The 60,948-nt window shown below is 40.0% G+C and overlaps 1 protein-coding gene across 4 annotated transcripts; it reads right to left on the reverse strand.

Moving 5' to 3' along the window:
* Nucleotides 1-10,758: 10,758 nt before the first annotated feature.
* On the reverse strand, nt 10,759-54,692 carry nlrb5 (NOD-like receptor family B, member 5). 4 transcript variants are annotated; one of them, XM_089131096.1, is made up of 39 exons: nt 53,821-54,690; nt 49,174-49,212; nt 48,628-48,662; nt 48,493-48,547; nt 46,290-46,327; nt 46,100-46,163; nt 41,386-41,423; nt 41,196-41,259; nt 38,042-39,683; nt 37,822-37,902; nt 37,071-37,163; nt 36,842-36,970; nt 36,003-36,161; nt 35,791-35,877; nt 33,658-33,749; nt 32,336-32,361; nt 32,188-32,264; nt 31,528-31,742; nt 31,110-31,366; nt 30,498-30,614; nt 30,211-30,358; nt 29,408-29,446; nt 23,845-23,943; nt 23,605-23,703; nt 21,060-22,668; nt 20,542-20,622; nt 20,328-20,402; nt 20,106-20,222; nt 19,832-19,987; nt 19,517-19,597; nt 19,333-19,418; nt 15,485-15,540; nt 15,108-15,184; nt 14,796-15,013; nt 14,302-14,552; nt 12,975-13,091; nt 12,426-12,579; nt 11,688-11,732; nt 10,759-11,592 (listed from the first exon to the last, which is right to left on the reverse strand). In XM_089131096.1, exons 1-39 carry the CDS (start codon nt 54,134-54,136, stop codon nt 11,294-11,296), a joined length of 7,431 nt encoding a protein of 2,476 aa, XP_088987222.1. In that variant the 5' UTR covers nt 54,137-54,690; the 3' UTR covers nt 10,759-11,293. The 4 variants fall into 4 exon arrangements, 3 of the variants coding, with proteins under 3 accessions (XP_088987222.1, XP_088987221.1, XP_088987223.1); XM_089131095.1 differs by having other exon boundaries at nt 19,333-19,421; XM_089131097.1 differs by lacking the exon at nt 49,174-49,212 and having other exon boundaries at nt 19,333-19,421.
* Nucleotides 54,693-60,948: the final 6,256 nt, after the last annotated feature.

A 60,948-nucleotide genomic window follows, 5' to 3' on the forward strand; every position in this document is an offset into this window, starting at 1 on the left:
TTAAATTTTCGCCCAAAAAAAAAAAACATAAGGGGTACCACTGTCGTTTTTTTTTTTCGGGCCGAATTTTTGAGTTTCGATATCTCAGCTCTGGAAGGGGCTAGAGCCTCAATTTTTGCACTCAGGTCTAAGTCTCATGGCCCTCTATAAGAATCCAGAGTTTTGAGAAGATTGGAGAAACTTAATTTTTCGCCCAAAAAAAAAAACATAAGGGGTACCACTGTCGTTTTTTTTTTGGGCCGAATTTTTGAGTTTCGATATCTCAGCTCTGGAAGGGGCTAGAGCCTCCATTTTTGCACTCAGGTCTAAGTCTCATGGCCCTCTATCAGAATCCAGAGTTTTGGGAAGATTGGAGAAACTTAAATTTTCGCCCAAAAAAAAAAACATAAGGGGTACCACTGTCGTTTTTTTTTCGGGCCGAATTTTTGAGTTTCGATATCTCATCTCTGGAAGGGGCTACAGCCTCCATTTTTGCACTCAGGTCTAAGTCTCATGGCCCTCTATCAGAATCCAGAGTTTTGGGAAGATTGGAGAAACTTAATTTTTCGCCCAAAAAAAAAAACATAAGGGGTACCACTGTCGTTTTTTTTTCGGGCCGAATTTTTGAGTTTCGATATCTCAGCTCTGGAAGGGGCTAGAGCCTCCATTTTTGCACTCAGGTCTAAGTCTCATGGCCCTCTATCAGAATCCAGAGTTTTGGGAAGATTGGAGAAACGTAATTTTTCGCCCAAAAAAAAAAAACATAAGGGGTACCACTGTCGTTTTTTTTTCGGGCCGAATTTTTGAGTTTCGATATCTCAGCTCTGGAAGGAGCTAGAGCCTCCATTTTTGCACTCAGGTCTAAGTCTCATGGCCCTTTATAAGAATCCAGAGTTTTGAGAAGATTGGAAAAACTTAAATTTTCGCCCAAAAAAAAAAAAACATAAGGGGTACCACTGTCGTTTTTTTTTTTGGGCCGAATTTTTGAGTTTCGATATCTCAGCTCTGGAAGGGGCTAGAGCCTCCATTTTTGCACTCAGGTCTAAGTCTCATGGCCCTCTATCAGAATCCAGAGTTTTGGGAAGATTGGAGAAACTTAAATTTTCGCCCAAAAAAAAAAACATAAGGGGTACCACTGTCGTTTTTTTTTTCGGGCCGAATTTTTGAGTTTCGATATCTCATCTCTGGAAGGGGCTACAGCCTCCATTTTTGCACTCAGGTCTAAGTCTCATGGCCCTCTATCAGAATCCAGAGTTTTGGGAAGATTGGAGAAACTTAATTTTTCGCCCAAAAAAAAAAACATAAGGGGTACCACTGTCGTTTTTTTTTCGGGCCGAATTTTTGAGTTTCGATATCTCAGCTCTGGAAGGGGCTAGAGCCTCCATTTTTGCACTCAGGTCTAAGTCTCATGGCCCTCTATCAGAATCCAGAGTTTTGGGAAGATTGGAGAAACTTAATTTTTCGCCCAAAAAAAAAAAACATAAGGGGTACCACTGTCGTTTTTTTTTCGGGCCGAATTTTTGAGTTTCGATATCTCAGCTCTGGAAGGGGCTAGAGCCTCCATTTTTGCACTCAGGTCTAAGTCTCATGGCCCTCTATCAGAATCCAGAGTTTTGGGAAGATTGGAGAAACTTAAATTTTCGCCCCAAAAAAAAAAACCTAAGGGGTACCACTGTGGTTTTTTTTTCGGGCCGAATTTTTGAGTTTCGATATCTCATCTCTGGAAGGGGCTACAGCCTCCATTTTTGCACTCAGGTCTAAGTCTCATGGCCCTCTATCAGAATACAGAGTTTTGGGAAGATTGGAGAAACTTAAATTTTCGCCCAAAAAAAAAAACCGTAAGGGGTACCACTGTCGTTTTTTTTTTTCGGGCCGAATTTTTGAGTTTCGATATCTCAGCTCTGGAAGGGGCTAGAGCCTCCATTTTTGCACTCAGGTCTAAGTCTCATGGCCCTCTATAAGAATCCAGAGTTTTGAGAAGATTGTAGAAACTTAATTTTTCGCCCAAAAAAAAAAAACATAAGGGGTACCACTGTCGTTTTTTTTTTCGGGCCGATATTTTGAGTTTCGATATCTCAGCCCTGGAAGGGTCTAGAGCCTCCATTTTTGCACTCAGGTCTAAGTCTCATGGCCCTCTATCAGAATACAGAGTTTTGGGAAGATTGGAGAAACTTAAATTTTCGCCCAAAAAAAAAAAACGTAAGGGGTACCACTGTCGTTTTTTTTTTCGGGACGAATTTTTGAGTTTCGATAGCTCATCTCTGGAAGGGGCTAGAGCCTCCATTTTTGCACTCAGGTCTAAGTCTCATGGCCCTCTATCAGAATCCAGAGTTTTGAGAAGATTGGAGAAACTTAATTTTTCGCTCAAAAAAAAAAAACGAAAGGGGTACCACTGTCGTTTTTTTTTTCGGGTCGAAATTTTGAGTTTCGATATCTCAGCTCTGGAGCGGTCTAGAGCCTCCATTTTTGCACTCAGGTTTAAGTCTCATGGCCCTCTATCAGAATCCAGAGTTTTGAGAAGATTGGAGAAAAATAATTTTCCCCCGAAAAAAAAAAAACGAAAGGGGTACCACTGTCGTTTTTTTTTTGGGTCGAATTAGTTGAGTTTCGATATCTCAGCTCTGGAACGGTCTAGAGCCTACATTTTTGCACTCAGGTTTAAATCTCATGGCCCTCTATCAGAATCCAGAGTTTTGAGAAGATTGGAGAAACTTCATTTTTCGCCCGAAAAAAAAAAACGAAAGGGGTACCACTGTCGGTTTTTTTTCGGGTCGAAATTTTGAGTTTCGATATCTCAGCTCCGGAAGGGTCTAGAGCCTCCATTTTTGCACTCAGGTCTAAGTCTCATGGCACTCTATCAGAATCCAGAGTTTTGAGAAGATTGGAGAAACTTAATTTTTCGCCCGAAAAAAATAAAAACGAAAGGGGTACCACTGTCGTTTTTTTTTTTCGGGTCGAAATTTTTAGATTCGATATCTCAGCTCTGGAAGGGTCTAGACTTAAATACTCGGCCTAGTTCCATTGCTTAGCAACGGGAAGAAACTCCTGTAACTTCAGTGCCCAACCCGTATCACGACAAGACGTGAAATAATCACGTTGGTCCACTTTGGAAAACGTGTAGATGTCACGGTTTAGTTTAAACTCAACCGGGGGGACGCGGCAAACGCAACGGTGGGCCGCACTCACATTAAACTTTAATGTCAAGTGGGGGGCCACAAAATATCACCCCGCGGGCCGCAAATGGCCCGCGGGCCGCGAGTTTGAGACCTCTGATCTATAGCATAAACTAGACTAGATCAGGCTGTCTGATTTAACATCGTTTAGACTAGATTATATTAGTCTAGAGTATACTATTAGTCTATTATTCGATATCAAAGTCTCATACTATTGTGTGACTACTGACTATAAAATATAATCAAATAAAGATTTGTGTGATAAAAATGTTTCTTAAAAAAATAAAAGAAATTGAGGGCGATATGGTAGGTTAGTTCACACCGATGTTGCAAACGTGGCGTCGTTATGTTTTATCCAAACAATTGAGAAGACTGACGAGACATTTTGTCAGGCACTTGGTTTCTGCCAGTTTTGCTGGTTAGCCCCGCCCACAGTTCAATCTCATTGGCCTAAAATCCAGCTTCAGTACACAATTAATTGCGATTAATCGTATCCAAAATAAAAGTTTGTGTTTACATAATATATGTGTGTGTGTTCTGTATAATTATTTTGTATTTCTAAATACACTCACATGCATGTATATATTTAAGAAAATGTTTTATTCCTATATAAAATATTTATATTTATATATAGATTACGTATATATATATATATATATATATATATATATATATATATATATATATATATATAGTATTTACATATAAATAATTCTTAAATATATACATGCATGCATGTATTTATATATGCAAAATAATTATACAGAACACACACATATATACAGTAAAATGTAAACACAAACTTTTATTTTGGATGGGATTAATCGATTAATCGCACAGCCCTAGTTATTTTACAATTTAAATTAACCATATTCTATTTGAATATATTTTAGGACGTAATATATTCCTGTGATGGCAAAGCTACATTTCCAGCATCATTAATCCAGTCTTCAGTGTCACATGATCCTTCAGAAATCATTCTAATATGCTGACTCAAAATGTATTATTATTAATGTTGAAAATGGTTGAGCGGCTTAATATTTTTCTGGAAACTGATACATTTAGTCAGGAATTCTTTGATTAATAGAACGTTTATCAAAAGAACAGCATTTATTTTAAATATAAATCTTAAGTGTTTTATAATAAATGTATCAGTTTAATGCATTTTTGCTGAATGAAATTATTCATTTTTATTCAATAAAAAAATCATACTGACCTCAAACTTTTGAATGGTAGCAGCACATGAAATATGTTGCTATTTTTGTGATTATATTCCTTCATGCAGCATTTTTTCAGTGTGGACTTACCTGTGTAAAAATTACAGTTACTGGAAGCTTCCAGTGTTTATTAGAATATGGTGTAACTGTCACTACAAAATCTCTACAATCAAATGTTGTAGCCAGGCTGTGGCAAAAACTGGTCTGGTACAATTTTTGGTGGAGGAGTATGAACCCAAGGTAAGAAACAGAGCAGGTGCATATGGACATAAATGCTACACTTGAAGTGTGCAATATATTTTTTTTAATTCCAGCTTATTGTTTAATATGCAAAGAAAATGTGAAAATGGTAAATACTGTGGCGCTATCAAAGCTCTCAAAGCAGCCCAACACAGCAATTTTGGCTCAACCAATACTGTGAGATTAAGGCAGGGCTATCTTTTTGCCTGTCCAATAGCAAATGAGGTGAGTTTTCTTGAAAGGTGTCGTTATTTTCCCAATTGACCTATGGCTAAGCCACGCCCTCAAACACGATGAGCCAATCACAGTGCGCAGCTAATCCAATACACTGGGATATTCTCTGCTTCCACGTCCATTGAAATGCATTGCAGTTAGTCAGTTTTCATTTGTTTTTCTTGTCATTTTAAGTATTATATTCCAAAGGGATACACTACTGCTCAAAGGTTTGGTGTTAATAAGATATAAACCAGACACATAGTGCATCACAGTGAAATATTATATGTTTGTCATTTCAGGATCCCACTAATGGCTATTACAATGTTCGAGCCACAACACATGATGAGGTCCGTTCCTCTACCCGTTCCCTGCTGTACCAGGAATTCCGGCCACCGAATCCCGCTTCAGTTTCGGCAGCAGCCGCCGGCCCAGTGGCCATCATTCACCCCGCGCCCCCTGGCCGTTACGAGCCCCGCCCTGCTTCCCGAATGGCTCATAACACAAAGTTGAAATACTAAAATTAAAAGAAATTTTGTCATTCAAATCCTGAGTTTCTGTAAAATCTCTTTTATGCAAAATAAAGGGCTTTTATTGTGTGAGCTCAAAAACCTTGGCAACCTTTGCTCTGCAGAAAGGCTGATTGTCCAGAATGTGTTTCTGCTGTTGAGTTTAAATCTGGCTTGATTTAGGCTTACTCTAATGAAATATACAGGACTTGACCCTTGGTCTGTATGAAAAAAATAAATAAATAAATAACTTTAACGTTCAAAATATGCAATGATCAATATAGTTTTGTTCAACAAATTAGAAACTAATCAGTTTTGACAGAAATAAAGTATAAATTCTACAGTGAACACAGTTATGAAATGGGTTTACATTAACCATGTTAGGTCTCTTGGTTATTTTGAGACTTTTTTGGCACCTTTATGTATGAGGAGATGATGAATTTGAGGTTCAAATTGACAATGGAAAGGGAATGAATGTGCAATACTGTTTAAAGTGTGTGAATGTGAGAGCATGTTTTAGTGTGACTCTTGAGATCCATTTCCTCCAGTAAAAAAAACTGTACTTCATATTGTTTATTAACTATTTTTCATTTTTGTTTTATTCATCTTTTTAAAATGTAAAATAAAAAATATGACCCATACGTTTCCCACAGCAACTTTTACACAATGTTTTTTTATGATTGAATGTGGTTATTTTTCCACAGTAATATTAAATAAAAAACACATTTCGTAGTAACATGTTGTCATACAGTAACGGCATCAAACATAGCTCAAAATGATTAAAGTAAAACAAGTGTATTACATCAACACAATCAACATGCATAAATGCAGTGGAGGAAAAAAGGGCATTACAATCTAATTTCAATCTGGATAGAGTTTAAAATTTGAGCAACAGAAAATGTTAACATGTACAGTATAAACAGTGGTGGAGGAAGTACTGAATCTCAGTATTTAAGAAAAAGTACAAATAACCAGATAAATATTTACTTTAGTAAAAGTAGAAGTAACACAATGACAACCATACTTAAGTAAAAAGTAAAGAGTACCTGATTTTAAATGTACTTTAAGTATTAAAAGTAAAAGTACTTGCATAATTTATTTTCTTAATGTCTATTTTCTAATGATTAATAAAACATTTAATTCTAACTCATTCAACCTAATACTCCTATAATGATGTTCAATAATGATGGAAAAAAATGTCACCATTTCTGAAACAAGCTTGCAATTAGGCAATATACACATCACGCTAATCCTTATATGTTAATAACTATGGCAGTAAACGCGATTAATTTATGGTGTAATTCTGAACCTCTTGACTTGCCATAATCCTAACGTATATTACACACGGTGCATTTCCTATGCATGTACAAACTAATTTTCGCATATAAATTGCACTATAAACGCACTGCATGCGAGACGTATTTAGTGTGACCGCGTTGATATATCTAGAGCCTCCATTTTTGCACTCAGGTTTAAGTCTCATGGCCCTCTATCAGAATCCAGAGTTTCAAGAAGATCAGAGAAACTCAAAATTTCGACCTGAGACCTGCCTCGTCCCGTCCAGGAGCCACACGTGTAGCCTCCACAGTTCGGGACGAGGGTGCCATAGAGTGCCCCGTCTCTGAGTGAGTAGATCCTGTCTCAGAGGAATAGGCCAAGGAGGTGCTGTTGCGAGGAGCATGAGTTCGGAGAACCACGTCTTGGTGGGCCAATAAGGGGCTACCAGCAAGACCTGCTCCTCGTCCTCCTTGATCTTGCACAACACCCGTGCAAGGAGGCTCACTGGGGGAAACGCATACTTGCGTGGGCCCCGAGGCCAGCTGTGCGCCAGTGCGTCTGTGCCGAGCGTGCCCTCGGACAGGGAGTAAAACTGGGCGCAGTGGGATGAGTCCCGAGAGGCAAACAGATCTATCTGAGCCTCCCCGAACTGGTCCCAAATCAGCTGGACCGTCTGGGGATGGAGTCGCCATTCGCCGGAGATAGGGCGGATCCGTGACAGCTCGTCGGCTGCCAGGTTCCGGTCTCCTGGAATGTACACTGCACGAAGGGACCTCAGGTGCTTCTGACTCCATAACAGGAGGTGGCGGGCGAGCTGCGACAACTGGCGCGAGCGTAGACCCCCCTGGTGGTTGATGTACGCTACAGCAGTGGTGTTGTCTGAACGGACCAGTACATGTTGGCCCCTGAGCAGTGCTCGAAAGCGGTGCAGGGCCAGGCGTACTGCCAACAGCTTGAGGCAATTGATGTGCATGAGGCGCTGGGGTCCTGTCCAGGAACCCGCGGCTGCATGCCCATTGCACATGGCACCCCAACCCGTGGTAGATGCATCCGTGGAGACAACGAGATGCCTGGAAGCTCGCAGGAGCGGCCCGCAAAAAGCTGAGGTTTGACCACGGGGAGAAGGTACAGCGGCACGCTGGAGTCACTGGGACTCGCAGCGAGCCGCGATGCCATGCCCACCTCGGGACTCGATCGCGAAGCCAGAGCTGAAGTGGTCTCATATGAAGCAATCCGAGCGGCGTTGCCGCGGCTGCGGATGCCATATGCCCCAGGAGCCTCTGAAACAGTTTCAGTGGAACCACATTCTTGCCTTCGAACTGACGAAGACAAGTCAGCAGTGAGTGCGCGCGCTCGTTCGTGAGCTGCGCGGACATGGCGACCGAGTCTATCTCCATGCCGAGAAAAGAGATCCTCTGCACGGGGCAAAGTTTGCTCTTCTCTCGGTTGACCCGAAGGCCAACTGTGTGTGGGAGTGTGCTAGAATCAGCCAATCGTCGAGATAGTTCAGGATGCGAACCCCTTGTTCGCGAAGGGGAACAAGGGCTGCCTCGACGATCTTCGTGAAGACGCAAGGAGACAGAGCTAACCCGAATGGGAGAACCGTGTACTGATATGCCTGGCCTTCGAAGGCAAACCGAAGAAACGGTCTGTGTCGAGGCAATATGGAGACATGAAAGTACGCGTCCTTCAGGTCGATCGCTGCAAACCAATCCTGAGGCCGTATGCATTCGAAAATGCGTTTGGCTGTGAGCATTTTGAACGGTAGCCGATGAAGAGTACGGTTCAAAATGCGCAGATCCAGGATCGGTCGTAACCCGCCGGTCTTCTTGGGGACAATGACGTAGGGGCTGTAAAACCCGGACTTCACCTCGGCTGGAGCGCTGCACCCTTCGCCAGCAGGGCCGCAATCTCCACTCTCATGACTGGGGCATTGCCACCGACCAAAGTGGAGCGAACTCCCCTGAAACGGGGAGGAGACCGTGCGAACTGAATCGCGTAGCCGAATCTGATCGTTCTGATGACCCAGCGGGACAGCCCGGGGAGCTCTAGCCAAGCTCCCAGGAAGTGAACCAGCGGGGTAATGCGAACCACAGACGTCCCCCCGGAGGGGCAGCGGGGCGGGGAGACTGGCATGCGTTCGGGTGTTACCCCGTGCGGATGTACAGTCGAGCCCCGCTCCCCGACAGAAGAGACCAGGGAAGGACCAGCGTTCCACTGGGGTCTGTTCTGTTGGGGGTCTGGCGAGAGAGGGGGAGGGGAGGTGCGTAGTCGAGGGACGACACACGCTTCCCTCCGCACACTCAGGGACAGAGAGGAATGAGAGGGTCGCCGCACTGGGGCGACGAGCGTACTCATTCCAGTCTGTGTGCTCAGTGATGATGTTAAGTCTTTCTTTAACAAACTCAGGGTGCTGCCCACCCGTGGGTGAGCAGCGGGGAGCCATATTGAACAAAAGGTTCTCCCCCGGCCCTCCACCGGGGGAAGGAGGGGGCCTGCTACCTCCTCCTGAGAAACACTCAACTTCATCACTGAGCAGCCCGTCTCAGGAACGCCGCTTCGCCTGGCGCTTAGCGGGGCGCGCGGCCTGAGGGGGCTGCGACGCATGCCTGCGGCCTCCTCCACGCCGCGTCCCGGGTGAAGGCTGCTGCTGGGGACGCGTGGGAGGGAGGGGAGCCGCAGGGGGGCGTCCACGGCGGCGAGCAGAGGGAGGCGCCTGGGCCGACGGCTGGGTGGAGGCAGCAGCTGACCGTCGGGGCAGAATATGTTTAATGGCCTCCGTCTGCTTCTGGGCGGTCGAAAACTGCTGGGCGAAGTCTTCAACCGCACCGCCAAACAGGCCAACCTGGGAGAGAGGGGCGTCGAGCAGCCGTGACCGCTCAGCGTCCTTTGTGTCAGCCAGGCTGAGCCATAGGTGGCGCTCCTGGACCACGCTAGTGGCCATCACCTGCCCAACGGAGCGAGCAGCCACTTTCGTCGCCCGGAGAGCGAGATCAGTGGCCGCTCGCAGCTCATTAAAAGCCGCTGGGTCAGTCCCGCCCTCGTGCATGTCCCTGAGCAGTTTGGCTTGAAACACCTGTAGAGTGCTCATGGCATGCAAAGCATCGAGGGGAGGAAAGGCGGGGGAGGCTGGAGCGCGCTCTCGGGAGGTCAAAGGAGCCTTCCAAGTGCGCGTCAGCTCCACATGCAGCTCGGGAAAAAAGGGAATTGGGTTCGGCTGTGGCCTTGCGGCGGCAGCTTTCCCCAAAAACCAATTGTCCATCCGTGAGAGATCGGGGCAGGGCGGAGGGTTCCACTCCAACCCGATAGTCACGGCGGCCCGAGATAGCATGGCCGTCATCTCGGGATCAGACACGGGCAACGCCGGCACTCCCGAGGATTCAAGCCCGCCCTGTGATGCCGCGATCGACATCGCGTCATCCTCTGGAGCGCCGAACGAAACAGACGGTACCTGCGAAGAGGCAGACGCCTGAATCGAAGCAGCGCTCGCTGGCTCTGACACTGAGGCGGGGGGTGTGGCCCGAGGTTCTCTCGTCGGGTTCTTTTTATTCCACACCGTCACCGTCAGATCACCCTGTCCGCGAGTCGAAGCGCTTCTCGAAGAAGAAGCGGATCGAGTAACGGACGCGGGGACTCTCACTTTAGTTAGATCATTGAGTCTCGATCGCAGTGTAGAGATGGTCATGTTCCCACAAAAGGAACATGAGTCATCCACGAACGCTGCTGCTGCATGCTGAATGCCCAGGCATACAGAGCAGCGATTGTGACCATCAGAGGATGACATGAATCGACCGCACCCAGAAGAACACGGGCGAGACATCTTTAAAAAGACGTGCCACGTGTAGCTCTTTCACAAAGAGAGGAGGAAATTCACTCTTTCAGCGCCGAGGCGTCCAGAGAGAAACGCACAGTCTGGCAGACCACTGCTCAGATCGCAGGCAATGCAGAATCTCGCTGGGTATCGCCGTCACACCAACACTGAAGAGGAGCTCGTCTCGAAGAGTCTTGTCAGTGAGAATGGCTTAGGAGTGAAGAGGTCTCTTGGCTCCGAAGCGAAAACATACTGCGGTTGCGTTCACTTCCTCCTTTTATACTCACGGAGTAGGGCGGAGTACGCTATGCAAATTTCCGCAGCCCCAAGGCATTGCATGCCATTGGCTCGTGATTAAATACTCGAAGAGGATTGGCTTTCTATGCGAAATCCCCCAATCTCCGTCACTTCTGACGTAACTCGAAGTGACTACGAAAGGGAACTAAAAATTTCGACCCAAAAAAACCCCGTTTTTTTTTTTTTTTGTGCGAAAAAATAAGTTTCTCCAATCTTCTTGAAACTCTGGATTCTGATAGAGGGCCATGGGACTTAGACCTGAGTGCAAAAATGGAGGCTCTATGGCAAGCAAACGTCACTGGTGAGACAAACGTGCAACGGACGGACATTCAGATTACGTTTTAGCAGGGGAAAAACTGATCAGAAAATGTAATGAAAATGTAACAGAAGTTGTAGAAACGTAGTGGAGTAGAAAGTATAATAATTGCTGCAAAATGTAACGAAGTAAAAGTAAAAAGTATGCGCTATTCATTCTACTTAAGTAAAGTAAATATGCGTGAAAAATGTACTTAAGTAACAAAGTATTTGTACTTCGTTACATTTCACCACTGAGTATAAAAACAACAGAGCTGTTTTTTACGCCTCAAGCTTACTCTCAGCATGTGGTGATGATCCACTGTGTCCAGACTCCAGATCATCTACTAGAAAAGGTTCATTCTCCTTCAGCAGTTTGTAGAATTCTGCTTTTACAGAAGCTCCTCCTGAGTCCAGAGCCTCCAACAAGAGTCTCATTTTCTGCTGTGGTTCTGCAGCATTAATCTTTCTCCACATTTCATTAGTAATCATGTGTTTGCTTTTCAAACTGTCAGCAATCGCCATCACTGATGAAACTCTCTGAATGAGTTCATCTCCGTGTGTGTTCACAAATTCAGTTTCTGAATGAAACAAAAAATGATTCAAGTCAGTCTTCAGAAGAGTGTACATTATGTGTGAGACTATTACAGGAATAAATGTGATTGAAAAATCAGACCTGAGATCCTTCTGTGTTCAGAAGGTTCTTCAGCTTTACTTGGTGCTATTGATAATAATAACAAAACAAAAAATAAATAAATTTAAGATTACTGATAAATCTGTCGTCACAATCTTTTGAGGTCTCATTCTTTGCAGGGAATGAACCACTATTGTTCTGAGCACAAGCATTAAAGGGATAGTTCACTCAAAAAAGAAAATTTATTTACTCACCCTCGTGTTGTTTCAAACCCGTAAGACTTTCATTCATATTTTGAACTCAAATCAATATATTTTAAATGAAATTTGAGAGATTTCTGTCACTTCATTGACAGCTACCAACTGACACTTTGAAGCTATCGTAAAACTAATGCATATAAATTGAGCGGTTTAGTCTAACTATTCTGTAGACGATCACTTTTTATGATGAACAGATTTAATTTAGGTTAAAATATCTTTATTTGTGTTCTGAAGATGAACATTAGTCTTATTGGTATTGAACAACATGAGGGTGAGTGATAACATTTTGCACTAGCCCTTTTGTCTTTATTTACTACTAGACCACACAACACAATGATGAACAAAGTCTATTGTTCAGAATGTTCATGCAAAATAACCTGTCTAAAAAAACAATTCACCAACAGTTCTTCAATATAGAAATTGATACACATAAAATGTTCCCAAACATTTTGCTCCCAAACAAATGCTCCCAAATCACTTATTCCTACACAAGCTTTTAACAACAGAATTTCATGACTACCTGTAAGAAAGATTCGCCGTCTGTTCCACACTTCCTTTCCACCTTTGGTTTTGTCCAAAATACCCAGTCTGACCTCCTTAATGTTGACATCCAGAAACACTTCAAATGTTGGATGATAGTTTTGGCCAAAATTATCAAACTCAAACATCTCAGTCTGAAAACAACAACAGCAATATGAAGACATTAAAAGGCCTTAAAATGAAATTGTTAACAGGCGTGTGTGTTTGTCACTTTACACACATTCAATATAAATATAGACTTTAATAATACAATGTTAGGATATTTAACTACACGGATGAAATTTTTATTCTGATAATTATAATTAAAATATTTATTTAACATTTTAATGAATACTGATGCAAGGCTGTGGTAACCAGTTGCAGCACTATATACATACTTTCCATTATTCATATAATGAAATTTATATAATTTTACTTAAAATATTGATTAAAAAGAGTAACTGGACATGTTATACATCAACAACCTAAATACTTAATAACGTTCTGAAATTCAGTTGGAATTAAAATGTTATTCAGTAAATATTGTTACCAATGGTTGCACTTCACATTCCTCTGGCTGACAACACAGACTGTATTTTTGGTAAGCAATCAGGTGACATTTTGAACTTGTCTCAACGTATTTTTTATCCCGGTGCCTGCTCTGGACCTTCAGGAAAAGGGGGTGGGGAGAGAATTCTCAAAAATTCAAAAAATTCTCAAAAACAAAAATTCAACATTTTTGCTACTTACACACAGTATTTTAGCAGCATTCAACAAGGTGCTTATATATACAATAAATTAATATCACAACTGAAAATAATAATAAATATAGCTGCAAGCAGTAATTATCGGGGTTCAAGAGATTTAAGGCCTTTAAGCACACATACAAAAAAGCGATGACTAGTTTGCGAAAGTATTTTTTTTACACAATCACAAATATTTGATGAACGATTTGACATCAGTGGTTCCTGAGGCAAAGTTGTTCAGTGTGAAGAGATCTATCAAATGGTATGCATATTGTGTGAATGTGTGAAACACCACATGTTTACAGATACGTAAAACTTGTTAGTGCCACCTAGTTTTTCATTTCATTCATTTTCATGTACTTTTCCTGTTATAGCGCCACCAAAGTGTCCAATCACCGCAATTTGTTTGAGGTAACCAAAGATTGAGCCCATGCACATGTGTTCTGAGCTTGGTGATAATATCTTATTTCGTTCTCGTGTTATAGCCATTAGTAAAAGTGGCTCCGGCCACTTCGAACGTTTTGGCGCCTCTTAGCATCTGTAAATCGAAATTTCAACTTTTTACAAAAAATAAATATTGATATTCAGACTCCAGATAATCTTTCTGCACTGGTGTGGTTTTGATTGGGCAAAAAACCAAGGGCTAGTTTGCAAAAGCAGGTTTTGGACAAAAAAAGTGGCAGAAGAATTTGCATACCGGAAATGAAATCGGATATATACATTTTGTTTGGTTTGAGCCAAGGAGGATTCCAATGATATAATATTCCACTGATATAAGATTCTTGAGGACTATGATGAACGGTCAAGGAGTTATGAGTGATAACAAACTTCTGATTGCTGTGACGGATTTGGACGAGTCCTTGTATCTGAGTAGCGAGCAAGACTGCTACCATCTGACAAGTTTCAAGTCTCTTGGCCTTAAGGTTTGGTCTGTCAAACAGGTTTATAGTAGAATAATAATAAAAATCCTTACAATTACAAGCTTGAAACCCTAGTAATAATGTCAATATACAAAAGCAGTAACAATGTATATGTACAAATATGCTCAATGTGTGTTTTATTTTATAATACTTCGTTAAACAGAAAGCACATAGAAAAAAACAAAAGAACAATACGTTCAGATATTGCTACCTCTGATACTGGAACATTCCCGGGAAGCAGGTGAACATTTAGTTGTTTCCTTTCAAGAGTTAGATTTCGAAGGAAGAGCAAAACCTGGCCTCTAATAGGGATGCCAAGTATACTTTTTATCCAGACAAGGCCATAACTGCTGAGTTCTCTGATCTCAATCACCACATGAGTTTCTGTTACTTTGAGTGGCTGTATTATTTCTACATTTCCACCAACAAAATGTGCCACAGCCAAACCATCCTTATTTTCTTCTGCAAAATAGATTTTTGAAGAATTTTGTTATTTGGTAAAAATAAAGGTATTGTTTCTCTTATTATTTTATGGTGACAAAAAAGTGCTTTTATGTAATTATTAAGATCTCTCATCTCACTCCTTGCTAAATATTAACATATATATATATATATATATATATATATGTTCCATAATTTTTTTCCAGTTTTTCAAGTCAACCACTCTGAAACACATTAATATTTAGGATATAGAAATAAACATACCAGAGAATATTTCACAGTGTGGACAGTGCAGTTGTGAGACCGAACCATGAAAACAGTCAATGTCGTACAAGGGTCCGGCTGGCTGAATCTGACCCAAACCATCTAACACACGAGGATCCCATGAGACTGTTTTATACAGCACCTCTCCTTCACCCTCCATCACAAACACAAGGCTGGTCAGACTGCAACGAAACTGACCAGCATGTGGACACACAAACCTGGTGGACATAATATAAATTTACACTCTTTTAAATCATAACAGTATGATTAGATTCTAACAATGTCCAAAAAATAAAGCAAAGTGTTCAATACCTGTATGTATTCTTGCGTTTTTCCTCATCATCTTCCTGAAGTAGTTCAGGTGTGAACACATCTGCATTGTCTGAGGACTGAAGTAAAGAAAATAATAAAGAGAATATTTTATCCTCCAAAATGTCATTTAAAAGATTAAATGTAAATTTCTGTAAACATTCTAAATAATGTAATTGTAATACTGTATACACTGCATCCTTGAAATGGGTTATAATGAAAATGAATAAATAAATATCTGCATCACTGTTTTTAGTTAAATGTTTTATTGCTTTAAAACCATATCTAGATCCACAGTTCTTCATCATACAGAAATATTACAGACAAAATAAATACAATTGATACAACAAGAAATCCTCTTCATGAAAGTTGCTACTCACTGATTGTTCTGATAATTCAGCTTTTAATGAGCAAGAGCCAGCTGAACTCTCTCCTTCTGTCAGACAAAACACAATTCAAACACTTTAACACCATTAAGAAAAAGTGAAACCATCTAGCATTTGTCCTAGGGTTATTCAAAAACTTTTTGCACACACTAATTTTTTTTTTTTTTTTCAGATGCAGGCATTTATAAGTAGACTCATATGCTATACAAAATCACATCAGATCTTGTGACTACTGTTTGGAACATTACTGCATTACAGAGAGGGAAATAAAGATGTGAATTAAATCTTAAACAGTCATCCATCCATCCATCTTCTTCCGCTTATCCGGGGCCGGGTCGCGGCGGCAGCAGTCTAAGCAGAGATGCCCAGACCTCCCTCTCCCTAGACACTTCCTCCAGCTTTCCCTGGGGGACACAGAGGATTCCCAGGCCAGCCGGGAGATATAGTCTCTCCAGCGTGTCCTAGGTCTTCCCCGGTGGGACATGCCCCGGACACCTCCCCGGGAAAGCGTCCAGGAGGCATCCGGAACAGATGCCCGAGCCACCTCAGCTGACCCCTCTCGATGTGGAGGAGCAGCGCTCTACTCTGAGCTCCTCTCGAGTGACCGAGCTTCTCACTCTATCTCTAAGGGATAGCCCAGCCACCCTCCAGCACCATATAGAGAGTTTAGAGCTGGTCCAGTGTTCCATGGCCTGGACGAAAACTGCACCGTTCCTCCTGAATCCGAGGTTCCACTATCGGCCGTATTCTCCTCTCCAGTACCCTGGCATAGACTTTCCCAGGGAGGCTGAGAAGTGTGATCCCCCTGTAGTTGGAACACACCCTTCGGTCCCCCTTCTTAAAAAGAGGAACCACTGCCATCCCAGAGGCACTGTCCCCGACTGCCACGAGATGCTGCAGTGGCATGTCAGCCAAGACAGCCCCACAACATCCAGAGACTTAAGGTACTCAGGGCGGATCTCATCCACCCCCGGTGCCTTGCCACCTAGGAGTTTCTTGACTACCTCGGTGACCACAGCTAGGGTGATGGACGAGTCCATCTCTGAGCCCTCAGCCTCTGCTTCCTCAATAGAAGACGTGACGGCGGGATTGAGGAGATCATCAAAGTATTACTTCCACTGTCCGACGACATCTCCAGTTGAGGTCAACAGCTTCCCACCTCCACTGTAAACTGAGCTGGTGGGGCATTGTTTCCCTCTCCTGAGGCGCCGGACATCTCTTCGAGGCCAGCCGATAGTCCTTCTCCAAGGCCTCACCAAACTCCTCCCAGGCCTGAGTTTTTGCCTCTACAACCACCCAGGCAGCCACAGGAGTCCCACAAGCCAACCAGGCCTGATAGGACTCCTTCTACAGCTTGACGGCATCCTTTACTTCCGGTGTCCACCACCGGGTTCGGGGATTGCCACCTCGGCCACAGCTCCGAGCAGCCGCTTCGACAACGGAGGTGGAAAAGATGGTCCACTCATACTCAATATCTCTATCCTCCCTTGGGATCCGGTCGTGGCACCGCCGGAGGTGGGAGTTGAAGACCTCTCTGGCAGGAGACTCGGCCAAACGTTCCCAGCAAACCTTTACAGTACGCTTGGGTCTGCTGAGTCTGTCCAGCCTCCTCCCGTACCATCGGATCCAGCACACCACCAGGTGGTAATCAGTTGACAGCTCTGCCCCTCCCTTCACCCGAGTGTCAAACACATACGGCCGCAGGTCAGATGAAACGACCACAAAGTCGATCATCGACCTACGACCTAGGGTGTCCTGGTGCCACGTGCACTGGTGGACACCCTTATGCTTGAATATGGTGTTAGTGACCTAATACAGTGAGTGACCTATCCCCGACCCATAGGCACAGGGAAACGACCCTCTCGTTCACCGGGGTAAACTCCAACACATGGCAGCTGAGCTGGGGGACTATAAGCAAACCCACACCAGCCCATCGCCTCTCACCATGGGCAACTCCATGGTGAAGAATCCATCCTCTCTCAAGGAGTGTGGTTCCAGAGCCCAAGCCATGCATAGAGGTGATCCCAACTATCTCAGGCTCCTTCCGAGGTGATGTTTCACGTCACCTAAGTCTAGTTTCTGTGTCCAGGATCGGGTCGTCGAGGCCCCCACCTTCGACTGCCGCCCGATCCTCTCTACACCGGCCCCTTACGGCTCTTCCTGCAGGTGGTAAGCCCACAGGAAGGCGGTCCCATCTCGCTCCTTCGGGCTGAGCCCAGCCGGACCCCGGTGGGGGTGAGACCTGGCCACCAGGCGCACGCATACGAGCCCCAACCCCGGGCCTGGCTCCAGGGTTGGGCCCCGGGAGCGCCATACTGGGCGATGTCACGGTCCTTGAATTTTTGTCCATCATAAGGGATTTTGAACCGCTCTTAATCTGACCCGTCGCCTAGGACCCGTTTGCCTTGGGAGAACCTACCAGGGGCATATAGCTGCAGACAACATAGTTCCTAGAGTCATTCGTGTACTCAAACCCCTCCACCACATTAAGGTGGCAGTTCAAGGAGTTCACCAAGATGATATATACAGTGTGTCCAAAAATGATTGTCTGAAATCACTGAAAATAAAGCCATTGAATATTAAAATGAAAAGTCTTCATCAATTCTACGCCTACGCTTAAAATGTTTTCTGGATCCTAAAATTAAAAATTATCCCAGAGCACCAAGTAAGAGTGAAAGTGGGATTTAAAATAAACAAATAAGTCAAGGTAAATAAAAGGTAAATTGAGTTGCTCGCCACTTGGCCAACAATAACTTTATTAGGAACTAAAATATGAATTGCTTAAAACAGACTCATCAACTAAATCAACTAAAGAAAGCATCTGTCATCACTTGTGAGTCTTCTAATCATGTATACAATAGCAGTGGTGGAATGTAACGAAGTACAAATACTTTGTTACTTTACTTAAGTACATTTTTCACGTATCTTTACTTTACTTAAGTAAAATAAATAGTGCATACTTTTTACTTTTACTTCGTTACATTTTGCAGCAATTATTATACTTTCTACTCCACTACATTTCTACAACTTCTGTTACTTTTCATTACATTTTCTGATCAGTTTTTCCCCTGCCAAAACATGAATCTGACCGTCTGTCCGTTGCACGTTTGTCTCACCAGTGACGTTTGGTTGCCATAGATACATCAACTAAATGCGTCTCGCACGCAGTGCGTTTATCGTGCAATTTATATGCAGAAATTTGTTTTTACGTGCATAGGAAACGCACTTTGTGTAATATACGTTTGGTAAGGATTATGGCAAGCCAAGAGGTTCAGAATAACACCATAAATTAATCGCGTTTTCTGCCAAACATGGTTATTAACATATAGTAAGGATAAGCATGATGTGTAATGGAAGAAATGGTGACAACAATTTTTTTCCATCATTATTGAACATCATTATAGGAGTATTAGGTGGAATGAGTTAGAATTAAATGTTTTATTAATTATTAGAAAATAGACATTAAGAGAATAAATTGTTATGCAAGTACTTTTACTTTTAATAGGTAAAGTACATTTAAAATCAGGTACTTTTTACTTTAGTATGGTTGTCATTGTGTTACTTCTACTTTTACGAAAGTAAATATTTATCTGGATATTTGTACTTTTACTTAAGTACTGAGATTCAGTACTTCCTCCACCACTGTACAATAGTGAATGCTTCAGTAGCCGATGTTTTTCCACGGTTGTCAGTTCTCTAGATTATTTTGTTTATTCTGAGGATAATGAGTTATAATGAGGTACATAATGAAGGCACAGATCCAGCTCTATGTCAAGAAGTCTTGATTATATATATATATACTATATATATATATATATATATATATATATATATTTGCTTACTTCTTCTCTCACTCTTTTCTCTCTTCATCTTTAGATTCTCCACTGTGAAACTCTTCCCATCTGGGTTGATCAACACGGAATTTCCCCTGCTAATGAGAATAACGTTCAATACTGTTTACAGAACATAATCTTCAAGATGAACTGAAAGAAAAGGCTAAAGAAATATCTAATATAGAACTCTTACACAGTCAGAGTCCAACCCATCTGCTTCAATGATTCCTTCAGGGGCTTCAAGAATGTCTGGGATTTTTCTGAAATTTTAATCCTGAAAAAAATCTTTTAAAAATGAACTACAATAATTCTAAAACTGTAAGCGCTTCTGGTTTAGTGTGTTGAATCGCTCAGTTATTATAATAGTTAGTATGGGAAATCAGGTGGTTACAAACTATTAAGATATTTTATAATATATTTTGGTAGTGTTCACTATAACACTAAGTACAATAAGTAACAGTAAGAAAATGACATAAAACCTATGTAAATGCTCAGATATTGCTGTTACCTGACTTCAGTCAGACTGGGACAGGCCTGAATGAGAGACTGGATTTCAGAGGCAAATCCAGGCATTGGACATTCATAAAACTGCATAAAGACTTTCTTCAAATCAAACATTGATTTCAGGAAATTAAACAGACCCAATTCCATTTTCCTTAAATCCCTAAAACAACACAAAACATTAAAATTTATAAATGTGACATGTTTCTCAGGCACAAAGCGTAAGACATGCTTTTATTTTTTAATTGAAAATTGAAAAAAAGAATGAAGCTTTCACTCACCCAAATTGATAAATGTACAATTCTACAAACCATTTGATGGTAGAAAATACTGAGCTTGGACAGGTTAGAGTCAATTTTGTGTTTGATGATGCAAACACTGATCTGCCAAAAGACAACCTAAAGCATTTCACAGATAAAAACATCAGTATAAGCTTATAATAAGCATCAGGGGTTAGGATGAGACTGCAATTTTGTATGTGACAAGTAATAAAAGTTTCATACATGATGTCTTCATCTCTGACTGACACAGTGATCTCTGGGAAAAATACTTTTTCACGGATTTCAGGCTTTTTTATACTGCCAATTAAAAGAAAGTTATAGTATTTAATGAGTGCATTTTATTGTTAGATATTAAATAAAATGTATTAAATATCTGAAAAAAATGAATATGGCAATGAGTTTTAACAATTTTATTCTAAAATGAAATATACTTTACTTGAGTTTATTCAGAATCTTCCCTTTACCAGCAGCTGAGATCAAACCAACAACATCGTCTGAAATACAATCAACCATCAACCTTCGAACGTAAAAAAACACAGTATATCAGATTTGATCATCAGTATACAAACAATTAATTCTGGGCTTGTGTGTGCTTGCAGTGTTTCAGAGTGAAGTATGGAAGAAGTATGAAAGTATTTTTAATCAGAGATGTGCAATTTCGCCTGGAATTTCTTTTATTTTTTGGACTCTCACTCCAGTATGGTTCAGAAAAATTACTCTGGAGAGTGATTGTGGAGTAAGTAGTGTGTGGACAAAAATCAAAACAATATCACATGATAACTGCTGTAGTACCGAATATCAGATTACCCATGAGGCTGAATCACAGCTGTGCTCATATTCAGTACTACAGCAGTCTTGCTTTCGTGAAATTGCATAATTAAGTGTTGCAACCAATAAAATCGAAGAGAATGTGTTGATGTGTCAGAAAAGGCACAAAATCTAAATTTCGCTCACCACAGCTCTTTACAGAGGAACAGTTCAGGCTGAAGCATCTTCAGATCTTCAGATGTTACATGGAGTTTCAGGTTTCTGATGTGTTCACAGCACTGTAAACAGTACTTCAACACCCAACAGTCTGTCCTTTTCAGTGGAATATTTGACAGATCTATCAAATTCAAACCTTGCAAAACATTCCCAACGAAGCTCTTCTCATGGAGCTCATAGAGACAATGGAGAATGAACAGCATGTGTTCATTTTGATATCTCTTTGAGCACAGATTGAGCCATTTCTTAAGCTGGGTTTCTATGTTAATAGAGACAGTCATGTTGTGCTTTTTAAAGAATGGGATCCACTCTTTGTTACAGAGACCACAGAGGAACAGAATCACAGGCTGCAGAAGCTTTGCACGTCTAACTTCTACATCTGCCTTTGAAAAGTCTCTATCAGAACAGGACAGAGCCCATCCTCTCTCTACAGTGTGAAGCAGCTCTCTCACTTTCCTCTGGGACTCTTCTTCATCCAGAAGGACATAGTACAGAGCAGTGAAGAACTCTTGAAAGCTGAGATGCATGAAACTGAACATCGTCTCCTGGTGGATCATTCTCTTAATGAGGAACTTAGACAAGAATGGATAAGGGACTGAAACTGTTTCATTGACAGTTTTCTCATCCAACAGGACCTGCTGTTCCAGCATCCCTCTCTCCGCCAGCTGACCCAGACTCCTCAGCAGGGTCGGGACGGACTGACTCAAACCCTGGCAGTGATGCTCCAGTAGAGTGGACACGAAGTCAACATAGATGGAGGTGGTGGTTTCCAGTCCACTTGTTACATCTGCACCAACTCTGAACATCTCACTGATGATCCGGCAGATAACAGGTATGGAACAGGCAGTGAAGAGGGATTTATTTGCTTTCACACAGTCATACTCTGTCCTGAAAAACTTCTGGAAGTACCCGTCCACTTGACTTGCAGAAAAGCCCATGATCTCAGAGAAACGCTTTTGTCCGTTCAGCAGCTTGTTCACAGTGTTCTTAGTTCTGGTAGTGACCAGCAGTGTGGACTCAGAGATGAGGTACCTCCTAATGAGGCCACAAAGAATGACCTCAGGTGGGGCTTTCTGAAGCAGATCAGTGTTTGCCGACATGCCATAAATGTGTTCTGTGAGTCTCAGTTCATCAAATCCATCAATGATGAAAAGCACCTTCTCTGGTGACTGCTGTAACATCTTTGAGATCTGATCAGATGTTAAACTGCAGCTGTAGCTCAAGAGATCAATTAAGTTCATCTCCTCAGATATACACATCAGCTCTTCACACCTCAGATAGAAAACTAGATCAAAACACCAGTGTAACCTTTCAGATGCCCAGTCCAACATAATCTTTTGTGCTATGAAGGATTTGCCACTGCCAGTGTTGCCTTGGAGAATTACACTCACTGGATCACAGAACTGGAAAATCTCACTCACACTGATGTTCTTAAAGACGTCATTTTCGTTTTTCTGAATGATCACTGGTTCAATAAAGAGGTCAGCAAATGACTCTTGTTTACCAGACACAAAGCTCCACTCACTCTCATACTTCTGTTTGACAGCCAACTTGTATTGCTGTACAATCTCACTAAAACCTAAAAGAGAAATAGATGATTAACAGACAAAATAAAAGAGTTTACTGCACTGAATTAAGTTTTTGCTTTTAAATTATTAATCTAAAATACACACAAAATGTTGGGCACACAATCTGATTTTTTGTATCTCAAGATGATTCTAAATGATCAGATTAGATTTTCAATGTATTTCTATCATCATTCAGGACACAAAATAAAGTGCACAATATTGTCAGAAAATGTGTTCACATTTACACAAATTAATACACATTACTATGTGACATTCAATAGAAAACAGTGAATGATTCATTCATGAACAATTCAGGAGTTTCAGACATGGTACGCTTCAGACACTGATAGTTGTTCTTTATGTACTGTCTGATAAAGTGTCAAGTGATGTTAATCCAATATTATCACTTACATAATCACAATGTAAGCAATCAGTCCTGATCAGATGTTAAACTACATTTCCCGCTCAAGAGCTCAATTAAGTTAATCTCTTCAGAACTCTGTTACGTTGAAAACTAGATTAAAACGTCTAGCAGAAAGTACTTTTGATTCCCAGTCCAACGTAATCTTCTGTGCTATGCTAGATGAACCAATGCCAGAGTTGCCTTGGCCTCAGAGAATGACAGTTATCACACCATACAACGGAAACCACTCAGACAAACGGATGTTCTTAAACTTGTCTTTCACTTTTGTTTTGTTTTTTGCATCAGTGATTCAGAATATAGGGCAGAAAGGGACTCTAGTTCACCACACAGGAAGCTCAACACATACTTAATTTCATACTTCTTTTTGATTGACAGCTTATACTGATGAACAATATCCTGAATTCCTAAAGGATATTGTTTGATTAACCAACAATAGAATTAATCTGATTATTCATCATTTAATATTGCTATTTGTTTTTAGAAAAAGACAATTATGTTAAGCAGATCAAGTAAGTGTCCATACCAAGCATTTGTTCCCCATAGATTTCTCTTTGTCTCTTCCTCTTATATTCAGAATTGTCCCTGGGCTTAACATCTGCACCTAATGGTTGTGTGATAGACTCTAAAAATGAAAAAAAAAAAAAAAAGAAGAAGAGAAAAGAATTGAGAACAGCAGTGAAAAAATGTCAGGCTAGAGCATAATATTGCAATTTATTTTTAGAAAAAGAAAATTATGTTAAGCAGATCAAGTAAGTGTCCATACCAAGCTTTTGTTCCCCATAGATTTCTCTTTGTGTCTTCATCTTAATTTCAGAATAGTCCATGGGCTTAACATCTGCACCTAATGGTTGTGTGATAGGCTCTAAAAATGACAAAAAGAAGAGAAAATAATTGAGAACAGCAGTGGAAAAAATGTCAGGCTAGAGCATAACGACTTTGTAATTCTGTTTGGTTCCACTAGTGGCTCAGAAATGACACACATCACCTCTAAATAAAATATGAACTTTACTGTGACTTAAAAAACTACAGCTTCTTTAAATGTCTTTACATTTAATATAGCCCAACCAAAAAAAATTTGTTAAGAATCTATAATAATTATAATATCAAAATTTAGTATAGAGTGCAACAATTGTGATTTAGAAGAAAAATTACTTTCTCCGTAGAGAAAACTTTTTTTTTTTTAATGTGGCTGGCCAGAGGTACAAATGATGTGACAAAGGGCAGAACCAGGGCAGAACTGACCTATGGCTAAGCCACGCCCCCTCCAGTCACTCAGACAGACAAACATTCGGGGACAGTCGTGACAGCTGTCACAGTAGGAGACATTTCACAGGAGGTAATTGGTGATTTTTGGAGACATAAAGATTATATATCATCTCCAAGTAAACCTAAATAGCCTTAACTATGCATTGGAGGGTTATATTCATAATTTTATTGTTGATAAGGTCGATGAAAAGCTTCAGCTCCCGCCAGGTAAAAATGTACAGGTCACCGTGTAAACGTGATGAACCGCATATCGTTGCATCATCGTTTGGTGCTACAGTTACATGAATCATTCAGCACAACATTGTTAACATTTGTTATTTCAGTTATTTACAGATAACGTTCCGTTAATGAAGCTAAGTAACATGATGGACAACGCAGCTAGAAGCTAACGTGAACATTTTCACAGGCAATGTTTTTTCGGGCAACAGGTTGCAGAAACAATGATTGCTTCTTCTGTTTTTGTTGCAAAGATAGCCATCTAATTATGAAAATAATAGTCACTTAACTTAAAAAATATCTTATGCTATACACACATTGAGTAAATATTTATAAAAGTACTTTTACTCAAGTACAGTTTTTGGATACTCTACCCACCTGTATTTGCCATCATAACGTTAAGTTACCGTCCCATAAAGGCAAAGTAGAACCCTTGATTGCGGCAAATCAGTTCCTTCTCCGAGCTTTCTCAATCAGCTCGTAATACATCGGGAATCTCAAAGTCGTATGGTTGTACTCAAACTCCAACTTTCTGATCTGATCTTGTCCCTGGGTGTCTCTCTCGAAACCAACACGGAAGTGAATTAAACTGCAATTCTACTACTCACCGCTTGAGGCGAGAAGCACCTGGCTGGGCTGCATCCTATTTGTCCCTAACCTTTATATTTGGTTAAGATTAAACTTTGAAATACCTTTAATTTTAACTTTAATTTTAAAACTATAAAATATATGTCTTTTTCTTTGAGTTACGATCTTGAATTTTTGGTGAACAATATTGTGCTGTTGGACTTGGCCAATTACCTCATACAAGTGCAGATTCTTTAAGAACGCTCCCACTTTCTTACTCTTCCATGAAGATTTAATGATCTTCTTCAAAGCTTTAAGACTGGTGCATAACAAAAAAGCTCTTAAATTATTTAATCTTCTGAAGGTTTTGTTTGATGAATACCCCCTCGTGTAAAATTTTATTTATTTATTGTTCTTTTTATGTTTTTATTTATTTATTGTGACACACTCACTATCAATTCAAGGGATCTTTGTTAGATAGAAAATGCACTAACCACTTTATTAGAAATTGTTTTTCTGAATACCTTTATCCTGAAAGGCAAAATAAAAATAACATCATACAAACATTTGATAATAAGACAATTACCAAACTAAGAACAATGTATGAATAAATGAACAATTGTATAACATTTACCCCTCTAATGAATCTTCGCTTTGGTTTAGATGATAACACATGTACATTCTGTGAAAATGATGTTGAAACTACGGACCATGTGTTTTGCTCATGTAATGTGATACAGATATTTTGGTGTGATGTACATAAATGGGTTAAGCAGCAGATATCGTCATTCTCAACCTTTATCTCCGGAGACGACATTACATTTGGATTGATATTGCAAAGCAAGGGTGACGAGCTGTGTACAAATACAATTGTATGTCTAGCTAAATTCTTAATTCACAAGTGTAGAATTGTGAAATCATCTCACATTTGTTTGGTTTTTTAATGAAACTGTATAAAAAATCCTTAAAAACCTTGAAAGGTCTTAAAGCACAAAACATATACAATACCCTAACACTTCCCAACTGAGATAAATGGATGAGAAGACTGAATTCTGAATTCCCCATATGTCATATATTATATTATATATTATTATTAATATTATTATATTATATATAATTCATTGCGGTTTATTTATTTAAATGTTTATTTTCAAACTATCCCTATTTTTGTACTAAGACTACATTTATATTCCTGTTGTATTAAGAGCTGCTCCCTCTGGCTATATTTTCTTTGTATCCTATTCTGAAGAAAAGGAAGTTATGCAGCCATGTTTGTCTGTAAATCTTGATATTTCAATAAAAAAAGAAAGAAAAAATACATACACTGAATAAAATACATAAAAAAGTTCTCGCTGTGTTCGCTGTTTGAGCTTCAGATCACATGATTTAGTAGTGGAATATGAAAATCATTATTTGAGATTATGATTATGAGATTATAGATCATTATGAAAAGCATCGGAAGCGGGTAGAACAAAAATGGCGGTGAGATTAGAAAGGTTGATTTCTCATGAACGTCTCCAGTATAGGAGAGCAACAGCAAGATCATTGACCAGCCGACGATTTGCCATCATTGAATTTTCTGGCTGTACAGTATGTGAATGCGCAGGGTGAGAAAAAATGGCCACAATATATAATTATTGAATTATAGCCTACATTTTAATTGTATTGCCCTACTAACATTAGAAAATCATGAAAATAAAAAAATAACATGACATCGTTATAAAAACTGTCGTTATAAAACCATTATTTATTTTATTAAAATTGTAAGAATTCAGGTTTGTTTATCAGCACCATAGCAACGCTCAACTTCCGCTGGAATTGTCGGCTAAGAACCGTCCGTAGCTTTTCGCAAGAGTTGACCAACGGACACGATTTTCTTCGCACCACACTTGGTCGGACACGTTTTGGACAGTTTGGACGCATGCAGTCTGCGGGTCTCCATAGAAAATGAATGACTTCCGCCGTTTCGGAGCCGTATCAGAGCTGATTTCAACTGCCAGTGTGAAGGCGGTGTAACCATAGATATCATATAGACTAGAGACTAGATGCCCTATTGGCCGCTGGGCACTGACAAATCCGGCCTGTTCAATTTCTCAGTAACGCAACCAATCACATGGCAGTTGCTTCAATGCATTTAGGGGTGTGGTCCTGGTCAAGACAATCTCCTGAACTCCAAACTGAATGTCAGAATGGGAAAGAAAAGTGATTTAAGTAATTTTGAGCGTGGCATGGTTGTTGGTGCCAGACGGGCTGGTCTGAGTATTTCACAATCTGCTCAGTTACTGGGATTTTCACACACAACCATTTCTAGGGTTTACAAAGAATGGTGTGAAAAGGGAAAAACATCCAGTATGCGGCAGTCCTGTGGGCGAAAATGCCTTGTTGATGCCAGAGGTCAGAGGAGAATGGGCCGACTGATTCAAGCTGGTAGAAGAGCAACTTTGACTGAAATAACCACTCGTTACAACCGAGGTATGCAGCAAAGCATATGTGAAGCTACAACACGCACAGCCTTGAGGCAGATGGGCTACAACAGCAGAAGACCCCACCGGGTACCACTCATCTCCACTACAAATAGGAAAAAGAGGCTACAATTTGCAAGAGTTCACCAAAATTGGACAGTTGAAGATTGGAAAAATGTTGCCAGGTCTGATGAGTCTCGATTTCTGTTGAGACATTCAGATGGTAGTGTCAGAATTTGGCGTAAACAGAATGAGAACATTGATCCATCATGCCTTGTTACCACTGTGCAGGTTGCTGGTGATGGTGTAATGGTGTGAAGGAAATTTTCTTGGCACACTTAGTGCCAATTGGGCATCGTTTAAATGCCCCGGCCTACCTGAGCATTGTTTCTGACCATGTCCAATGTACCCATCCTCTGATGGCTACTTCCAGCAGGATAATGCACCATGTCACAAAGCTCGAATCATTTCAAATTGGTTTCTTGAACATGACAATGAGTTCACTGTAATAAAATGGCCCCCACAGTCACCAGATCTCAACCCAATAGAGCATCTTTGGGATGTGGTGGAACGGGAGCTTCGTGCCCTGGATGTGCATCCCACAAATCTCCATCAACTGGAAGATGCTATCCTATCAATATGGGCCAACATTTCTAAAGAATGCTTTCAGCCCCTTGTTGAATCAATGCCACGTAGAATTAAGGCAGTTCTGAAGGTGAAAGGGGGTCAAACACAGTATTAGTATCTTGGTGATCCTAATAATCCTTTAGGTGAGTGTATATAGACCATTTCACAAGATGTAAACAACACTGGTCCAGAAACACTTCCTGTTTCAGTTTGTAACTGTTTTCTTTATTTCACATGTAAAGAAAACATCTTAAAGATGTTTGTTTAACTTTTTGATTCAGTTTTATATGTTCTGTTGGTTGTAATTTATCTCAGCTTTTATGTAGTGTTAAAAAACTGAAACAGGAAGTGCTTCTGGACCAGTGTTGTTTACATCTTTTGAAATGGTCTATACATATTTATTAATGCTGGAGCTGGCATTTATGTCTCAAAATGACCAAAGTTCCTGGTTTATCAGCATTACTCCACTCCACTGTGTCCAGTCTCCAGTTCATCTACTAGATAAGGTTCCTTCTCCTTCAGCAGTCTGTAAAATTCTGCTTTCACAGAAGCTCCTCCTGAGTCGAGAGCATCCAACAAGAGTCTTGTTTTCTCCTGTCGTGTTTTTGCAGCATTAACGTCACTGTACATTTCACCTGGAATCATGTCTTTGGCACTCAGACCATCAGCAATCGCCTTCGCTGATAAAACTCTCTCAATGAGTTTATCCCTGTGTTTTTTCACAAATACAGATTCTGATTGAAACAAAAAACAAAAAAGTTACTTTCCAGAAGGGATTTTGTGCGATAGATATTTAGACCAATAGACCAACCAATTGAAATCCCTTCTGTCAAATCGATTAATCGCATCTAACATATTTATATGCACACACAAATATATATATATATATATATATATATATATATATATATTTTTTTTTTTTTTTTTGTCATTAAGTGTTTGGGATGTTAATGTTCACATATTATATAAACACAAACTTTATGTAGTAGCATGCACACTTTAATCATGAAAGTGAAATTTCGGTTGTATCACATGCAGGGCGCTTGAACGAGATTTCTACCGAGGGGGACCCACCCCATGGAACGCGACTTCACCTCAGCCCCCGCAGAGGTCTGCACACCCCTGCTTTTATTAATATGCAATTAATGTATTGACAGCACTAATTGAACAACTTCTTTAAGTTCATACCTGTTAGCGTTTTGTGAGCAGGAGGGTCTGCATCTTTACCTGGTTGTTATTAGGAAATAAAGAAATTTTAACATTGAAAAATCTGCATAAATACAACTTTAATATATATATATATATATATATATATATATGAAGAGTTCAGATGCAAAAGCCTCTAAATGCCATTTGAAATTTTCTTCTTTAATGATGATTTTTATGAAACTTGTATATTTAAGTTCAGTAATTTCACTTAAATAACAATTAATAGGTAATTATCATTGCCATTTAAGTGAAATTACTGAACTTAAATATACAAGTTTGATAAAAATCATCATTAAAGAAGAAAATTTTAAATGGCATTTAGAGGCTTTTGTATCTGAACTCTTCATATATAAACAATAGCATACGTATTAATACAGACTTCACAGATCATAATGAATGTAGTACAGTGGGTTAGATAACACTTAACATAGGTAAATCTATTGATTACCTAGTAAGTGTACAACTTAATATTTTTTATTTTTACAATTTGGAGTAGGATTTACTTGGAAAAAGCTAGGAAACAATCTTAAGTCAATAATTGCAAGTACATTTCCACAAATAATAAAAAAAATAAAAAAAACAGCAAGTAAGATTGATTTCAAGATGAAAATCTTCCAAGTAAAAAGACCATAGCCCATAATGCGTTTTATTTACAACATCAAAAAATCTTTTTACAGTGTAGATTGAAAGATTCAAACTTTCATATAATTTTAATTTTGTAACTAGTGTTACAATGCGGAAAGTAGAGATACAATAAAACATCTGTCACTGTCATTAGTTACCTGTGAGGAGGATTCGTCGTGGAACCCACACTTCCTTTCCTTCAGTTTTATCCAAAATACTCAGCTTGACCTCCTCAATGTTGACATTCACAAATGCTTCAAATGTGGGATGATAGTTTGGACCAAAATTACACTCAAACATCTCAGTCTAAAACAAACAAAAACAAAAACAGAAATATTAAGGCGAGGGACTATATTACTAAAATCACAGACCTAAACCAATTCCACAAATTACCCATTATGAAAAAAATGCTCAAAACTTAGCATGCAACCTAACATGAAGTTACCTCTGGCTGCACTGTAGATCCCTCTGGTTGACAACACAGACTATATTCTGTTCCCGGAGTAAGCGAACACTTTGAACTGGTTTTAATGTGGGTATTCTCCACATGCTGTTCCTTGACCTTAGTGGAGAAAAAAGCTATGAATTTTTAGATATAAAAGGAGGTAACAGAAAAATGGTTCCTTCCAAAATCTTTAGAAAAGCATCCTCACATAATGAAAAATTATTTTAAATTGTGTCCCCCAATAGATTTACACCACAGTCACACCAACAGAAATGGAAACTTTAAAGGCGATTTTCCCAATATTTAGATTTTTTTTTTTTTTGCACCCTCAGATTCCCGATATCAAATTGTCAAATTGTTGTATCTCGGCCAAATATTGAAATATTGTCCTATCCTGACAAACCAAACATCAATGGAAATCTTATTTATTCAGCTTCTAGGTGATGCATAACTCTTTAAAAAAAAATTTAAAAAAAAAAAATTAAAAAAAAAATGGACACATAAGACTGCTTTTGTGGTCCAGGGTCACATTTGTTCAAAGTAATGAGTACACTTTTTATTAGTATTTAATCATTTGTTTTCATTTGAACAACAAAAAAAAAATAATGATACCTCTGACAGCGGAACATTAAATGGGAGCAAATGGACATCCAGTATGTTTTCTCTCTGTTTCACAGTTATTGGTCGCAGAAAGACAAGCACTTGGGCGCCGATAGGGGAAGGAGGAAAAAGAAACCTTTTTAAGACCCCGAAGATGGAGAGATCTCTGATGTTAATCATCACATGAGTTTCAGTTACTTGGAGAGGCTGCATTATTTCTGTATTGCCGCCAGTTAAATGTGCTACAGCCAAACCGTCTTTGTTTTCCTCTGTAAAACACATAAGAATGATAGATTAGTATATTTTATTTTATTATATTATCATATTATTATACAAATGGTTTTCCAACATAGCTGATTATTTAAATCCTCAAACTGTGAGAATTGTCATTGTATGCATCCATTATATTTTGATGTAGAAATAAACATGCCCGAGATTTCACAGTGTGGAAGGTGCAGTCTTGAGATTGAACTATGAGAACAGTCAATGTTGTACAAGGGTCCGGCTGGCTGCATCTGACCCAAACCATCTAACACACGAGGATCCCATGAGACAGTTTTATACAGCACCTCTCCTTCACCCTCCGTCACAAACACAAGGCTGGTCAGACTGCAACGAAACTGACCAGCATGTGGACACACAAACCTGGAGGACAGAGCATTTTCATTTTAATAAATTATCATGGCCAACATCTTTTATTATGTGGTGATAATAATAATTCAAGTAAACAGATTAGGGATGTGTGAATCAGGATTTTAGAAACATTCTTACATACAAATCCAAATTACAGTAGAAATTTGACAGGAAAAAAGTCTAGAGTATTGAAGCAAAATATTTTAATAAACAATACACAGTCAAAACAATCAAATAGAATAATCACACAGGAATATGAAGGTGAACAAATACTGGATGAGAAATGTTAATTGACAGATAATGAAAATAAAGCACTTGTAGCCTACAGTGTGTGATGATGTGATAGAACAAATGCTGTTATGAAGTGTTGCAATAATAAACATTAAGTCACTTGAACCAGAAATTGAACACCCTATCTTCTTATAGTTTCCAAAAAAAATAACAATTGTTGAAATACCTGTATGTGTTCTTGTGTTTGTCCTCATCATCTTCCTGAACATGTTCAGGTGTGAACACTTCTGCATCACCTGAGGACTGAAGTGAAGAAAAGAATTATTCTTTTATTCTGATTGTAAGAAAGAAAAATTACATGAATTGCTACTCACTGACTGTCCTGAAGGTGATTCAGCTCCTAATGAAGAGTTAGACACAAATGCATTTATTAACACACTTGCATATGAGTTACTTATTTTTATTTTTTTTTAAAGTCGACACTGTCTGTAAAATTTCTGCACTAGAGAGAGGCGAATAAAGGTTAGACAACACAATCATAGTTTATATTTATATAACCATCAAGTTTGTATGTTATTAAAACCAAGCCATGTAATATAAACCGAAAATAAGTATTTAATAATAATAATAATACCGAAAGCAAAATTAAAAAGTAAAATGAATACTTGCCAAGCAGCAAATCAGATTAATAAAAATGGCTTTGGCAAGTAAAATAAGTAAAGGATAATGTATACTTAGCCAGACATTATCGCAAAATAAAGCACACATTGAAAACGCAGAGTACAGAACACAATCTGCCACCCCAGAGAAAAGACTGGATATTTAGGTTTAAATATTTTGTAAACCTTTTTTTTTTTTTTTTGAGTTTAGTTCTCATCTAATTGCACACGATAAAAGTATATTCAAAAGAAACATTGTTTTTCAGATGTATGCAAGCGATGAGTTTGTTCCCAGGCATTTTTCCCCCCAAATTGCACTTAATAACGACTACAGTTCTTCACATTTCATTAACATCAGCAAAAAGAATAGTTCACCCAAAAAGGATTTGCTTGTGTGAGTAAAAGAGAACTTTGTAAATATAAAGTTAAATGTGCAATGAGTGATCAGCTGTTTTAGGGATTTTAGAGACATTTAAAAAGTTAATTAAAAATGTAAACCTTTTCTTAAATATTTTTAACTTTCATGTTACATATTTTTGTCATTATCATACGCCAACAGCAGTAGGGAGTGCAAACGCACCTCCAGCATTCATTGTAATATCGCCTATGCAAACAGACATGCTTGGAGACCCACTGTAATCAGAGGTAGAGCTTAACAATAGCAGCGCATAATCTCAATTTCTCACTAAAATATCAAGTACACCTAAACAGTGCACTCAGCTACACACATTTTTTACTTTATATAGGTATAGTTGTCAATAACAATAGTAGCAAAACAGCATTCTCTTGTAACACACCAACAAATGATGCTCTCTGCAAAATGACTTATATTGGCAAAAAGTCTTCTGATTGGCTAACAAAGAATCTTAACTTTTTTCAGTCTAAAGAGTCTAGAACTGTCACAGAGAAAAGAGTGATATTTCAGGACACCTATTTCAGTGGCATCTGTTTTCTGGATGAAATTCAAAAGAACATACAGCATACGGGTACTTACAACACCTTTATAAAAGTCAAGGGGATGTGCAAGATTTGCTTACTTTTGCTCTCAATATTTTCTGTCTTTATTGTCTTCAACTGTGAAACTGTCAAACTCCTTTGGTCACGCTCAATCAGCACTGACTTCCTCCAGCTAAAAGAGAAAACATTGAACACAGATTAAAAAATAAATAAATAAAACATTTTCAAAGACAAATTTTGTAGTTCAGTAATAACAGCTGCTACATTGAACTGCAAAGAAATGGGGAAGGAAAACTACACAGTTGTAATGGAAATCATTTAATCCCCATTTCAATTCAAACAAAAGTCATTGAAAATAGTTCAACACAACAAATGTCTTAAGTGGTTTCAATTTAACTGAAAATCCACATTTTAATGGTTTATGCAATCTCAAAATTACTCAACACTCTGAATAGAACCCCTCACAACTGCACAAACCTGCAAAACAGGTGTTTTGTCATAGCTGATGCAACAAATCAAGGAATTGATTAGTTTCACCAGGTGTGCTTGAGATAGAACACATGACATATCTGAACTAGCTAGGTTTGTCGAGTGTCCTGTTTATCTGCATGTTAGAAATATGGGTTAGTCAAAAAAAATAAAATATAAAGATATAAAAAGTAGTGAAGGTACTAAATGTTCCAAGAGAAACAATTGGAAACATAGTTCGCAAGTGCAAAGTTAAAAGGAACAGTGGTTACACCTGGACGGGGCAGAAAATGGAAAGTTATCAACAGCTGCAACCATATTTCTGAGAAGTAGGTTTAGAAAAACCCTTGAGTGACTGCAAAAGACCTGCAGCAAGACTTGGTGGCAACAGACAATGAGGTTTCAGCTTGCACCTTAAAGCACATACTAAACACATGCCAGAGCTCCAAGACATACACCACTACTAACTCAAAAGAGCATGAAAAGTTGGCTCCAATTTGCCCAACGTCATAAATAATCCAAAGAAATTTGGGGAATCTGTTCTGTGGAGCGATGAAACAAACTTTTTGGCCCTATTTCAGCAGTATGTCAGTTAAGCATGGTGATGGCTCGGTGATGCTCTGGGGCTGCTTTGCATCCTCTGGCACTGGAAACCTGCTGCGGATGGAAGGCAGGATTTATTGAAGTATCAGGAAATCCTAGGAGAAAATGTCATGCCATCAGTGAGGAAGCTGAAGCTTGGGCATCATTGGACTTTCCAACAGGAAAATGATCCCAAGCACACCTCAAATTCCACCCAGGCTTTGTTGCAGAGGAAGCCCTGGAAGATTCTACAGTGGCCATCACAGTCACCTGACTTGAACCCCATAGGAAATCTCTGGTGGGATTTGAAGGCGGCAAACCCAAGAATAATACTGAACTGGAGGCCATTGATCGCTTCGAAACAGTGAGTGTGCCACATAGAGGGGTTGATACTGAATTGCTCTCACAGAGAAGCGAGATGTTTTGGATTTTTACCCTTCAGACTTTAGGTGGCTATGGGCATTGCAAGAATGATAAAGCATTATTTCATGTGATATAATGTACAATTTTTTATTTAATTTTTGATGTAACTTATTATTTAATGAAGTATTCAGTTATTAAGTGCGATTGGTAATTGATGGATCTTCACAGTGATTGGTCATGATATCAGTTTAAACGTGATTGAGCTTGAACAGTATGTTATATATTCCTGATGAAAGTCGTGAGACCAAAACGTTGCTAATAAATATTTTTTTTATGCTTTGTGCAAGTATTGATAGTGTGTAGGATGTCCTCCTTCTTTTTTAAATATGTTTAAAAGTTGTCCGAAATGAAATTCAGTCCCTGAAAGGTTTAAATAAAGGAGTTAAAGTATTATTGCTCTTTTTTTCTTTTCTTTTTCTTTCTCATACCGTGGTATCGACTTTGGTATCGAGTATTGTGTACTTTTGGTGGAATCGGTGCCAACTACTAGATTGGTATCATGACATCCCTAAAAAGGATGTTCTACTTAGTACTAAAGATGCTTGCAATGAAGGGGTTAAATAATTTTGAGACTGCAAAAGATTAAAATTTGCATTTTCAGTTTAATTTGGGGAAATCACTTGAAATATTTGTTGTGTTGAGACATTTCCATTACTTTTGTTTGATTTGTTCATTGCAATCAGCTGAAAACAAGGGGGGTTGAATAATTTAAACAACTGTATATACGCTTTAATACTTACACATTCAGGGTCCAACCTGTTTGTGTCAGTGATTCCCTCAGGGATTCTATATTCTTTAACGGATGAAATGAAACTGCGGCATTTATCCTGGAATGAAAAAAAAACAACAACAACATTTAACTACATGAGTAAAGTTGTGAAAACAACTTAAAAATAAGTTTAATATTCACAAGCATAACCAAATACATTAAAAGAGTAGATCTTTCCATTACCTGAGTTCGTTCAGACTGGGAAAGTCCTGGACAAGGGAGAGGATTGTGGGATTCCATCTGTCAACCCATCTGTCTGTCTGGATATGGACTTTCTTTAAACCAGGAACAGAGCGCAGGACATTGAGAGGGAAGAATTCATCCACTGATGAATCTTGAGACCTATAAAAAGAAAAATAGCAGAAGTTATTTGCACCCCAGTGTAAATATTATTGCACATAGTGTACATACTGTATAATAACATAGTATACTGACATGTACAGTAGTAGACATGTATAATAATGTATACCATGATCTGTCTGTTCATTATGATTGGTTGGATGGTTTGCATTCAAACAATTGACCATGCACACACAGAGACATTCAGCAAAGAAAACATTGTCCCATGACATTTATTGAAGGGATAGTTCACCAAAACATGACACTTCTGTCACATTACTCAGCCTCAAGTTGTTCCAAACCTGTACGCGTTTCTTACTTCTGCTGAACACAAAGGAAGATTTTGAAAACAAATAACTAAACATTTCCTGATACCCATTGAATCAAAAAACAACCTTAAAACTAATAGAAGTCAATGGGGACCAGAAACTGTTTGGTTCCCCAGATTCTTCAAAATATCCTCTTTTGTGTTCAGCAGAAGAAATAAATTCATACATGTTTGGAACAACTTGACGGTGAGTAATGTGACAGAATTTTCATGTTTTGTGTGAACTATCCCTTTAACTAAAAAATTATCTCTTAATAAAACAAATATTTCTCGGCAAACAGGTGTTTTGTGGGTAATTTAATTATATTAGACTGCAAACAAGGTAATCGAATAAAAATCTTTACTAAATACAGACCTTGGTGATCTGAGAAGTTTCTGTAGGAAGATTCTCCATTTGACAGAGGAAATCTCAGGGCGTGAACAGGTGAGAGTTAATTCTGAGATTAATGTTGATCTTTTCGTTTTTGAGCGGCAAACAGAGAGCCTACAGTAGCCACAGAGGTATAAATTTGGAGTTGAGAGTTTAATTTTGCACAAGTAACATAAGTTAAGCTGTCATTCCAATGAGTAGAGGGTTTTTTTACGTGACATCTTCATTTTCAACTGATGCAATAATCTCACGGCAGAAGTGTTCAATCCTTTTCTTAAAAGATTTCGATCCCTTTTGACCCTGTATTCTGCAAATTACAATAAAGACATGATCTTTTTATTATTATAATATTATTAGTACCTTACTAAAAAAGTAATGAACTCTATGCAAGGTAACTCAAGCCTCACTAACTCGAAAGCAAAAGTTCACAAATATCTGTGAATATTATCTATTGTTGTGTAAGACAGGAAGTTGTCTTTTAATTTACTGTAGCTACACAGCGGAGTAGAGAAGCTAACAAGACTCTGATAGCTTCTCATACACTACTCATACTTTGTCAATTTGTCATGTGTAATAAAATGACTATCCAAAAAAGATTACTGTTACTGCATTGCCAAATATGGGGTGAATTGTCAAAGAATTACTGAAAATTAAGGTTCCTTGACACAGCAATCCTTTGAAATGGTGTGAGCCAAAAAATTTGAATATTTAGAGTAATTTCCTGTTTTCTGATAAATATCAGGCAACGAGAGTTCAATGTAAGGGAGAAAGATGACAATCCACTTAATTGACAATGGCATTGGAATATTAAATAAACGTTACGCACTTTGCGTGATCTAAAGAGGACCCTGGAAGCACAGGCACTGGCTGAGATTTTATAGGAAACGTCCAGGATTTGTTCCGTGCATAGAGCCCATACAGCAGTAATAGATATTGCTTAAAGTTTAAAATTAAATATTTATTACATCAGTTCTTTCACAATCTTTCCTTCACCAAGCGCTGAGATCAAATCCATAGCTTCATCTGTAATGTAATCCACCTTCAACCTTTAAAAGTGAACAGAACACAAAATCAAGAAATCAATTAGAAATCACATAGCAGTGAATCTATTTTAGTGCAGTAAATAGATAATCAAGAGCAGTGATAATGTGTTAGTGTCAAAACAAGAGTCTGATCGTTGCTCACCATAACTCTTCACAGTGCAGTGCAGACTGAAGAATCTTCAAATTGTCAGATGTTAAATTGAGTCTCAGATTGTTAATGTTAACACAGTTCTGTAAACAAAACTGCAACATCCAGCAATCTGCAGTTTCCAGTGGAATATTTGACAGATCTATTGAGACCAAATGTTCCAAAACTTTTCCAACGAAGCTCTTCTCGTGGAGCTCACAGAGACAATGGAGAATGAACAGCATGTGTTCATTTTGATATCTCTGTGAGCACTGATTGAGCCATTCCTTTAGCTGGGTTTCTATGTTAATAGAGACAGTCATGTTGTGCTTTTTAAAAAATGAGTGGATCCACTCTTTGTTACAGAGACCACAGAGGAACAGAATCACAGGCTGCAGAAGCTTTGCACGTCTAACTTCTACATCTGCCTTTGAAAAGTCTCTATCAGACCAACAGGACAGAGCCCATCCTCTCTCTACAGTGTGAAGCAGCTCTCTCACTTTCCTCTGGGACTCTTCTTCATCCAGAAGGACATAGTACAGAGCAGTGAAGAACTCCTGAAAGCAGAGATGCATGAAACTGAACATCGTATCCTGGTGGATCATTCTCTTAATGAGGAACTTAGACAAGAATGGATAAGGGTCTGAAACTGTTTCATTGACAGTTTTCTCATCCAACAGGACCTGCTGTTCCAGCATCCCTCTCTCTGCCAGCTGACCCAGACTCCTCAGCAGGGTCGGGACGGACTGACTCAAACCCTGGCAGTGATGCTCCAGTTGAGTGGACACAAAGTCAACATAGATGGAGGTGGTTTCCAGTCCACTTGCCGCTTCCGCACCGTCACTGAACCTCTCCCGCATAACTGTGCAGATGATCCAGCAGTTAACAGGGATGAAGCAGGCGGTGAAGAGGGATTTATTTGCCTTCACATACGTAAAAGCTTTTCTGAAGAGTTCATCATCCTGAAAGAACTTCTGGAAGTACTCCTCCACCCCCTTTTCACAGAAACCAACAATCTTAAAGAAACGTTGTTGTCCCATGAGAAACACGCCCCGTGGGATCTCAGTTCTAGTAGTGATGAGCAGGGAAGAACTGAACAGGATTTGTTCACGAAGCAAGGAACAAATAATGACCTCAGGTGGGGCTCTCTGGAATGGAGACGATATGTAAAATTCATGATGCATGAATCTAAGTTCATCAAGATCATCAAAACCATCAATGATGATGAGCACTCTCTGTGTGTGGTTTGAAATCATCTTTAAGATCTGTTCTGACGATAAACTACAATTCAAGCTCAGGAGCTCAATCAAGTTCCTCTCCCCAGAAATGCACTTCACCTCTTCGTACCTCAGGTAGAAAGTTAGATCAAACTCTTGGTAATTTTTTTCAGATGCCCAGTCCAACATAATCTTTTGTGCTATTAAAGATTTTCCACTACCAGAATTTCCTTGGAGAATAATAGTTGGATTAGACAGACCGACGTGTACCAACAACTTATCCACACTAATATTCTGAAAACTGCCCTTTTTGCTTTTCTGAATGATCACAGGTTCAGTGTACCGGGCAGCCAGCGAGACTTGTTCACCAGAGAGGAAATTCCTCTTATTCTCAGGCCAGATGACTGACTTCTTATACTGACATACCATATTATGCCAGGCTAGAGGAAAATATAAAACATTTTTTAGTCCCACAATACAAAATGATAAATTAAATGGAGAATAATCACATAATACAGTCACCCAGAGACAGGGGCAGAGTGGAAATATCGGGAGAGTCGGGAGTTTGCCCTGTGGGCCGGTAGTGTTTCGAGGCCACAAAGGCCGGTCTGATAAAATTTGTTTATAGCAAGTTAGTCAAGCGAGGGGGAGAATAAATATATTTTTTTTACATTTTCGATAACGGAGTGTATATTTGCACTAAGTGCCTGTCTTTTTAGCAAAAAGACGCCCCTCAAGAAATAGCTACAGTGGCGTAGGTCATTGGGTGTGAAGTGCTTAAAAGCAGCTTTTGATGCGCTCGACCCAAGTTCAAATCTGCGTTTTGCGAAGAATAGTCATCCTGTTTGTGCTGGGTGATTTAAAGAAAAGTGTGCACTTTGCTCAAGCGATCAGTATGGTTTTCTGGTGTTTCTCCTAAATAAAAACTCAAGGGTTTATTTCTTGCAAGTGAAGAACAATTATTATTATAAAGAATTAGGACAAAAGTATTTAAATTTTCCTATATTATAGTGTAATGTAGGCTAAAATATACTTTTGAAATATTCATTTTCATTCATATAGGAATAATTATATAAATCATTATTATAATAATTGTTTGGCATCCAAAAACTCAGTTGATAATGTAACATAGACTGGGACTCTCATAACTAAAAAGATATTTGAGACCTCTTTATTGTCCTGGAATAAATCAATGCTTTTTCTTTGTTCAACGAGCAGTTCATGGATTGCAGCTCTTAATTTTGATCTCTCAAAGAGCACGAGATTGATGCATTTAACCTTAAAATGTACAAAAAAATTGCGGGGGAGCATGCCCCCGAACCCCCAAAGAGGCAGAGAGGTCCACCCAACATAGTTTTACAAATTCCTATGGGAAAAAACAACCATTTATGAACTTTAGTCTCCAGCATAGTACAACAAAGTTCCTTTTAAGTCAGTAAAACTGTAAATGCCATATTAAAATGTCCTTGGACAAAATATACATTTTAGCCTGCCTAAGAGACAAGATATTGTGCCCAGAGGCCTCTGAACTCTTAATCAGGCTCTGCCGGCGACAAGTGCCGGTGGTCTACGAAATTTCCCGGTAGATTTTTTGGTCCCACTCTGCCCCTGCCCTGAGATGAAAAGTCTGGTTTAACAGCACTATATACACAAAAGAACAGAAAATACTTTTAAACCAAGAACTTACAGTATTTGGTTGCACTGAATAACTAAACCCAAATTATAACTTGTTGTTCAGTTAATCTAAATAAATATGACCATCAATGTGAGAACTGCTCGATCAAGATTCAAATCACACTTGTTTAAAAAATTTTTTTTTTACTATATTACTACATCAACTTTTAAATTCTGGATCTGAACTCTTATAGTGTTTTGTGTTATTCAGTTGGTGATTTATTTCAAGATCAATCAAAGTAGAGCTCTCATATTAAACAGTCAGAATATTAGCCTACCTTGTTGGCTTATCGGGTTTCTTTGAGTCCAATCTTTCTCCCCAAACAGTGAGAAAGGGGGCCACTTAATAATGAGAGAATGGTGAGTGTTAAGGAGTTCACTGACATAGAGTAATTTGAAAAATAGTTTAAAATCAAAAGCAGTCTCATTATAACAAACACACATAATAGGAAATTTCTCATCACTTACAAGAAAAGATGACTGAGCTGCCACCCTACTGTCCGGCCCTGTTTAAAAAAAAAAAATAGTTAGAGCTTCTGACAGCTGGAATAATGTCATGTACAATCCCAGTTACAGTATACTGTATATATTCCCATAAGAACAGATTTAGTAAATTAGATGTGTATATTTTAACAATCTAAATGATTTTGTAGAGTTTTACTATTTTGGAGAACGATTTTTGTGGAGGTGAGTGCTAATATGTAATAAAAATGCAATAATATATAATAATACATTTAATTCAGGTATCAATTCAAGGGGTGGTGATGGCGCAGTGGATAAGACACATGCCTTTGGTGCGAGAGACCCGGGTTTGAATCCAAGGCGAAACACCAATGTGTCCCTGAGCATTGGGCAAGACACTTAACACCTAGTTGCTCCAGTGGAAAGTGGAAGTTTCCAGTGGAATATTTGACAGATCTATTGAAACCAAATGTTCCAAAACTTTTCCAACGAAGCTCTTCTCGTGGAGCTCACAGAGACAATGGAGAATGAACAGCATGTGTTCATTTTGATATCTCTGTGAGCACTGATTGAGCCATTCCTTAAGCTGGGTTTCTATGTTAATAGAGACAGTCATGTTGTGCTTTTTAAAAAATGAGTGGATCCACTCTTTGTTACAGAGACCACAGAGGAACAGAATCACAGGCTGCATCTTCTAACTTCTACATCTGCCTTTGAAAAGTCTCTATCAGACCAACCGGACAGAGCCCATCCTCTCTCTACCGTGTGAAGCAGCTCTCTCACTTTCCTCTGGGACTCTTCTTCATCCAGAAGGACACAGTACAGAGCAGTGAAGAACTCTTGAAAGCTGAGATGCATGAAACTGAACATCGTCTCCTGGTGGATCATTCTCTTAATGAGGAACTTAGACAAGAATGGATTGCCAACAGGGTCTGAAACTGTTTCATTGACAGTTTTCTCATCAAACAGGACCTGCTGTTCCAGCATCCCTCTCTCTGCCAGCTGACCCAGACTCCTCAGCAGGGTCGGGACGGACTGACTCAAACCCTGGCAGTGATGCTCCAGTAGAGTGGACACAAAGTCAACATAGATGGAGGTGGTTTCCAGTCCACTTGCTGCTTCCGCACCGTCACTGAACCTCTCCCGCATAACTGTGCAGATGATCCAGCAGTTAACAGGGATGAAGCAGGCGGTGAAGAGGGATTTATTTGCCTTCACATACGTAAAAGCTTTTCTGAAGAGTTCATCATCCTGAAAGAACTTCTGGAAGTACTCCTCCACCCCTTTTTCACAGAAACCAACAATCTTAAAGAAACGTTGTTGTCCCATGAGAAACACGCCCCGTGGGATCTCAGTTCTAGTAGTGATGAGCAGGGAAGAACTGAACAGGATTTGTTGACGAAGCAAGGAACAAATAATGACCTCAGGTGGGGCTCTCTGGAATGGAGACGCTATGTAAAATTCATGATGCGTGAATCTAAGTTCATCAAGATCATCAAAACCATCAATGATGATGAGCACTGGTTTGAAATCATCTTTAAGATCTGATCTGACGATAAACTACAATTCAAGCTCAGGAGCTCAATCAAGTTCCTCTCCCCAGAAATGCACTTCACCTCTTCGTACCTCAGGTAGAAAGTTAGATCAAACTCTTGGTAATTTTTTTCAGATGCCCAGTCCAACATAATCTTTTGTGCTATTGAAGATTTTCCACTACCAGAATTTCCTTGGAGAATAATAGTTGGATTAGACAGACCGACATGTACCAACAACTTATCCACACTAATATTCTGAAAACTGCCCTTTTTGCTTTTCTGAATGATCACAGGTTCAGTGTACCGGGCAGCCAGCGAGACTTGTTCACCAGAGAGGAAACTCCTCTCATTCTCATGCCAGATGACTGACTTCTTATACTGACATACCATATTATGCCAGGCTAGAGGAAAACATAAAACATTTTTTAGTCCCACAATACAAAATGATAAATTAAATGGAGAATAATCACATAATACGGTCACCCTGAGACAGGGGCTGAGTGGCAATATCGGGAGAGTCGGGAGTTTGCCCTGTGGGCCGGTAGTGTTTCGAGGCCACGAGGGCTGGTCTGATAAAATTTATTCATAGCCAGTTAGCCATGCGCACTTGGGGCCCAAGCGAGGGGAAGAAAAAAATGTTTTTACATTTTTGATAACGGAGCGTATATATGCACTAAGTGCCTGTCTTTTTAGCAAAAAGATGCCCGTCACAAAATAGCTACAGTGGCGTAGGACGTGAAGTGCTTGAAAGCAGCTTTTGATGCACTCAACCCGAGTTCAAATCCGTCTTTTGCTGAACTCTATCTTCTTCATTTTCCCTATAATATGAGATGTAAAATGTATAACCTAACATAAAGGTCTCTAGCGTTATATTTTGATATGGATTTTTATATTTTGAAACCATGATATGGCTTTGTGCCTTTATAAAACAGCACAAGACTTTAAGAATAGGCATCCTGTTTGTGCTGGATGATTTAAAGAAAAGTGTGCACTTTGCTCATGCGATCAGTATGGTTATCTGGTATATTCTCTTAAATAACAGCTCAAGGGTTTAATTCTTGCAAGTAAAGAAATTAGGACAAAAGTATTTTCATTTTCCTATATTATAGTGTACTGTAGGCTAAAATATACTTTTGAATTATTCATTTTCATTTACATTTATAGGCTATATGGATTTTATGTCATGGAATAATTGTCGGTATATAAATCCTTGTTGCATTATTATAATAATTGTTCCGCATCCTAAAACACCATTGATAATGTAATGTAGACTGAGACACTCATAACTAAAAAGATATTTGAGCCCTCTTTATTGTTCTGGTACAAATCAATGCTTTTTCTTTGTTCAACGAGCAGTTCATGGATTGAAGCTCTTAATTTTGATCTCTCAAAGAGCACGAGATTGATGCATTTAACCTTATAATGTACAACATTTTCTTGCGGGGGAGCATGCCCCCAAACCCCCCTAGAGAGACAGAGGTCCACCCAACATAGTTTTACAAATTCCTATGGGAAAGAAAAAAACATTCATGACCTTTACTCCAGCATAGTATTTATATATACATTTTCCCTGCCTAAGAGGGGGCCTACAAGACATTAGCCGCTTTCTGACCAAGTAGTTACAGGAACTTAGTTATAGGAGCTGTCCACTTCTAAACAGTTCGAAGAACTACTCTCCCCCAAACTCAGTTTTGCTGCTTGCGTTCGCACTGGCCAAATGGCCATAGGAACTGGTAGGAGGGGTAACGCAAGCACGGCGATGGTCTTTATAGCGTCATCACTAGACGTAGCGCGGCCACAAACAACAACAACAAACCAGCATGGCTATTGCAATGTTCCTTTTCTGCCTTGCCGGGACCTTAATAACGGAGAATGAACGGCGGCGTTTAAAGATTATGCTTGAGTTCTGTACAGAGAAACACAGAAGACGAAGGCTCCAGCGTAATATGATGTTAAGTAATATGATGGAAGAAGATAAAAGAGCAGAGCGCAGGAGGCAAACAAAACGACGGGTAAGTTTAGCTAGCATTAGCAATTAGCTGGTTGAATGCGTTAAGTTTGTCTTAATCCTCGTTGTAATGTTTTGCAAAAACACACAGCGTATGGCAGACAGCGCGCTACAAGTTCCGTGTTGACAGTGGGCATGACTTATAAGTTGAACCAATCAACGTAGACCTAGGGAAAGGGAACTAAAAAAGTCCTCGCTCTAGACTAGGGACTGAAAGAGTTATAGTAACTAGGTCTGAGGAACTAAAAATCCCCAATGGGCTATATGCACGCATAAGTTCCTCATTTGACGCAAGGATGCTCGTCCATTTCCGGTTGTGTAGATTAAAGCGGAGGAAAACCGGAGAAAACGGGATTATGGCAGAGTCTTCAATATTTACTGTCCTCCCGTCTTTGAAACGAAACGTACATACGTTTAGATGTAATTTTATATATAGTTATGTTTATTTGATATAATTTTAAAAAGAAGCATAAACACAACGAGGGGTGTCTGTTTTATCTGTTTTTGTGACTAACGTTTCTTTAGTATAACCATGGAGTATAAAATTCAATATAAATTCTCGCTATTGCATTGGACTCTATGATCGGCGGAAGTTATCGAGCATCCTTACACCTTCACCGGAAATAACGCCGTGCATAGAGCCCATTTAGTCCGGTCGGAACACAAGAAAAAAGGGTTGTAGGAACGTTAGCTTCTAGGAACTGCAAAAGTCCCTCAGGTCGGAGAGCGGCTATTGTGCCCAGGGGCCTCTGAACACTTAATTCAGCTCTGCCAGCAACGAGGGCCGGTGGTCTAAGAAATTTCCCGGTAGATTTTTGGTCCCACTCTGCCCCTGCCCTGAGATGAAAAGTCTGGTTTAACAGCACTATATACACAAAAGAACAGACAATACTTTTAAACCAAGAACTTACAGTATTTGGTTGCACTGAATAACTAAACCCAAATTATAACTTGTTGTTCAGTAACTCTGAATAAATATGACCATCAATGTGAGAACTGCTCGATCAAGATTCAAATCACACTTGTTTAAAAAAAAAAAACTTTTACTCTATTACTGCATCAACTTTTAAATTCTGGATCTGAACTCTTATAGTGTTTTGTGTTATTCAGTTGGTGATTTATTTCAAGATCAATCAAAGTAGAGCTCTCATTTTAAACAGCCAGGATATTAGCCTACCTTGTAGCCTTATCGGGTTTCTTTGAGTCCAATCATCCTCCTCAAACAGTGAGAAAGGGGGCCGCTTAATGAGGAGAGAATGGTCAGTGTTAAGGAGTTCATTGACATAGAGTAAGTTGAAAATTAGTTTAAAATCAAAAGCAGTCTCGTTATAACAAACACACATAATAGGAAATTCCTCATCACTTACAAGACGAGATGACCGAGCTGCCACCCTAATGTCAGGCCCTGTTAAAAAAAAAAATAGTTAAGAGTTTGTGACAGCTGGAATAATGTCACGTACAATCCCATATACAGTATATATAGTCCCATAAGAACAGATTTTGTAAATTAGATGTGTATATTTCAACAATCTAAATGATTTTGTTAAGTTGTTCTCTTTTGGAGAACGATCACTGAGACACCAATGTGTCCCTGAGCAAGACACTTAACCCCTAGTTGCTCCAGAGGCGTGGTGCGACCACTGACATACAGGTATATAGCAATTGTCAGTCGCTTTGGATAAAAGCATCAGCTAAATGAATAAATTTTAAATGTAAATGATTACCTACCAATATTTATTTATTTAAAAAAATACAAAATCTGTCTAATTACTTAGTTTACCACAACCTCAAAAGCCTGTAAGCCGCGGATCAGCTGTGTGCGACAAACGAGTGTCAGTGTGAAAACAAAACGGCCGTGTGCTGCTCCCGCTCACCATACTTACTGCTGACGCACTGCCTCCGCTCTGCTATGAGCTATGTGCAGTGTGAAACTGTCATCAGTGTGAAAAGATGGGTTTCAAAAATCTTTTAAAAAAATCTTAGAAATCTTAGAAAAAGTGTTTAAATAGGCAGAAGGTGCTGGAAAACCAAAAAATATGCTGGGCCTAGATGATATTTCTGAAAAACTGTTGGCAGAACAGAACTGCTCACGACAAACATGGGACTTATCATAAAAACAAATCATAATACAGTCATGAATCATCTAGGTCATTACATCTACTGAGAATCAATTAAATGTATGCATTTGAACTGCTTCATTTGTGTAAGTGCAGAAATAAAAAATTCTTGTGGACTGTATGTAAACATCTGTTATATAAAACATATTCGCAGTGCTAAATAAAAAACAAAATGTGATGTAACTGAGCAAAACTATTCCATATTTTACTAGAATATTTAAACATTTTTAAAGGTTTTAAATTATTAATTTGCGAGATTTTTCATAGCCTGGAAATCACAATTGACCCTTCGCTAAGCCCCGCCCTCCCTAGTTACTGTTGCTACACCTGTCAAGCTTTCGTGGCTGGCCCATCTATTATAGTGTGGATGCACCCGGTATCAGACATTTCAATGAGATAATTAGTAATTTTCGGCGAACAAGTGAAATATCTGAGAGAGAAAGACAAAAGGGACTACAGTATGCATTCGAGGGGTATACTCACGACATTATATGCGACCGACTAGAGAATAATTTCTTAAAAATTGAAGTTAAAGCCTAACGTTATAGTCCCAGCGCAAGCAGCAGCGCATCATATGCTGACCGTTCAAATGGGAAACACAAATTGAGTAACAGCTGTGCATACACAGTAGGGTATGTGAAAATAATCTCAATAATTATAAATCAAACAGCTTATCAATAAATCTTGTGGAATAACACTAATACCGGGAGAGCCGCGATCGGATTGGGTTAAGTTACTTAGTAAGAGGTAGGTTAACGTTAGTAGGATGTCGATTAACAAAATGCTGAAATATATTTTAAAGTAGCCTATGTCAGTGAGCCTTTGTCTTGTCTCTTTAATCGTCTTATTTTACGTTATCATTATGACCAAAGAACCATCAATATTTCCAAGCAATAATAGGTGTTTTTGTTAAGCATGTCGACATTTACCAGAATGGGTCTCGCACATAGATGCTAGATCACACCAATCATTTCTCCCCTTGGCTTTTAGATTTTCTGGAAGGAAAACAATTCCTCTCTCCCATCCAAACTTTTAGTATACCGGTATCAGATTTGGACAATCCATCCGCACAATGCTTCAGCATGTTCCCTCGTTCGAAAGCTTGCCAGACCTCCTGCGCATAGTTACGGTTGCTACGACATGATTGGCCAGTGGTGGTTTTAGGGTGTGGCTTAGCGAAGGGTCAATTTTTATTTCCAATTTCCTTTTTACAAATTGAAGTTTTGTAATTCTGGCAAGGCATGAACGCATTGTGCCGAGTGTGTCTGTGAGGAAGAACTGTAAAAGCGAGGCACGCCAGAAAAATACAACGGCACAATGTCTCTTATTCTGGCAGAGACCTCATTATGTGACATCCTTTAAGGACACTGAGTTCCTTAGTACAGACACAAACACAGCAGCAATTACAATGTTGATCAGCAATCAAAGAAGAGCTCTCAGAATATGAGCTTACCTTGCAATGTAAAGACATTCAAATCCTGATCACGATTTGACAAACTGTAATACATCTTAATAAAGAGAGAAATAATGAGTGTTTCACAGTCTCATTGTAACAAACACACATAATAGGAAATTCCTCATTACTTACAGGTTTGTGGCTCTGTTTCACCGTTTTGTCTGACCCTGCATGAAAAGAATTAGTCAGAGATCATGTCATCTAATGTCTCTAAATAAAGGCCACTGAATGTGAAAAAAGATGATCTTTTTTTCTACAATTTCTTAGAGCAGGAAACTTTTAAAGATGACTGCTAGAGAAAAAAATCATCTGAGAAACCATACCTTCTGGGCACTTAATCTGAAAAGGTAAAAGGTGTTCTGAAGGGCTGCTACATGACAAACTAAAACTCTGCTATGTTCTCCTTTATTAACACTCTTCCTTTCACTTAAATGACAGGGACAACTGATTTATACAACTGTGTATTTAACTACATATTCCTGTCAATTCCTAGGGGAATTTTAGAAATCTCAATATTTTCTAAAAATTTCGAAAATTTCAATATTTGTGGTAACATTAGCAGGCACCACAACATTAGCAGTAAACTCTTTCCGTGGATCACTCTTTGAATATGACTTTATTCCAGTATCAAAGGCAATACATAAAGGCTAAAAATTAAAACTGCGATTATTTACTCACCTCGAACTAATAATATTTTCATTGGATTTTCATTCATCTCTGGAACACAATTGATGTAAGAAAATAAATTAAGACGGTTATATACCTTTATGAGAACATATAAGTATAAGCAGATTTAGCTCTCATGGATGTCTATTACAATGGGCCTACAACAAGTCAAATACTTTAACAAAACATTCAGGAATTTCCAGAACGAATGCATGTTCACAGGTTCACACAGTTAAAAAAATGGTTTTACTTATTACATATCCATAAAATTATTTTTTTGAAATATTTAAGCCATAAATGAGAACCAGTTAACCACATATTAAATTATAGGCATATCGATCTATATTTATTTAGATCAATATCAGATTTTGATTAATTGTTTTTTTTTAATGTTAACTTATCTTTAACTCACAAGTAAATAAATACAACACCCATGGATCTTCCTCATCTGTCGTAAGTTTTGGTTTTTCTTGCAATGGCCTATATTACACTTATACTGACACCTACCGGCACGCACTCAGCATCATGCAAAAATAAAGGTTTACAGTAACCAATGCTACTGTTAATGCATTATTCACAGTGACAGATATATTCTGTGAATTTAGAATGGGCAGTTTGCCTGGTCAACAACATACAATAGCACTGGTATTGCACAACTTTCAAAGGCACAGGCCACTCAAATACAGATGTGTGTGTCACCAACTGACTACTGACTAGAGTCACTACTAGTTCCACAACATACATTATGGAGACATGTTCTGCGATAATGTCAGTGGTCGTGGCAATTTCAGCTAGGACCCAAAAGCTACAATTCCGGAAAAGTTGGGAGGTTTTGTAAAATTTGACTAACATTAAAACTATAAGACTTTCAAATCACATGAGCCAATATTTTATTCACAATAGAACACAGAGAACATAACAAATGTTTTAACTGAGAAATTTTACACTTTTATCCAATAAATGAGCTCATTTCAAATTTGATGCCAGCTAGGTCTCTAAATAGTTAGGACGGGCCAGGGCACGTTTACCAAGGTGGAACATCTCTTCTTTTCAAAACAGTTTGAAGAGTTTTGACTTTCCTTATATAGGTTTCCAGCTGCTGAAGTGTTTGTGGTCGTATTTGACGATTTTTTTCGTTTATACCTTTATATAGCTTTCAGCATTCATAGTGCCTTCTAAAACATACAAGCTGCCCATACCGTATGCACTTGGCTTTTGAACTGAACGCTGATAACTCGATGGAAGGTCTCCCTCTTCTTTTGCCCGGAGAACCCGGCGTCCAACAAGATTTGCAACAAGAATGTCAATTTTGGACTCGTCGGACCACTTTGAAATAGTCCATTTTAAATGAGCCTTGGCCCACAGGACACGAGGGCGCTTCTGGACCATAGAGCTTTAGTTGGCATCTGCAGATGGCACAGCAGATTTTGTTTACTGACAGTGGTTTCTGGAAGTATTCCTGGGCCCATTTAGTAATGACCCATTCACGCAATCATGACGATGAGTGATGCAGTGTTATCTGAGGGCCCAAAGACCAAGGGCATCCAATAAAGGTCTCCAGCCTTGTCCCTTATGCACAGAAATTTCTCCAGTTTCTCTGAATCTTTGATGATGTTATGCACTGTAGATGATGAGATTTGCAAAGCCTTTGCAATTTGATGTTGAGGAACATTGTTTTTAAAGTGCTCTACAATCTTTTTATGCACTCTTTCACAGATTGGCGAGCCTCTGCTAACCTACTTCTGAGAGACTCTATCTCTCTAAGACATCACTTTTATAGCTAATCATGTTACAGAACCTGATATCAATTAAATTAATTAGTTGCTAGATGTTCTCCCACCTGAATCCTTTCTAAATTTCTTGCTTTCAAATTTTCAACCATTTGTTGCATCTGTCCCAACTATTTTGAGACCTGTAGCTGGCATCAAATTTGAAATGAGCTCATTTAGTGGACAAAAGAGTAAACTTTCTCACTTTAAAACATTTGTTATGTTATCTATGTTATATTGTGAATAAAATATTTGCTCATGTGATTTGAAAGTCTTTAAGTTTTCAACTTTTCCAGAATTTGGGGTTAGAGCCAGACCGATATATCGGCAGGCCGATATTATCGGCCGATATTAGGCATTTTCCAAACTATCGGTACCAGCAGTTATAATGGCCGAAAAATGAATATTTCAAAAATTAAATAAAAAAACGGACGAAACACGCTTGAACCATGTCATGAGTGTTGGGAGTTGTATAGTTTGTCCACCAGAGGGCACTCTACACCGTCCCTGTTGGCAACACTCGTTGAGTTGGTCACGAGACATAAATTGCTTGAATAACAATTAAAAGATCATCCCCATCAGTTCTCTTAACTCAAATAAGCATGACAAAATTTGTGACTATCATGTCCAGTTTTGCTGCTGTTAAATAAGCCGAGAGTGAAACGGAATTAGCTAGTAATAGTTACGTTACGTTGTTACAGTCTAGTTGACTGACCGTCCTTTTAACTTTTGACAATGTGACGGAAGTATTTCTTTAATAGCGCGTGACAGTTTAGAGACGTATCATCTCTCCTTGGTCTGTTATATTGAAAATGTATGTTTTACAATTTGCAGTATGATGTTATCCATTGCTAAATTATGGCTCATCATAGACTAGCTAACCACAAAGCTAGCTAATGCCACTATCATCAGTCTGTTCTGTTGTGACAATAAAAACAAGTTTCTTTTAAAATGCATTATCATATTATTTTAGTTAAAACTCATGAATAACTACAAATAACTAATGTTAGAGAAAGTTAATGTTTTGTTGCACGTTTCTGAAATAAATAAATAAATAAAAAATAATCGGCCGATATATCGGAATATCGGATTTTAAAACCAACAAATATTTGTATAGGCCTTCAAAATCCTTTATTGGTCGGGCTCTATTTGGGATGTATTACAGAATAACACATTTCTTAAGTGCCTAATTTAGTTTTAACTAAGGATAGATAAAGGCTATTACAGAAGCATCCTAAAATGCCAAAAAAATACTAAAAACTGTCTTAGGACACCCCACTGGTGTCCAAACTTCAAAATTATTTGAAAGCCAACTGTAAAATAAAATACACAACAATAGTCCTGTCTGACGATGGCGTCACATTAATGATACAAGATAAAGAACAGCGATGTTTGATAAGGAAACACGCAACATGACGTTCTTCACTTTGACAACAAAACAAATAATAACAGACTTATTAGACTTATAAGAAAACAGAATTTTCTTCTCCATTTATCTAGCGTTTATCCTACTTTACAGCAGCTGCTTGTACGTCGTTGGTTGCTTGGTAAAAGACTTTTGATTACCAAACTCCTCCAATCTCAGTAGGTGGAAAATTGGAAATAGGACCAGATGATAGAATTTTGGGAAAGCTGTTTGGGATAAGTTTTAGAAATTGAGTGATGATGCAATGACTAGAATGGATGTTTCTGGAAGCATATATGATTTTAAAGACCATATAACTTCACCAATTATTATGGCAGCAAACCAGGTAAAACGGAAATTAGTGCCTTGGTGGAATGAAGAGGCGGTAAGAGGCAAAAAAAATAATTGAGAATGCTTAAAAGAACACACAATACGAATAATTTAATTATGTACAAGAAAGCTCAGATGGTCAGAAGAACGATTCGCCAAGCAAAGAGGACTAGCTGGAGGAGTTTTTATGACGAAATAGAAGAAACTACACTAGTAGTAAAAGATGTGTGGAATGATTAAAAGGAATATTGTCATTTGAACAGCCTTTAAAACAAGACCATTTACAGCCATACAGGTTGAGATGGGAGAACTGCCACTAGAGTTAAGAAGGAAGCAGTTGATAGCAAACCATTGGGCTGGTTTACAAGGGCATAATAATTCACATCTCAATAAAGCAGTATTGCAGGAGAGCTGGGAGAATGAGAAACATCTAAAGAAAAATTTTGGATGGATTGGAACACACCCTCAAGTTGTTGCAAACCTGTAGGCTATGAGTATCTTTCTTCTGCTGAACACAAAGAAAGATATTTTGAAGAAAGAATTTGGAACATAACAGTTGTGGGGCACCATTGACTTCCATAGTATTTTAAAAAAAAAAATCTACTATGGAAGTCAATGGTGCCAAACAATTGTTTGGTTCCAATCGTTCTTCAAAATATCTTCCTTTGTGTGTTAAGCATAAGAAAGAAACAGGTTTACCACAACTTGAGGGTGTGTAAATGATGACAGAATTTTCATTTTTGGGTGGAGTAGCCTATCCAGAATTCTAATAAAATGATTACATTTATGAGATCATTGATAACTTTCTTTTTCTAATATTTCTTCCGTGGTACACACTATCTCAGCATCAATGTCAAATCAGTTTTTTTTTCAATGAATAATTATCAGCAAATTAGTCATTTTATATATATATATATATATATATATATATATATATATATATATATATATTCATGGTTAAACCGAATGATTTTTTGGTTACAAACTTTGCATTGTTAACATATAGTCAAACTAAAACATGGTAAAAAATTATAATTTCTCCATTATTATTATTTTTTTACACTTTTAAAACCCTTATTCGTCAATGAAACTTCTACCGTATTACTTGTAAATTTAGTTTCGCTTTTACCGTTTACAATAGTTTAGGCTACTTACCTTTACTGTCTCTTGTGCGTTTTCTGAACTCCAATGCTAGTTGATGACAGCCAATAGCCTCTAATATTTCGAGTGTTACAGTAACCGCGTCCTCCAATGTGAAAGTTTTCACCATTAAATCGGCGAGATCTGCAGAGTCTATAACTTTGTCGGTTGTAAACATTTCGACGTGCGATTTTTTCTTCCAATGGCTCAATATGCTTTTAAACTTCTTTTTGTTTTCTATCCCAAGATCATCAAAAATTTGACACAGGAGCTCCTTAATGCTCGGACACTTTTCCCTTAGTGAAGGGTCTGCCGTGCACGGTTCGATCATTTTGAACAAATAGGAACACCGAGCTGTGGCCTGAGACTCAGATGGTGCTTCTCAATATCCCTCCTCGTCTCCTCGCTCCTCCGTCCTCTCTCCTATGACCCGGAAACCGATCGAGCTCAGGCATCTTGAAGGACATCTCAATTCTCTAATTGCACCGTGAGGAGTCGAGGATCGAGGAGTAAGGAGGCTTCCTGAGGAGTCATAAGCGAGGATACACAGGTGCATTCTACGCGGAACTGTTAGGCTTGTTTGAGATGAGCAAATTCTGCGCAGAATCGATCACCGGTGATCAGCGCGAGATGCATGCCGGTTAGAAATGTGTCCGAGAACGGTCCGCCTGGCTCTGATGTCATGCCGACGTATGTCAAAAAACTCTCGCGAGCGCAAGGCGGAAGGGTCGGATTCTGCAGTCGCGCGCAGTTGCTCTCCACCGACTGCGCTGATCAAAAGCATGATGGGAAACGACTTACTGACGACACAGCTTAATGCTCATTGGTTTAAACAACAGTGATGAAGGTAAATTCCATATTCATTAAGCTAAATTCTCCAAATCAAGGCCATATTTTATTTATTTATTTATTTATTTATTTATTTTCAAATTGAAACTGATATATATTGTGGATCTCTTAAACGGGTTAAAAATAAGAATGCTATAGTCAGTAACTCAAATAGGCCTATACTAGGCCTACTCTAAAATGTTCAAGTGAAAAATAGCTCTCATTTTATAGATGATGAAGTTTGTAAGTCTGTCTATTTAAGCTAAGCTTATTTTGATTTATTTATTTATTTATTTATTAATTTTATTCTGATGTTTATTTATTTGTCACTGTATAATAGGCCTATTTGTTTCACGAATTGTGGTGCTTGTAGGTAGGCTATGTTTGTAACTTGCATTCTAATAAAAAAGTAAAATAAATAAAAACAAAAATAAAAGAACAACAGATGAATTGTTCTCTTTTAAAATGTTTGATTTTAAAAGTGATATCATGTTTTATGTGTATAGGCTACATATGGGTGAATAAACTCTCTGACAGTGCCATATGGGTTATATTTCATTTTTGTTAAAACAATAGGCTATATAAAAACACGTCTGTATTAAAGAAAAAAAAAGATTGATAAACACATATTTGGAATGTACATAGGCGGAAATCGCGGGGTCCCCCCCCCCCTATCTGACGCACGTATCAATTCTCCTCCCCCTTCACATCGTTCACAATCTTTTTAATTTATACTTTACCTTTGCAGTTTATATAAACCACACATCTCAGATATTTCAACAGTATAGTCTATCTTTATTATTATTTATTATGAATTTATTAAATAACCAAACTTCAACAACATAAGGGCAGATCCTTTTAGCGCTGCTGATGACACTGTGGAGTGACGCTCGAGTGATCAAGTATTCCAATGGATATAAAAAAGCTTTTATTCGATTCCTCTGTCCTCCTTTCCTTTCCTCGCTTCCTTCCCTCACGTCCTACAGGGGGTGGAGCTGAGACGCAAGGAAAGGAAGCAAGGAAAGGAAACGAGGATGCACAAATAAGAAATGAGAAGGACCCAGAGACTCAGGCCGTTTCTCAATATGCGTACTTGTCTGTACTTGTTGTGTTCTTGTGGACTTGTGATAAAACGTCATCAGTCGCTGCCAAAGTACTGTTCCAATTCAAAGTTCGCATCTAGCCAAGTCCACTTCAAATCCCCGGATGTGTTCTTGATCCGCCCCGTTTACCGAGGATGCATCGAGAGGTGACTTGTGTGGACTTGAGATAGCCAGGTAACCCAGAATGCACCTCGCACCAACCAGCAAGCGTAAATGGGAGAGGACAAAATCCGCGAAATATCAAAATACTACTGTTATTGAGTCATGAAATGTAATTTTAAGAGTGTTTCAGGCGAGAATGTGTTTTTTTAAATCTCAAATCTGTAGTTTATTTGTAAAGATAGCGCCTATATTGTAAAATGTACTTGACGTTTTTGGAGTTCTGACATCCAAGCCTTCAGCGGACACTCAGCGAGATCAACCCCGACTGGAACAGCTTATCCTCGGCTAGTGCTTCTGACGTTTGCCGCCGGCTCTGATCTCTCTAGTCTAGTGGATAAACCTTGACGTATAACGAATCGGTTACCTAACGTAACCTCGGTTCTCTCTAGATGAGGGAACGAGTATTGCGTAAGCTAGCTTACGCTACGGGAAAGATTCATCTTTGCTGAGAAGTTGAAGCCAAAAAATTATTCCATAATTTTGTAATCATTGTCAACGCAGTCTCTTCTGAGGCAGACCATGAGCGGGCTAGCTAGCGGCTCATTGGTTCGCTCAGAGAGAATGCACGAACCTATGGGAGAGCGGCGCTGAGTCCGCGGCCAATGAGCGGACGGCGCTCGCTCACTGCGTCACAGCCCGCCAAAAGGGGCGTGGCTACAGTGTATAAAGGTCGCTCTCCCAGCTCGTTCGTTAATTCTGTAGCATGAAGCGAAACGCTAGTGGCGCAAGCACGGCCGGGAACGCAATACTCGTTCCCTCATCTAGAGAGAACCGAGGTTACGTTAGGTAACCGATTCGTTCTCTTACGAGAGGTTCTCCCGTATTGCGTAAGCTAGCTTACGCTACGGGAACACCTGGTCAACGCCGTGCGCGCTAAGTAACCACTAAGCATCCCAGGGGGAAAACACCGGGGGAATCTATAAGTGGATGAAGATAATACGGCGGCCAGCATAGCGGCCGTTATCATCTAGTGCAAAAACGCCCAAAGGCGGCCGGCGAAGCCGGGCCGTGATGTGTAGGCTAATGCATAAGCACATAGGGGAACACAAGGGGTGAGCCGGTTGTGATGGAACTCCCGATAGTGCGGCTTCTATAGGAGGGCTGTGAGTACTAGACCGCCAGAATTTTAGCCTGTTTAGCCCCTGCCACACAAATGTCGTGGATGGAAATCCCGCAGGACCATGCCCACGATGAGGCCATGCCTCTGGTGGAATGAGCCCTGATGCCCAGAGGGCAAGGCAGGTCTTTAGCGGCATAAGCAGAGGCAATCGCGTCTACTATCCACCTGGATAGGGTCTGTTTCGAGGCGGCTAGTCCCTTGGTGCGGCCACCGAACGACACAAACAGCTGCTCCGAGCGTCTGAACGCGGCAACGCGTGTAGTGTACACTCTGATAGCCCGAACTGGGCAGAGGCGGTCAGCGTCACGTTCGCTATCGGATGCAGGCAGCGCCGATAGAGAGATCACTTGCGCCCTGAAAGGGGTACCAATCGCTTTTGGAACATAACCGTGTCTAGGCTTTAGAATGACTATGGAGTCATTCGGTCCAAACTCTAGGCACGCGGCGCTCGAAGACAGCGCGTGAATGTCCCCCACACGTTTTACTGAGGCGAGAGCCGTCAGAAGAACGGTTTTTAACGAGAGGTATTTTAGCTCCACGGACTCAAGTGGTTCAAACGGTGGGGCTTTCAGAGCTTCTAGAACTATAGAAAGATCCCAGACCGGCACCGTAGGGGGGCGAGGGGGGTTCATCCTTCTGGCTCCCCTGAGGAAGCGGATGATTAGCTCGTCTTTGCCCAGAGACTGGGCGCGCCGGGGTTCAACGAACGCCGCGACGGCTGCCACGTAAACCTTAAGAGTGGATGGGGACCTGCCCTTATCCAGCATCTCCTGAAGGAACACTAGCAAAGACGAAACCTCGCACGTCCGTGGGTCCAAATTCTTGTCGGTGCACCATTTGGAGAACACAGACCATTTTGCAGCATAGAGCTTTCTGATAGAATCCGCTCTGGCGTGTTTGATCGTGTTCAAAACCCCTTCTGGCAATTCGACGCGTAGTCGTTGGTCACCCATGCATGAAGCGCCCAGCGCTGTGGATGGGGATGCCAGATCGAGTCGCGGGCTTGAGTGAGGAGATCTGCTCTGATTGGAATGGGCCACGGGGCTGTCTGTGACAGCCGCGTTAGCTCCGGGAACCAAATCTGATTCTCCCAGCGCGGGGCTATGAGGAGCACCGAGTGGCGTGAGTCCCTGATTCTCTGAATGACCTGCGGTAGCAGAGAAATCGGGGGAAAAGCATAGAGCGGGCGGCGGGGCCAATCCTGGGCTAGCGCGTCCTCGCTCTTTGAAAAGAATATTGGGCAGTGAGCGTTCTCTTCTGACGCGAAAAGATCTATCTCCGCTCTGCCGAATAGGCGCCACAGCGTATGGACTGTTTGAGAGTGCAGGGACCATTCTCCGGGGGAGACCAGGTTCCTGGACAGCCTGTCTGGACCGTCGTTCAGATGGCCCGGCACGTGCGTCGCTCTGAGCGAGAGCAGGTGACTCTGGGACCACAATAGGATGCGGCGTGTCAGATGAAAGAGATTCTTGGATCTGACGCCGCCCTGACGGTTGATGTATGATACCACGGCCATATTGTCGGAGCGAATCAGGACGTGGTGACCGTTTATGCGCGGGAGGAAACACAGCAGCGCGTTCTCGACCGCGATCATTTCCAGACAGTTTATGTGTAGGGAACTCATGTGGCTCGACCACTGGCCGGCGGCCGGCGGCCGGTGAGCCCTCGCAAACCGCTCCCCAACCCGAGTTGGATGCGTCTGTCGAGATAACTTTCCGGCGAGAAAAGGTTCCCATGGTAACGCCCCTCTGAAACCACTCGCTTACTGCCCATGGCTGCAGTGCAGTGATACATGTCTGAGTAATCCTGATCATCTGGCGGCCCGTCGTCCACTCGTGGTGGGATACGCGGCTCTTTAACCAGAGTTGAAGGGGGCGCATGTGCAGAAGACCCAGCTGTAGCACAGCGGAGGCTGAAGCCATATGACCCAGCATCCTCTGAAGCGATTTCAGGGATGTACGGGTACCCATCTGAAACGAGGCGGCTAGGCGCTGAACACGGCGCGCGCGTTGTGTGGATAAGCGAGCCGTCATAGTGATAGAGTTCAAATCTATTCCAAGGAACGGAAAGCTTCTCTCACTGTAATGGGCAACAGTGGCGCTCTGTGGCGCTGTGGCAGACGGCTGCCTCTCCAGTAGCTCCTCAGTTTTTAGCTCTTTTAGCTCTTTTTAGCGCTTTATATTTACTTTTTTTCTTATTTATTTATTTATTTATTCATTTTTAATTTCTCGCGAAGAAAGTGCTCTATTTATCCTATGGATATTTCCGATCTTAAAATGCATTCAGGAGTTAGCTTTCTCACTCACTCAAGGGAGGAATTGCTGGCTCTGCGCACGAAAGGACGAGCCGGGATACGGCACTCTATACCGGCGGAACTGAGGAGGAGACCCAGGGGCTGCAAGGCCGGGGCTAAGCTAAAGGCCGAGCAAGTGGAGAATCGGAAGCGCTATAAGCCATCGATTCCCTCCGTAATCATGGGGAACGTGAACTCGCTGCCAAATAAAATCGACGAGCTGTCTGCGTTGAACAATCAGCGGATTTACCGTGAGATCAGCTTGTTCATCTTCACGGAGACATGGCTAAACCATCTTGTACCAGATGCTAATGTGGACCTGCTTGGATTCGCTGCTGTGAGAGCTGATAGAGACACACAGGCAAGTGGAAAAAGCAAAGGTGGAGGACTCATTATGTATGTTAACAACCGCTGGTGTAACCCAGGACATATTTCCGTAAAAACATCCTCATGCTGCCGGGATCTCGAGCTGCTAGCCGTTAGCCTGCGGCCATATTATCTGCCGAGGGAGTTCAGTCATGTGATCACGCTCTGTGTTTACATCCCTCCGAGAGCGGACGCAGACGCTGCTTGTGAGAAGATCCACTCCGTCACAGCGGTGCTGCAGACACAGCACCCTGAGGCCTTTATGATCATCTCAGGGGATTTTAATCACGTAACTTTGGACTCTACTTTGGCTGTTTTTCACCAGGTTGTAGATTGTCCAACAAGAAACAACAGGACTATTGATCTCATGTATGCTAATGTGAGGAATGCATACAGAGCGACCCCCCTTCCCCCATTGGGGAAGTCTGATCACAACCTGGTTTATCTACAGCCACTATACACTCCCATGGTCCAAAAACAACCAGTGACAACTCGTACTAGCAGGAGGTGGACCCCTGAGATTGAAAGTGCCCTGAGAGACTGCTACAACATTACAGACTGGGATGTGTTGATCGACTCGCACGGAGAGGACATAGAGGGGATGACACATTGTCTGACGGACTACCTGAACTTCTGTGCAGACGTGGTCTCCCCCATCAAGACTGTCCGTTGTTACCCTAATAACAAGCCATGGGTAACACGAGAGGTCAAGGCTGTCCTTAACAGGAAGAAGGCTGCCTTCAGGAGCGGGGACAGGGAGGCCATGAGGACAGCACAACGGGAGGTGAAACATTGTGTGAAGGAAGCTAAGGATAATTACAGGAGGAAAGTGGAGGAGAAACTGAGGGAGAACAACATGAGGGAGGTCTGGGATGGCGTGAGGACTATCACGGGTCATAACACAAAGACAAAAACTATGGGAGGGACAATGGAGATGGCCAATGAGCTGAATGACTTCTTTAATAGGTTTAACCAGCTCATGCCCTTGTCCCCCCAACCCTCACCCTCACCCCCACCACAGCAATGTCTTCTTCCCCCTACACACTTCTCCCCTGATACCACTATACCCCAGTCTACACACCTCCCCTCCGACTTTGCAATACCTTCCTCCTTTACACATTTTTCTACTAACACCACATCACCCCCACCCTTATCAGTACAATCCCCGCCTCACATCACCACAGACCAGGTCAGGGAACAGCTGAGGAGGCTCCGGCCCAGGAAGGCAGCGGGCCCGGATAAAGTGTGTCCGAGACTGCTGAAGACCTGTG

Source organism: Pimephales promelas, chromosome 5 (genome assembly GCF_988280905.1).
Source record: "Pimephales promelas chromosome 5, fPimPro1.hap1.1, whole genome shotgun sequence".
Classification (NCBI taxonomy): Eukaryota; Metazoa; Chordata; class Actinopteri; order Cypriniformes; family Leuciscidae; genus Pimephales; species Pimephales promelas.

What these genes read in the sequence shown, in the direction of transcription:
- nlrb5 (XM_089131095.1), bottom strand. Translation starts at nt 54,136, where the DNA reads ATGATCGAACCGTGCACGGCAGACCCTTCACTAAGGGAAAAGTGTCCG. An exon ending in GATCTACAGTGCAGCCAGAG is followed by an intron (nt 30,359 to 30,497) that starts GTAACTTCATGT and finishes TGTTTGTTTTAG; the next exon opens with ACTGAGATGTTTGAGTGTAA. An exon ending in ACACTGTGAAATATTCTCTG is followed by an intron (nt 14,553 to 14,795) that starts GTATGTTTATTT and finishes TCTATTTTGCAG; the next exon opens with AAGAAAATAAGGATGGTTTG.